Source organism: Bidens hawaiensis, unplaced genomic scaffold, assembly GCF_021521415.1.
Source record: "Bidens hawaiensis isolate Kalapana, Puna unplaced genomic scaffold, B.hawaiensis_p1.1 tig00020130_1, whole genome shotgun sequence".
Classification (NCBI taxonomy): domain Eukaryota; kingdom Viridiplantae; phylum Streptophyta; class Magnoliopsida; order Asterales; family Asteraceae; genus Bidens; species Bidens hawaiensis.
In genome coordinates this window covers 26,359-98,447 of record NW_027493064.1, presented here as the reverse complement: position 1 = coordinate 98,447, position 72,089 = coordinate 26,359, and positions in this window count along the sequence as shown.

Sequence of the window (72,089 nt, the reverse complement as noted above, 5' to 3'; positions counted from 1 at the left end):
CTTTTTGATGTCTCAGTATGATAGCGTCTGTGTACTATCACCTTTCTTGTAACAAGATCAACTTCTCAAAATTTTGAAAATTTTTTTTAATGTTTTTGGGTTTTTGTATTTTATATTGTTTTTGGTTTTTCTTGAACCTTTTCTCCCCCTAGAATTTATAAAAAACAAAATCTTTTTGGATTTTTTTTTTTTTTTTAAATTTTTAAGAAAAGAAAAATGAAAACAATTTAAATGATATCTTCAGGAACATCATCTGATATACGTTTAACGCCGTTGATCTCTAGTAAATATAAAAACCGTGGTTTATCAAATGCTTTAGTGAAGAGATCAGCGCGTTGTTCCTGAGTGGGGATTTTTATCACATCGATTAACTTCTTTTCGTAGCAGTCACGAAGGAAGTGATATCGAATTTCGATGTGCTTCGTTTTGCTAAAATGAACCGGATTTTTGGTAATTGAAATTGCAGCAGAATTATCAATATATATGGGAGTAGTAGAGCATTCAATACCGTAGTCACGCATTTGTTGCTGAATCCAAATAACTTGAGAACAGCAACTGGCAGCCGCAATATATTCCGCCTCAGCTGTTGAAGTGGAGACTGACGTCTGCTTTTTGCATTGCCACGTTACTAAACGACTTCCAAAGAACTGACATCCTGCTGTTGTTGATTTGTAATCGAGTTTACAACCACCATAGTCCGAATCACTATACGCATGTAGATCAAAGTTATCATCATAAGGATACCAAAGACCCCAATCAGGAGTACCCTTCAGATAACGCAAAATTCTTTTGACTGCAATCAGATGGGAGACCTTCGGCTTTGACTGGTAACGTGCACAGAGACACGTAGCAAACATTATGTCTGGCCGAGAAGCAGTCAGGTACATTAGAGATCCGATGATCCCTCTATAGTGAGTTGGATTGATCAATTCACCCTTCTCGTCAGGATTAATCCCGTGATTAACCTCTAAAGGAGTTCTCTGTGAAGAAGAACTCAACATCTCAAACCGTTTCAAGATGTCATTGACGTATTTTGTCTGGTGAATGAAGATACCGGAATCTTTTTGATCAACTTGAAGTCCTAAGAAGAACTTCATCTCACCCATGGAGCTCATTTCAAATTTTTCTTTCATCACCTGTTCGAACTCCTTACAAAGTGTTTTATTCGTGGACCCGAAGATGATGTCGTCCACGTACACTTGTACCATAATTAGATCTCCTTCTTTTTCTTTTGTGAATAACGTGCAGTCAATGGTTCCCCTTCGAAACCCGTTGTTGAGAAGGTGTTTGGATAGTTCTTTATACCAAGCTCTCGGGGCTTGGTGAAGACCGTACAAAGCCTTATTGAGCAGATAAGCTTTGTCCTTGTGATATGGGTCTTCAAAACCTGGAGGTTGTGCCACATATACGGTCTCTTCGATGTGACCGTACAAAAAGGCACTCTTGACGTCCATCTGATATACTTTGAATTTCTTGAAAGATGCATACGCCAAGAACATCCGAATTGCCTCCAAACGAGCAACCGGAGCATATACCTCATTGTAGTCTAGGCCTTCGATTTGCCTAAACCCTTGGACCACCAGGCGGGCTTTGTTGCGAACAATCACTCCACGATCATCACGTTTACATTTTAGTACCCACTTAGTGCCAATTTTCTTCTGTCCTTTGGGGAGATCCACCAGCTTCCACACACCAAGTCTTTTAAACTGCAATAATTCCTCTTGCATGGCTGTGACCCAGTTGGGATCTTTCAGCGCATCGGTGGTGCTGTGTGGTTCTTCTTGTGCTAAGAAGCATTCATGGGCATTAAGAGCAACTAATCCTGACTCCATCATTTCTGTGTAGAGACCAAAATTCAGCTGTCGACGAGTTTTGACACCCTGTTGAATGTCCCCTATAATGTTGTCTTGTGGATGATCACGTTCAGTCCTAACAACCGGATTGTCAGAAACGACAACATTTTGTTCCAAGTTAGTTAAGTTCGGCTCAGGAACTGGAGCGGATTGTGGTGCCTCTGAAGTAGACGTTAGAGGCTGATCTGCATTCGGCACTTCTTGATTTGACGATGAAGGTTGTGACGTAACCTGAGTTGGTGCCGATTGTACATCATCTGCTGGAGATTCATCTTCAGATTCAGATTCGGAAGATTCTTGAACTTGATCGCTAGACTCTGTGGAGGAAGATGATGACGGACCAGGATGAGTTGAAGATTGCAAAGATTCATCAGGAGGTGCATTTTGCGCCTCATACATCATTTGAATAGCAATCTCATACAGATTGAATGACTTGAACAGTTTGTCATAATCAAACAACCAGTCTTCTCCTGTCCCCTTGGCTGGTTCTGTGTAGCGTTGAACATCGACATGGTACCATTCTTCAACTAATTTTGTTGTTCTGTTGAAGACCCTTTTGAGAGGTATGCTGTAACCCAGAAAATAGCCGTTGATGATCTTCTCCTCGAACTTATTATCGACTTGCCTTTTAAGTAACGTGCAAAGAGCCCCGAATGGTTCCAGGTGCTCTAAGTTAGGCCTTCGTCGTTGAAGAAGCTCGAAACTTGTCTTGCCGTGGCGCTTGACGATGCCTACCCGATTTAATGTGAAACAGGCGTTGGCAATTGCCTCACTCCAAAACGTAACAGGTAACACTGAGTCGGCTAACATTGTTCTTGCTGTCTCGATTAACGTACGATTTTTCCTTTCAGCAACCCCGTTCATTTGAGGAACATATGGGGCACTGAACTCCTGAACGATCCCTTTTTCTTTGCAGAAATTTTCAACATTCGCATTTTTAAATTCTGTACCGTTATCTGACCGCATTCTTCGAACCTTCAGATTGTATTGAGACTCAATAGTTGTAACCAGCAGTTGTATACACCCAAACGTTTCTGATTTTACTTTCAAGAAAAACACCCAAGAGAATCTAGAATATTCATCAGTAACCACTAGACAGTATGAGTGCCCAGAGATACTTTTGACGCTTATTGGGCCAAAAAGATCCATATGAAGGAGTTCCAACGGAATATCAATTGAGTGGAAACTCTTAGACTTGTGGGACCTTTTTATCTGCTTTCCGGCTTTGCACTTCACACATGAATCAGGGAGACGAAAACTTCTCAGATTAACTCCCTCAACTAGTCTGCGGTGCACAAGCTTGTTCATGTTCCTGACATTTATGTGTCCCATCCGTCTATGCCATAAGACAGTATCACGTTCGGATGCCTTGGACACGAAACATGTCGCCGTTGGAGACGTTGACCCTGCCTTAGCCATATCCAGAATGTAAAGATCACTCTGGCGTGCAGCTGACATTAAAACCTTGTCTTCAGGAAAGTTGAAATCCTTAGGCAAGATGTGGCAATCTCGGTCGTCAAACATAACTTTGAAACCTTTGTCGCAGATTTGACTTATCGACAACAGGTTGTTCTCCAACTCTTTGATGAAATTTACTTTCTCAAACGAAATTCGCCCATTAGACACCATTCCTTGGGCCGTGATATAACCTCCTTGATTTCCTGCAAAGGAAACTGCACCTCCTTTTATTTGTCTGACACTTGAAAGGAGATTCATGTTTCCAGTCATGTGCCTGGAAGCTCCTGAGTCTATGATCCACATGTTGAATCTTGGATCATCTAGAGCAACCTGCACACAAAAACAAAAGGTTTAAATATCATTGGAAACCCAAGCCCTTAAGGTCTTGGGTTTTCCATCTTCATCACGAATGAACAATTCAATCCATTTACCCTCATTAACACTGTTTTCAGATTTGACGTTGTTATCAACAGTGTTAGTTTTCTTAGGTTTCCAAAAGTCAGTCTTCTTCTCAGCATGTTTGAGATAGCTGGTTGAAGACTGAGTTTCACTTGTCGAAGTGGAAACACTTGGATCTGAGGGGTTTGGGGATTGGTGTGGTGAGGTTGGCTGAGGTTTCCGAGGAGAAACCGACCTCGGTGTGTGAAACCGTTCTTGACCTTGAATGTCAATGGTCGATCGCCTCCTAGGAGGTGACTTGACATACCTCGGATCCGGAGTCGATATGTACTGCTTAGGATCCGTGTACTTATAGCAAAATCTTGCTATATGCCCTACCTCTCCACACGAAAAACAGTAGTTTCTCCCCCTTTGACTTGGTGGAGAGAAATAACTCTGGTTTTGTCTGTTATCATAGTACCCCCTGGATTTGACATTTTGGGGTGGAGTTTGTCTAGGAGGGTGTTTTGGGAAATTATGTTTTTCATTAACGTTACCCTCCTTTACAAACTGGGTACTATGTTCCACATAGACTTTCTCAGATTTAGGATTAAACTTTTTCTTCTGAGAACTTCTTGTTGTTGTTGCCTTTGACTTAGATGGTGGTGGGCCCGATTTAGTTGTAGAACCTAAGTCTGTGGCATCAACATTTTGTTTGGACTCAGGAGCCGGGTCAATGACTTCTTTACCCTTAGACTTAGAAATTTGGTTTGTGTCCTCGGGTATATAATCATTTGATTCATCATCCGGCACAGCTCCTGGTGTGCTTGAAAATTGATTCAGGATCGGGGGTGGGACATTGTTGTATCCCACTCCTTTTTCCTTTTTGCCTCGGAACTCGGGAATAATGTGTTCTAATAAATAAGATGAATTTGAATAACTTTTTAATTTGAAATTTAATGATTCAAAATCAGCTTTCAAGTTTTCCAATTCTTTTTTCAAAACATTATTCTTATTTATGTGAAAATTGATAGAATCTTGTTGATTAAGAACACATATTTCAAGTTCCTTGTTCTGACGCTTAAGGCCATCAATCTTTTCTTTAAAAACAGACTCTTTCTGCTTCCAAGCCTTATTCTGTGCAAGCGCGTCAGTCAGTTCCATTAAAGATCTTGAGGCTGCTTGTTTGTAAGCCTCGAGATCTTCAATTCTCTCTTTTAGAGATTGAATTTCTTGTTCATACAACTCACATTTTATGCATTTAACATTTACAGATTTAGGAGTTGAAGGGTTAGAACTTACCTTGGCATTTGATGAAGTGTCTGCCATGAACGCGGAGCATAGTTTCCCCGCTCTACCCAAAAACGATGGAGAAGTTACTTTAATTTCTGCTTCTTTGACTTCTTCAACTTTAGCAGCCTCTGCGGGAATTGTCGAACATGGGGATGATTGAGGAACATTTGACTCTTTTTCGTGATCCTCCTTAATCTCCAAAGATACCACTTCAACCTCAGGTTCTCCTTCATGGACTTCAGCAGCTGGTTCATCGACAGTATATTCTTCATTGGTCGAGGAAACAACAGACTCTGTTTCAGAGTTTTCATCTACTACTGTGACATCAGCCATGTTGATGCTCAAGTTCCATGTCTCGCCTTCATCCCCTTGAACTGCAAGAGCAGTTTCGTTGTTGATGTCGACGTTGTTTGCTGCGGTTTGATTTTGAGGGACCAGTTGTCTCTCAAGGTTGACAGTTGCAGCTGCTGCAGCAGGAGTGGATGATGATGAAGTGGTTCGGAAGGGATATTGGTGACCTTCCCTTCTTGGCTTCGAGCACTCCTTGGCAAAGTGACCAAGTTCGCCACAGTTGTAGCATTTTACTTTGCTTTTATCAAAGCCGAACTTGGATTTGTTGTTTATTGAGAGGGCCTGACCTGTTTTCTTCGTCCACTTTCTGGCCCTTCGGAACGCACTGCCAAGAGCCCACATAATGTCTATGCGTTCCATATCATCTTCGTCAAGCTGTTCATAGTCATCGCTGTCCAGATGACTATTTCCTAGCTTACCCGCCACCATTAAACTGTAGGACTCAATTATCGTGCCTAGAGTTGCCATGTGTTCTTTGGCAACCTCCACTGTTACTGTTCCCAAGCCTTCAGTATTCAACGTTGCTTTCTCCGTTGACTTGGGTCCGGAGTTAGTACTTGAGTTTCCAGAAGTTGATAGTGGGACGGAAGATCTCGTTTCAGTCCCCTTTGATTGATTTGACGTTGAGGAGACAAAAGCAGTCTTCATCGGAGCATGATCAGTTGAATCTGACAAAGGAGGTTTTGACATGTAAAGTGATTTGTCAGAAGTTGATCTCGGTTTTCTGGAAGAGGCTCTTAGTTCAGCCTCTTCGTGTCTGATTTCTTTAATAAAATCAGACAGGAGAATCGTCTCCAGCTGATGACTTCTTCTCATTACTGTCAGGAAGGTGCTCCAGCTAGGTGGAAGTCCTTGTGCAAGACATCTAACTTTCTCAGTCCCTGTAGTTTTGACGTTATAGGACTTGAGTTCTGACATTAGATGGTAAAATCTCGACAGTAACGACTCAATATCTTCTCCCGACTCTGGACTAAACAGATCAAATTCACGCTTGAGCTCCCGTGCGTGAATTTCTCTAAGGGAATCAGATCCTTCACATCGGTCAACCAGTGCGTTCCAAAGAGTTGACGCTGTAGTAAACTGGTTAAACTGATGAAAAAGATCAGTGGAGAGTGCTTGTGATAGTAAGGAGAAGGCTTTCTTCTCAGCATCGAAGGCTATCTTCTGTTCTTCAGATAGCCTAAAGTAGCTCAACGACTCACCATCATCATTGGTCGGATGAACCCAAGCTGTTTGAACAGCTTCCCATAATCCAGGATTCACACCGGTTATATGAATTTGAAATCTTGTCTTCCAGGTTGTAAAGTCGTTTAATGTCATCAGCTTTGGTGGCTTGTTGTAGCTTCCCGATTCAGAATCGCTTTCGAGAATCGATTGGATCCTCTTGTTGGTACTCGAACTTGAAGCCATTTTTGATCCTTTGGTTAACTTTGAACTGTTGATCGAATGAGACTGGTTCGATCGGACGAGTGCCTTATTCGATCGAATATGTTCTGATTCGATCGAATGTCTCTCTGGAAAACCGAACTGATCTTCTGAAAGTTATTCGATCGATTGTGTAACTGGTTCGATCGAATGGGTTAACAGATTCGATCGATTGAGTGTATGGTTTGATCGAACGGGTTCTGACAGTCGAATAAGACAGTGATCGAATGGACGGATCGAATGTGTGACTTATTCGATCAACTGGAGACTGGTTCGATCGAATGAACGAATCTGGTTCGATCGAATGAACTTGGAGTATTTCTAGGCGGGAAAAACTGATTCGGTCCAAGTTCAAACTGGTTCGATCGAATAGGAGGGCTATTCGATCGAATGAGTTCCAAAAATAGACTGGTTCGATCGGAAAATCTGGAAATTCCAAAATTAGGAGATTTTGACGGATTTTCGAATTTTGAACCACAAACACGAATCTTAGAAGATCAAGGAGCAAAGTAAGATCAAAATGAGACTTTTAACACAAAAACAGATGAACACCAACCAAAAAACGGATCAAACACACCAAAAACACGAAGAACACGAAGAACGCGAAGAACGTTCTTGACGAAACTCGAACTTTTAACACACTTTTCCAAGATCAAAACACCAAAATATGACAATTTTAACAGTTTTTGACAAGAACACGACGAACACTAAGATCAAAAACACCAAAAATTCGGAATTTTCCGGCAAAAATAACGATTTTCGCGAGAAAAACACGAATTTCACCACGAATCTAACGTGAATCAAGAACCAAAGGCTCTGATGCCACTTTGTCGGACCGGTGCGGGACACGGTTTCCCAACGATTCACGGGGCAACGTGTTAGAGTGCGGAATCCTCTAACACGGCGATTCGGTGGTGATCAACAACGCGCGGTAACGATTCCTAAGACGGTTTGACACCTAGGGACGGAGGAAAGGACCGACACGTGAAGAACGGGCAGAGAGTATTTCAGCAGAGTGGTGGTTCGTGACTGTGTGTAGAATGTGTGCTCTATTGTGAAATTTCCTAAGTTTCGTTTATATATCGAAAACTGGTTCGATCGAATGAGTCTCTCATTCGATCGAACGAGACCTGGTTCGATCGAATCAGTCACTGATTCGATCGAATCAGTTTCTTTTGACATTTTCAGTCCGTTAACTTAGTTTCACGATCGTTATCTTCATATCGAACCATCCTGATAGAACTGGGGACATACACATGACATTTCATGTCCTAACACTACTCGGTACATTTTCACTTACACAAAGCTTACCCGAACAATATTAAATCTTTCTTGACAATATTTTCTTTTAGTTTTATAAGGTTTACCCGATCCCTTTTAATCACAAACCTTATCTGATTAAGCTATGTAATTTAAAGTCAAGATACTATGAAGAAAGCTTACCCGAAATACCAGATTTCATGAGAACTTAATCACAAGACAATTAATCAAGTATGAAATATCAAATAAATATTCTTGCTAGGAATCAATTAAGATTCCCATTTAAATTTCTCAAATTTAAATTAAAATCTTAATCTAGCATAAACCCTATCAAAAATAAGAATCATATTCAGTCAATCATAATAAAAGCATATTCAATCAAGCATACTTGAAAAACATAGTGTGCTCGAGCAACCTTCACAATGTCAGTATGCCTGAACAACCTTCTTATACAAAGTATACCCGAATAATATTCTTATAATACAAAGTGTGCCCGGAAAGGACTTCTAGAAGATAGTGTGCTCGGAAAATCAACTTTTGAAAATTACCAAGTATATTAGAGGAACAAAAGTGTACCCGAAATATAAAGTGTGTTCGGAAAACAATGTTTGCTCGAAAACACTTGTAATTCCAAAGAAAAGATATTCACACACAAAGCATGCTTGGTGTACTCATGGAGTTCACAAAGTTTGCTTGAAATAACAATCAGCATAAACAAGATGCAATTAAACACATAATCATCTCAAGACTTCAAGCTTGCTCGGGAAACTTGTACAATTGTGTACCTTACCCGAAAAGTGTAAACATTTCAAAGCATGCTCGAAAATCATAAACTTAGTCAAAAATGACAAAGCTTGTCCGGAAAGGTTATGAATCATCAAACCTTACCCGAAAATCATAAACTTAGTCCAAAATGACAAAGCTTGCTCGGAAAGGTTAAAAACATCAAACCTTACCCGAAAATACATATTCACTCATATTCAACTGCTTTGTACCCGGAAAGGTTTGAGAACATCACACCTTATCCGAAAATACATATTCAAACAGTTTGTGCTTGGGAAGGTTTAATAACATCAAACCTTACCCGAACATACATATTCAACCTATTTTAGGCAAAATGCAACACTTTTTGACTTAAACCAACTTGTTAGATTTGTCAGAATAATTTTATCTTTAAAGATCATAGTTTAAGAGCAAATGGTGCATTTAGAGATCAAAATTCAGTTATTTTTCTTTTCAAAACAAATTCCGTTTGTAAACTGAAAAGATCTCAAGAATTGGATCATATTGACTAAGTAGCTTTCTCAATACTTCATTCTCAGCATTATTATGACTACAAAGACAGGTCAACAGCAGGTCTAGACTTGACATGATTTTCATTTCTTTAGTGATATGATTAAGTTTCAATTAAGTTGCAGAAAATTTAATGGATAACACATGTTGTGGTCTGATGCTCCTTATCTATCCTCAAGGCTTATTAGGCTTTCTCCAGATCACCCCAATTTGACTTTGACCGCCTGGTTTTGGTTAAAACTTTTAATGACAGAACATGTTATAAAAAATTTAAAAGATATTTCTTTTCAAATCTACAAACATATGTGAGGTTGAACGTTGGACTTACATGCCACGCAAGTCGGACTTATAGGCCTTTCATTCAGGATGTTTAAAGGACTTATATGATTGCCTCCACCCTTGTAGTTCTGTAATTAACCCTCATGTTTGTATTTCTCTAATAAAAATTTGTGAACATATATCAACTGTTGATTGACTAAATATTTGAAATTAAAGTAGTTCACATCAGTTCTTTGTCATTCCTTTTAAAAGATGTTTCATTTTGGGTAACCAAAGACCAACAGGCTTGTGTATGACTGGATAATCACTTTTCTGCCTATCATTTGAAAAGATTTATCTAGGAACATGCATAGACAACAATGTAACTCCACATAAATCTTCGCATTTTCTTTATGTTTATATCACCTTAGATTTTACATATCATGAGAAAGCATCCATACTTGTCAATGACTGTACTAAGAGTCCTTTTAGCCTAATAAATCCATATGATTGGCTTAGTAGTCAATGTACTATCATTTCCCATTTATATTCAGTTTAATATTCAAACACCCCAATGTCTCTTACTTGTCAGGTAAATGGATGTTCTATTTGACCACTAGTGGTCAACAGGACCAAACAAACATTTTGAATATACGCCCTTTCAAAGTCAGAGCTATTGACATAGTTTTAAGTGAAAGAATATAAAACAAGTTATAATTGCCCCAAATGCTTTCAGTTTTCTGGTTAATGGCTATCCTTTTAATCTTTGCAGATTGCAGGACTAAACATACATAAGTGTATGTCCTTCCAACTGGGCAAATGACATAATTTTCAGCAAAGATAACTACCTGCGACTTTTCATTGAAAAATCCTTCTTTTATGCTTCTTTAAAGCTTGAACTGAATAATCTTATCATATCTCAACACCATTAACAACATGCTCATGTTTTGATTCAAAAATAGAGTATTTATGCAAAATTCATTAGAAAAGTCATGTTATTACTTAATTTTGACATAAGACTCATTTTGACACAAGCAGTTGTAACACATAATCAAATCATAATCAAACTTGATATTATCAGGACAAGTAGACAGTTATAACATTCAAAGTCTATCCTATCTTAATAACATTAGAAGATCAGATAAAACACATATTCAAGCAAATAACCAGTGATGTCAGATAAGCATTTAACTGGTAATTCATAACATGACTACTCATCTTAACATCACAAATACACATTAACTGATAAACATGAAAACACTTGTCATTCTTTGCACACACAGTCAGTCAAAGCACATAACAGTCAGCATATTCTGTAACATATTCAGTATCACACTTAAACATATTCACACAACATTCAATTTGTAAAACCTCTAAACAAAGTAATCAGTTAGCACATAGAGGTATATAACCAAGCACACATCCTTAATCAGATTTAATCAGAGTTGATCATTCCCAGGGCTTTCAAAAGAAAGTTAAACCTGGTTCTATCAAGTGGTTTGGTGAAATGGTCAGCCAAATTGTCACTTGTATCAACTCTTTGCATTTTAATCAAACCTTTTTCACTACAATCTCTAATGAAGTGATGTCTAATTTCAATGTGCTTAGTCTTAGAATGTTGAACTGGATTCTTAACAGTAAAATATGCAGCAGTATTGTCAATAAGAATAGGGGTGTTCAGAAAATTCAAACCATAGTCCAGCATCTGGTTCTGAATCCATAGAACTTGTGCACAGCAGGCAAATGCAGCTACATATTTTGCTTCTGCAGTTGAGGTTGAAACAGTTGTTTCCTTCTTGCATTGCCATGACACTAGCCTTTCTCCCAAGAATTGACATCCTCCTGATGTTGACTTTCTGCTCATGTTGCAGCCATCATAATCACTGTCTGTGTAGGAAATCAGATCAAATGATTGATTCTTTGGATACCAAATTCCCAAATCTGGTCTTCCCTTCAAATATATGAATATTCTTTTAACAACATTCATGTGGGAAACTTTTGGACTTGACTGGAATCTTGCACACACACATACAGCAAACATGATATCTGGTCTAGTAGCAGTTAGATACATCAGAGATCCAATTTTGGCTCTGTATTCATGTTCATCTACAGGCTCCCCCTAATGCAATCATCTTTTCCTTGGTGTCCATTGGAGTTGAGGCAGTTTTGTACTCATGACAGTTGAACTTGGTCAAGATGTCCTGCACATACTTATTTTGGTGAATGAAGATCCCTTCAGCCTTTTGTTGAACTTGTAATCCAAGAAAGAAGTTCATTTCTCCCATTGAACTCATGTTGTATTCGGACTTCATTACCCCCCTTCAAATACATATTTGTTCATTTGTGGAACTAAAGATGATTTCATCAACATACACTTGTAACAGAAGCAAGTCTGATCCCTTTCTTTTGTAGAAGAGTGTCTTATCAATAGATCCTCTTTTGAAACCATTTTCAAGAAGATGATTTGACAGCTCATCATACCAAGCTATAGGAGCCTGATGCAATCCATAAAGGGCTTTGTTTAGCTTATACACCCTGTTTGGATACAAAGGATCCTCAAAACCTGGAGGTTGAGCTACATACACCTCTTCATCAATCTTTCTATTTTGGAATGCAGACTTAACATCAAGCTGGAACACCTTAATGTTCTTTGAGGAAGCATATGCAAGAAAGATCCTGATAGCTTCAAGTCTTGCTACAGGAGCAAAGACTTCCTCAAAGTCTATTCCTTCCTCTTGAAGACATCCCAGTGCCACATGTCTAGCTTTATTCTTAATCACCAAACCCCTCTCATCCCTTTTGTTTCTAAAAACCCATTTGGTTCCTATTGCATATCTGTCAAATGGCTTATCAACAAGATCCCACGCATGTAGATCTCTGAACTGTGCCAATTTTTCCTGCATGGCTCCCACCCAACTATTGTCTTTCAGTGCTTGAGCAATATTCTTAGGCTCTATTTGGGATAGAAAATAGGAGTAAAGACAGATGTTTGCAATTTTTGAGTGACTTCTTGTAACTCTTTCATGCAAATCTCCAATGATGTTTTCAGAAGGATGATTCTTTTCCACATAAGGAGTTTGAACAATCATATCTGTAGACACAGTTGTGTCAAGATTTGACTCATTGAGTTCTAGTTCTTCAATGATCAAATCAGTCTCTGCATCATGAAATTCTGGTGCTTCATCATTATGTTGTCCTGAAGTAGATGCACCATTGTTTCCAATGTTCAAGCTTTCAAATAAATGCTGAAATCTTGCTGTAGATGCAGCTTCTTCTTCACTTGCTTGGTTGCTTGAGTCTTCCTCACTCTGAACTTGATCATTCTGTACATCTTGATTATCTTCTTGAACTTGTTCAGAAATATCACTTGAGGCATTCTTCACAAAAGTATATTCCTTTTCTTTTTCAGCAACCTTTTTCCACAATTCTTCTAAGTCCAGTTGTTTCTTCTTTTTCTCTTCAATTACACTAGTCTTGTAGAATGAGTCATCAAAGTCTTCAGGATAAATCTTGAAAGACCTTATTAACTTTTCATAATCAAACAGCCATGCCGCACCATCAACTGTATTGAATTGATTCTCATTAAAAATAATGTCAGATGATTCTATAACACTCAAATGGTCTTTCGCATATACTCTGTAAGCTTTTGAGTGTGTAGAATATCCAACAAAGAAACAATCTAGAGATTTTGTTTGAAACTTGTTCAAATAATCTCTAGTCTTCAAAAGAAAACATTTGCATCCAAAGGGCTTGAAAAAATTGATATAAGGCTTTCTGTTGTGGAATATTTCATATGGAGTCTTGTTATGCCTTTTGTTTACAAGCACCCTATTCTGAACATAGCAAGCAGTGTTTATTTCTTCAGCCGAAAAAGTAACAGGCAGGTTAGCATCTACTAACATGGTTCTTGCAGCTTCAATTAAAGTTCTATTTCTTCTTTCTGCAACACCATTTTGTTCAGGAGTTCTAGGAGCTGAGAATTGTTGAAATATTCCCTTTTCTGCACAAAATTCTTGCATAACTCCATTCTTGAACTCAGTACCATTGTTACTTCTCATCATTTTAACCTTCTTATTCAACTTGTTCTCAATTATTTTTACACAATCCTTAATCAACTCTGCAGTTTCATCTTTGGTACTTAGGAAATAAACCCAAGTGTATCTTGAATAGTCATCAATGATCACAAGACAATATCTTTTCTTTCCTATACTTGGCACACTCACAGGACCAAAAAGATCTATGTGAAGTAATTCAAGTATTTGATCAATTGAGTTGATTAGCTTAGGCTTATGAGTAGATATGTGTTGTTTTCCTTTTTGACATGAATTACAATGATCTTCCAATTTGAACTCTCTTGTAGGTAAGCCTATGGCATGCCCACCTTTGACAAGTCTATTCATGTTCTTTAAGTTCACATGACATAGTTTCCTATGCCACAATTTTGATTCATTTTCAGTGGCATTGGAACAAAACATGCACCCCCTCTTGAAACAGCTTCTTTCATATTCAGTTCATACAAGTTGCCATTTCTTGGTGCCATCATCATAATCATTTCAGGTGGAATGACAAACTCAGGTTAAGATGAAACAGTGGGAATCATCAAAACTGACTTTGTATCCCATATCACACATTTCTGATATACTCAGTAGATTATACTGAAGACCTTCAACATAAAATACATTATCAAATGAAACCTTTTCATTTGTTAAGATTCCTTTCCCCACAATCTTTCCACCATTTTCATCACTCCCAAATGCTACAAGTGCTTCATACTTTTCTTCATAATTAACAAGTGATCTTTTGTCACAAGTCATGTGCCTAGAACAACCACTATCCATATACCATATGTCATTCAGAGGAGTGGACTATTCCTGTACAGAAGAGAAAATTCGATTAGTTGAGTGATGAAATGCAGGCTTCTACAGCTTGCAACTCATCAATTTCAGTTTCTATGACAGCTTAGGAAGTGAGTGTTGTTGGTTCTGGATCTTCATGAGTTATTTCTAAGTTGTCTGAATTATCAGTTTCATAACCACACTCTCTTGGGGTTTTAACAAGTGAAGTTGAGGTCTGTAATTCAGCTGAGTCAGTGGCATACTCTTTGATCACATAATCTTTCTTTTCAGAGTATTCTCTCACATCAGCAACTATCTCAACTTTAGTTTCAATCTTGGGTTTCCATAGGAAACCTTGTGGTTCATATCCATGTTTTAGAAAAAAATTCTCATCACCAGTGAGTTCTGTTGGTTTCTTCTAGGATATGCACATTTTCTTCTTGTCTTCTCACTGCTTGATGATTCTTGAGATTCATCAGATTTGACTGATTGAGTGTCTTGTTTGTTTCTCAATGGATGATAGTTCTTTTTGGTCAATTTCTCATGCTTCTTAGGAGATTTAATTTTTCTTGCTGATCTAGCCACTTGCTTCTTTGTTTTTTTTTCAGCTTTCTTCTCAATCCTTGTCTCCTTTTCAAATTTCTTTTCTTCTCTGTTCATGGTTTCATTTCCACACACCTTTCCTTTTTCTAGATATACATCATACTTTTGTTTGTACAGGACAAAGTCTTGACCATACTTTGTTCCATCTGGGACATGAAATGGTTGAAATTTCAATCTCTCATTGCATGAGTCTGTGTGATGACCATATTCATCACACTTCTTGCACCATACCTTGCCTTTAAATTTTTCATGCTCTATTGGTTTCTTGAACCTTTCACTTGGCTTAGGTGACTTGACTCCTAGAGTCTTCTGATTCTTCAAATTATCAAAGTTAATTGAGAAAGGCACAAACTCCTCAATCTTGATATCCTGTCTGTCAAGTTTGCTTTTGACAAAGATAACATTTTCCATAATCATAGGTTCTTCATCACTACTCTCTCTAAACCTTGACTGTCTCTTCTCATACTCTTCCATAGTTTCCACTTCTCCAACATCCAATACTTCATCACTAGAGAAAACTGGATAAACTGGGATAAAGTTTTCTAAATCAACTTCTTCAGTTATTCTCTTCTTTTTGTTTTGCTTTATCCTTTCCAACACAGCCTTGCTTGGTTGCCTGACTGCATTGTAGCTTATCTTCTTCTTTTCACAAATGTCAAAAGATACATGTTATCTTTTCATCTTATCATTTTGTTTCTTCATTCTTGGTGGGACTGGCGGATACTTTGGAAGTTGATCAACATATTCTGGTTTCTTGTATTTTCTTCCTCTTTCAGCAGCTTTGTTTTCCTCTTCAGTAATTTGATCACTCAAATCACTCAAGTCATCTTGATTCAAATCAATTGACTCAAGGTCATCTTCAGAGACTTGAACTCCAATTGACTTTTCTTCTTTCAATTCTTTCTTCACAACAAACTCTCCTTCTTCACTCACCTCAACATTTTTGTACAAATCTACAAGTTCTTCTTTGTCTTGAAAAACATCTTTGAATTGTTGTAGATATGCATTTCTTTTCTCTTTATCAACTTTTGGCATAAATTTGTTGTTGAATGGTGGTGGTACTACTTTGTACTTGTATTCTTCCTTAACTTGATTTAAAATTCCACAGATGTTTCCAGTGGAGATCAAGTTCTTCAAGAATTCATTATCTGCTTGTAGTTTTGTGTTCTATACCTTTTCTTCTATAACCATTTTCTTCAACCCATCTATTTCAGTTGTGAACCTTTTCTGAGCTCTATAGCTGTTTACACAGTCCTCTTCCAAACTTTTCATTCTTTTCTCACTTATCAGTTCACTTGCCTCATATGTATTGATGATACTTTGTTTCCTAAAACACTTACTTTCCAGCTTTCCTACTTTTGTTTTCAATTCATTGATAAGTTCATTTAAATCAACAGTAGGAGCAGATTGTATCTGAGATGAAGATGCAGTTTCTTTCCCAATTATAGCCATGAATGCCACATTTGCTCTATTGATATCATCTGCAATATCTTCTTCATGATTGCTCCAATCAAAGTTACCTTCATGTTGTGTAGTCACTGCCACATTTCCTTCGTTTCTTGGTTGATTTTGGTTGGCTGGAACAGTGTTGTTTGGAACATTTTGAACTGCTTGAAGGTTCTGATTATTATTCATTTGAAATCCTTGATTCTGAGGCACCCCTTGATTAAGATTATTCATTTGAGGCTAAAAGTTGTTGAAGTTGGGATTATAATTGTTGTTGGGATTGAAGTTGTTGTTGAAGTTTTGGTTGTTGTTTCTTTGCTAATTCTGCTGGTATTGTTGCTGACCTCTTGGCTGTTGATTCTAGAATTTATTCATCTGATAATTCCTTGGCAAGTTGCATTCTCTTGCAAAATGTCTAGGCTGTTGGCAATTGTAGCAGATTGCCTGTGACTTGTCAAATCCAATCCTCTCATTAGGACCAAAAACCAGAGATCTACCAGTTCTATTATACAACCTCTTACTTCACAAAGCTAACATGGCAGCTTGCCACTTCAAATCCATGTCTTCTAAATCATCTGCATCAATTTGCTCTAAATCATCTTGTACTACACTTGTGTGAATTAGATTCTTTGCAACAAATGCATTATATGAATCAGTAAACATAGACAACAATGCCTGTGTTTCATTGCTTTGACCATTTCCTCCACTAGAGTGAGGACCATTCCCACTTGCCATTGAGGCAGTATCAGTGTAATCAGTCAGTTGCACATTGAACCTCTGCTGATTTCCTAGATTACTTGTGCTACCACCAATAAAAGACTTTGGAGTATCAACATTGTGCTCAACTGGTTCTTCAATAATGGGAATTTGTTGTTGATTTTTGGTAGTCAAATTTCCCATGGGTGCAATCAATGCACTTGAAACATTGAAACAAGGTCTTTCTTCCTTAATCATTTCATTCTCTATCATCTCCAGTTCTGCAGCCTGAAGGAAGCATACTACATCATCCAATTTCAAGTCATTGAAATTATGCTTCTGAAGGATGAACTTGCAAGCAGTATACCATTCCTTTGGCATTGAGTTGAGTAACTTTGTGTTTAAATCAAAGTCAGTCATGACATAATCAGTTGTCCTCAACTCATTCACAATGCCTAGAAAACGTTCTAGTATTGATTTCAACCTTTCTCCTTCCTTATACTTGAACCTTTCCAACTGTTGTTTCAATCTTTGCTTCTTTATGTTCTTCAGCTCAGTATTCCCTTCATACATCTCAAGGATAGCATCATACATTTGCTTGGTAGTTGTGTGATGTGCCACCTTGGTTAGAATCTCCCGAGACAATCCTAGCTTAATCATAGCTAAGGCCTTGTCATCCACCTTTCTCATTCTTTCTCTTACAGCAGCAGTTGCAGTTGTGTTTGCTCCTTCCTCAGCATCAGCTTTTCGACCATTCTTGATGGAGTTCCACATATCAACATCATTGTAGCACACTGCTGCTTCAAAAAGCACTTTCCACTTGGTAAAGTTTTCCTATCCATACAATCTTGGTATCTTGTTAGTAGACACCTCTTGTTCCTCATATCCAGACATTTTCAAGGATTTAAAATTAGTTTCTTTGTAAAAAGCAAAGTTTTAAAATAATCAGATCTGAGAACAGGTTGTTCAGATCTGATGTGTCTGATATGATTAGAGCAAGATTTAGATATAAAGATTAAAGCTTTAATTGAAATAAGGAAGAGAAAACACCGGTAGATTGTAGATCTGGAAGAAAAATGAAAAACAGAGCTGCTGACGTCACAAATCAATTAAGCAGTTGTCTGCTTACGTCATCTTTCTTCAAATCTTCAATCAGAAACAAGAATCTTTCCAAAATAGTAGTAACAAGCTCTGATACCACTTGTCAGGTCCCCGATTTTAGATGCATCTTACTTAAATCATGCCATAACTCACACAAATAAATGTGTTGACAAGAGAGTTAATGACGGGTTGCTATATTTAGAAAGATTACCGTTTGATAAAGGCGGAATCAATAACAAACATACGGTTGCTAAATCAGTATTCAAAGGTAATCAACACAAACAAGATTAACTCAAAAGATTTCCATTCATATAATATCAATCATACAAAGTGGATAATCAATTTAGGGTTTCTTGAAGGACAGCAGTCACACACACAATATTCTTTCTTAATTAATGTGTCTGTCTTCCTTTTTGTGTGTGCCGTTGCCTGTGTTCTTGAGGTTTGCCCTAAATTATTCTATTTATAGCCCTGGAACCTCCTTTACAGCTGTCATTCCTTCTAGAAACCCTATCCGATAATACATATTCAAATTACATATTCAGAAATAATCTAAGTGTAAAACAAGTTTTCCGGGTAGGCTTTGCATCAATCTTGTCTTTCCGAGTATGCTCTGCAATCCTTTATGACTTGGTAATATAGAAGTGTGCTCGGGATCAGTTTCCGGGTAGACTTTACTTGAAGAGTATTTTACCAAGTAAAATATTCACCGGGTAGACTTCAATCTTCTTGGCTTTATCAGACTTTGCCCGACAAACCCTTACGAGCAACCTTGTTCTTCAATGGTCCTATCAACTCCTTGCCTGGAATAGCTAATTAGCAAAGTGTGCTTGGAGGCACTTTACCTTGCTTGAGTTAAATCCTACCCGATGATACTTGTGATACTTCATTAAACACCAGGCATACCCGGACCATCTTTATTAATGAATACCTTGCCCGATCTTCAAATACTTGGTTTCTTGAGATTGGTTAGCCTAAAGCTTACTCGGAAGTGAACTTTACTTGGCTATGAAGAACAAAACTGCTTGATAAAGTGATCCTTGCCCGGACATGAATATACTAGTGAACCTTGCCCGATAATACACAAGTTTGCAAACCTTGCTCGGATGTCCACTAAAGAAGACTTTCAAAGATAACCTTGCCCGATAGACAAAATATCGTACCCGGCTAAGTATAAGCTTGCTCGGAGGTCTAAGGTGTGATCGGATCCATACTTAGCGAATTCTGAGGAGGTTGAGAAGATTCCAATCTTCCATCTGATCAGTTTTATGTCAAATCTTGACTCAACATTTGACTATAATCTTCCGATAGAAACCCAAAATATCGGTAATGATCTATATACCCATCAAATTAGACAACCTCGACATAGACATAGGCGAATTATCTGAAAATCATGCTGAGATCGTTTGTTCGGAAAGGCTAGTACGTTTACCACTCAACGGTGGTGAAACTCTGGAAATCCATGGTGATTAGCGTGATACCAAATTGATGATTGTTACCAAGACACACAAATTATTACATGAAGAATATCCTACGCCTTGAGATATGCCTACAATTCAAGATTTTGTAGACACATAAAGTTTAGACTGGATCTTGTTGATGATTTATCTGATCAGTTTCCATACCCGAATATCGATTTACCAACTACATATCAATAGAATAGGACTTTCTAAAGACATTTTAGAAACACTGTAGGGTCATTATAAGTTGTAAGTCATACCTGTCAAATTGGCAAATAAGTCATAATGTTCCTGAATCTTATGAATAGGATATGCACATCCTACCTGGATGATATAAGCATAATTATTCACAAGCCAAGAAAATTTCATGAACAACACTTTAAACTGAGTTGAGAATAGCGAATGATTGTATGTAGAAATTCTTTAAGTATGAATTCTGTATTTTATAAATTCATTGTCTTAGACAAATAATTAGTATGAAGGGTATACATATAATTGTATTAAAGATTTATGAAATTAAGGATTGGGAAATACCAAAGTTCTCCTACCAAAGTGGGAAAATTTTTAGGCCTTACAGCGAATTATTGTAGATGCATAGTCAAGATTAGCATGACCTTTGAAAACATTAACCCAAAATGATAAGAATACGCCTGAAACAAGAAGATAAGAGGAAGCTTCTCAATTACTAAGAAAAAGATTATGTAATGTACCTATCTTGCCCCTCCCAGAAGGAGCACATATACTTATATTAATTTTGATGTTTTACGCTTAGGTCTTGTATGCATGCTTATGAAAAAAGACAAAAGACAACAGCTATGCATCATGATAACTCGACGTACATTATACAACTCACATTTTAGAGCTAGGAGTTGTTGGTTTTACTCTTAAGACTTGAAGACATCATCTTTATGGAACTAAGTGTACAAACTACATCAACCATAAGAGTTTTCTATGTGTTGTAAATCAAATGGAACTCAAAATGGGGCAGACAGTTGAAGTAGACCTACTCAATTATTTCAACTGTAATACTTGTTACCACGTAGGTAAAATGAAAATTGTAGCTGATGATTGAGTAGAAAAGAAAATCCTTCACATATATGCACGTTGGGATTAACGTTACAAACAAGGCTTACAACTCAGACTGTAAATGTACAAGGCAAAGCGTTTATTAAAGAGAAATCTAATACTGATTGAATAGAGTTTAGATGACTCGATATGAGGAACTATGTGAATTTGTGTTAGAGGAATGCATAAGTCTAAATGCTCAATTCATCAAGAATCTACAAAAACTCCAAAGACCGTATTAGTAAATCAATATTAAAAGCGACATTATAGTATATAGCAATGAATGTTTAGCATGATCAAGGGTTAAGATAGAATATCAGAAGCCATATGAACTTATGAAACAACAAGAAATTCCTCAATAAAAGAGAGCCCATTTCCATATACTCTATAAAAGAACTCCAACAAACACCTAAGTGAACACGAAACTCTCTGATAATTGTAAATCGATTCGTTCATTCTCTGCCCTTTAGGAAAAAAGGTAAGAAGGAGAAATGATTTATTCTTGAAGAAAAGAAAACTAGAATAATCGTGTAAGGTAAATTGACAATTATGGTTCTAGAACATAATTGTGAATTTACAGGTGCATTTGAACTCCAATATGGCTTTCTATGTCAAGGATTTGGTTAACTCTCCAAGAATCTTTGAATATTAGCCTACCATTGGCAAGGTTTTCAAAACAATTATCTTCTAGTATTGGAGTCCCACCGTTGGGAGCCTTATACGGAAATAAATACTTTCTATCGTTACATTTCTAAGAGAAGTTGAGAGCTCGAATTACCTCCAGTATTTAGTAAAATATTTGACATGTTCCACGTGTCTAATCTAAAGAAATACATATCTGACAAATCACTGATCATTCCATCTAACAAAGTCCTCAAAGACAAAAAGCTTTGATATATTGTAAAACACAAAGAAATCCGGGATTCGAAATCCAGCAACTCTGGCGAAAAAAAATCGAGCTTGTCAAAGTCAGGTTGCATTCGAGTCTGGGCCCTATGATAACATGTGAATAACAAGATTAAATTAAAATAAAATATTCTCACCTCTTCCCCATAGAAACAACACAAGTGTTACCTTCTAAATTTCGGGACAAAATTTCTTAAAGGAAGGGAGAATATGACACCCGGCTATTTTAAGCATAATCCATTACTAATATACAAATATTATGGAAAATAAAATATTATTTTTACTAAAAATAATGATATATTAGTCTAAAAACTCCAAGAATATATGTGTTATATTTTATTACGTTAAAAACAGTTAAACTTTGCCGCGTAGCAGACACGCGAAATGAACGCTAGCGAAGAAGGGTTTAAAATTGAAAGTCCAAAAGTTAACTATTGTAGGCATACTACATGTCTTGACTCATTTTAGTTGGCTTATCTCTGAATCTCTCATGTTGCATTCACTTGGATATCCCAGTTTGGGCTGCCTTTGATGCTTTGGTGACAATTGAGCAACTCCCTTAGTGTATTTGTAATGTACGAAGACTGAAAACCTAAAATATTAAATGCCATATATTAATTAGCAAAACCATATGAATATCAGTGTCGATTAACCAAACATGATATATAATAATAAATATTCATTAACCCATATTCTTATAATAATTTAAGTTAAGTTGTTAATTTTAAATAAATAACAAACTAAAAGGTTCGAATTGTTAATATCGGAATTTACTATGAAATAAAGTACAAGTACCATTTGTGTAATATCCCCAAAATAGAACTTGAAAGAAAATGGAATTTGAAAGCCTGTTGTAATGAACGTACTTTCCGGCTAGAATTATTGAGATTAAAATTTATAATCATACAAATTAAATCAGTTAAACCGATCCTTACTAATCCTTTTAATATTCGTGAGAACATCAAACAAACTATTCTGGTCATAACGAAATTCTATCTCTACTATTCAATGCCGCACCGCCACCCTGTAAATTGCCGAAAACTTTCTGATGGAAACCATCGCGACCGCTAACGATCGCTTTCGGAGACAACCGCCACAGCCTCGGACGCGTCAGTGGTTTCAAGGAATCACCGACACCGCGTTTCCTGCTCTTTCGATTTACGCCACCTACACCGTAATCACGAGTGCCGTAGTCTCTGCAACCAGAACGAACCAACGTCGCACGCTTCAACCTCCATCGAAGGTAACCCAGATCAAGTCATACTCCGTGTTTTGTTTCTATCGATTTGAACAACTGGTTAATGAAACAACAATAATAAATTGTATTTTGTTGGTTTAAACACAAACTGTGACATACGTTGTCGTTTTGTTTTCGGAATAAAATAGAACGGTATAGTGAAGTTTTAGTTGATTGAAGTTTTGTTTTATAAATTTGTTTATACAGAAGCTTTCCTATTCAACAATGGTTAATATTAAATATATATGGAGTTCATATATATATACATATATATGTGCAGGTCTATTGTGAGTTAATTCACAAAATGTAGAACCATGCATGCTCCTCATCCTATTATTTATATAAATTGGTTTTGTAGATAATAAACACTAGTTGTAAATATTAGAATTTGTCTGATCAGTTTATGTAAAAGAAGCAAACGAAATCATACATTCATTTATATTAGTTAATTCATGTAAATAAAAGATACAAACATGTTTGTCTATTTAAACAGGTCAACCGCTCAAACAAAAATATAACTTTAACTACAATAATAATAATATTATAGGGTCTCGTGACGTTTAATCGAGTGACACGTTTCTATATCAATTAAGAAAACATTAATGTGTTCTTCACTCTCATATAGGATGCATATTGTTGGTGCATAGATGTCAGTAGTTCATATGTCTAAAGTCTGTAATCGAGTCTGTAATATTGTTTATGTAATTGTTTGTGTAACAGCGAAGTTGTTGACAAGTTCGCTTAGGCGAACTTGTTAACTAAGCGAAGTTGTTGACAAGTTCGCCTAGGCGAATTTGTTCAACGAGCGAAGTTATTGACAACTTCGCCTGAGGCGAAGTTGTCGTGTATTTAAGTAGTTTAACTGTTTACGGTTAATCAGTTAATCAGTTGGTCAGTTAGCGTTTTGGTTGATCGAGTTCAGTTACGTGTGAGTCTATTGACGTGAGTCTGTAAGCATCTCGGTTCGAGTTATCAATATAACGTGAGTTTTGTTCGTATCATGTGTACGTGTGTTTGTGTGATTATATTCTATGTCCGTAACGATCTACACAGGGATTCCGCACCTGTGTATATCGGGATATCTCGTGTGATCCGTCCAGGGAACCTACAATTGGTATCAGAGCATTTGCTCGATTGTGTGGTTCGGGATATTCACGCGGGTGTAGAATTCGTTTCATTTCGGGTGTTACCGGGACGAGTTTGTGGTGTGTTTGCTCATTCTAGCTTCCTATCAGTGTGTTTAAGCCTTCAAACCGTCAAAATCGTCGTTAAAATCCGTTTTTCAGATCTGCAGAAAGTTCAAGTTCGTCAGGCGAAGTTGTTGTTCATCAGGCGAAGTTGCCGTCAGGATTCGTATGGTTTCAGCGAAGATATAAGGAGAAGCGAAGTTATTCACAACTTCGCCTACCTCCTCAACTTCGCCTAACTCAGCGAAGTTCTTCTCAAGTTCGCCTCGTTCAGCGAAGTTCTCTTCAAGTTCGCTTACTTTCTAAGTTCGCTTATCCTAAGCGAAGTTATTCTCAACTTCGCCCATTTACGCGAATTTACGAAGGATCCAGCAAAGTTATTACTTAAGCGAAGTTATACTTAACTTCGCCTACAGTACTGTTTCGAAGAAATTTTTCTAACTTCGCCAATTTCAGAATTTTTCGGGTTTCTTAGTCTTCAAGAAGAATGTCGTCAATCAATATTTCAGAGCTTGTCAAGATGGAAGTTGAAGCGGGGTCAGCTACAAAGGCCCCAAGGTTGCTGAAGGGAACCGACTTTGTTGCGTGGAATGATCGGTTCATACAGTATGTTAAGTACCAGGATGCAAAAATGTGGGTATGCATCCAAGATGGATATATTCCACCGATCATGGAGTATGAGGGTCGAGACCAGATCAAGAAATACAGTAAAATGGAAGAAGAGGAGAAGAAGATGTATGAAGCCGAAAGCAAGGCTTATGCTGCAATCACAATGGCTCTTCCACAGGAGATCCTCCATACTTTCAGAAAGTATACATCAGCTAGAGAGCTTTGGGAAGCTCTTGAGAGCAGATTCGAAGGAAATGTAGGCATTCGGGCCTCAAAGATAAAGTTACTTAAAACTCAATTTTCAGTCTTTAAGTACTTAAAGAACGAATCTATTGATGATATTATCACTCGATATTATCATCTAATGACTGAATTGAGTAACTACTCCATTTCCTACCGAGAAGAAGAGATTGTAGAAAAACTTCTCGATGCTCTCCCACCAAAATGGGAGATGTATACTGTACTGATGAGAGAAGACAAGGACTTCTCTACTTATGATCTTGAAACCGCGGTCAACAAGCTCAGAACTTTTGAGCTTAATATGGTAAGAAAGGAAACATCTATGGATCAGGTTCAAGATCCGAGCATGTACGGTGCGAAAGTGAACTCCAATACAAGTTCAAAAACTGACTCTGCCGCCTACTACTCGAAAGGTGAGCCGGGTGCCAATTCTTCACAGGAGGGACATGTGTCAGTAAACACAAATGGGGATGTTTGGTTTGTTGCGGGTGGATCAAGTGGTACTCAGCAGACAGCAAGCCAGAGTAGTGGATCTTCAAGTTCCTCAAGCAATAATTACTCAAAAATGCCAATGAGCGTCAAATCTGCTGAAGAGCAGTTTGGCCTCTATGCTTCATTTATTGCTTCTTATGAAAACTACATTCAAGGAAAGGTGGTTGATCCAGCGATGCTAGATGAAGACTACGACCAGATCGATACTGATGATCTAGAGGAGATGGATTTACAATAGCAGATGGCCATGATAGTGAGGAGAGTGAAGAAGTTCATGAGAAAGACGGGGAGAAAGTTTGTTGGTGGCAGGCCATGGTTCGACAAATCTAAGGTGAGGTGCTATAACTGTCAACAAAACGGGCACTTTGCCAAAGATTGCAGAAACGAGAGAGTTGAACGTGGTCAAGGAAGGCCTGCACAGCACACTGGGAATAATAAGGAAATCAATGCCATGCTGTCCAGAGAAGCAGGTGAATACAACTGGAACCTGCATTTGAATGAAACTGGTGAACAGGCAAATATGGCTAAGGTAGAGAGTGAAGAACGTGAGAAGACTACCGGAGAAGAGAAAGCTGCTGGTAAGGAAAAAGCTTTCATGGCAGATAACGATGATCAACGCTCCGAGGTAAGTTCTAAATCTTTTTGTACTAAATGTGAGAATTTGTCTGAGCAACTTGCTACCATAACTGATCAGTATGTTCGTTTAGATGCTGAATTTAAAACTCTTAAAGAAGATCATCACTTCACAAAAGCAAGAGAAAACAGTTACAAAGTTAAAATTAAAGCATGTGAAAAAGATGTTAAAAGCTTAAAAACTAAACTTGCTGAAAAAGTTGAAGTTATTAATCTTAGTTATGAGGTTTTAGAAGAAAAGACTAAACTGATTGCTGAACGTGAAAAGCAGATTGCTGACCACCAGGTGAAAGTGGTGGAACTGAACCGAAAACTAGAACAGTTCAAAAATTCCTCAGCTATTCTTAATCACCTTGTTAGTGATCAAGGTACCTCTACAAAGAGAGGAGGAATTGGTTATCATGAGGTTCCACCACCGTATAACCACAATTACACTTTTAACCCTAGTGTACAGAAATCTGCTGATTTTGAAGTTCCTCAGACAGTTCCTATCAAGGTTACAAGTAAAGAACCGAGTGTTAGTAGTGGCGAAACGAGTTCGCCTGTTTCAAGTGTAAATATTTCTGTTACAAGTCCAGTCTCATCGGATTCGGATAAGTTGTCCGAATCGGGTAAGACAAAAGAGAAAGTAGGGTTACCCACTGGTGGAGATAAAGATAAAACTTCTAAAAAGAGTACTCCACTCAACCCGTACGTCCCACCTTATGTGAGACGAACGGCTGGTAACACTGCCTCTACATCCAAAACAACATTTGAAAAGAAAATGGAGTATAGGTGTTGTTTTAGGTGTAATAAAGTAGGACATCTTGTTGCAGATTGTCCTCTGACGCCGAAATTCAGAGGCGTGAGGCCTATTAAAACTGAGCATAAGTCTACTGGTAATTTTAATACTGTTAAAAATGAAAACCCTTCAAGGTTCCGAAATGTAATTAATACAGGTTTTCAAAGAAACAAACCTCAGTTTTACAATGCTAATCACCAAACCGTAAGATATAATACTTTCAATACGCATAGGTTTGGAAGGCCTCACACTCAATCTCCAATGAGATTTCCTACTAGGACTGACAGGAATTATACAAATGCTAACTTCGGAAAGCAGAAGTACGGGATGTATAGATCCAAGAGCAATTGGTCTTGGGTCCCTAGATTCTAATCATTTGCTTTATTGTGCAGGAACAGTTGAACAGGGCTGCCCACAGTCTTTGGATTGTAGATAGCGGCTGTTCCCGGCACATGACGGGCAACAAATACTTGTTGCACGACTTAAAACCTGTTCATGGAGCGAGAGTTAGTTTTGCTGGTGAAAGTGGAGGAAGAATAACTGGAAAAGGAACGGTGTCCAATGGGAAGATGACACTTGAGAATGTGAATTTTGTGGAAGAGCTGAAGCACAATCTGCTGAGTGTGTCGCCGATTTGTGATAAGGAGTATACTGTTCACTTCACGAAGAATGAGGCGATCGTGTTGAAGCCTGGTTTTCAGATACCAGAAGAGTGGATAGTGATGACAGCTCCACGTGATACAAATACGTATGTGATGGATATGAGGTCTACTGAAATGGCCTTGGGAGAATCATGTTTAATGACGAAAGCAAGCGAATCAGAATCCGAACTATGGCACAGGAGAATGGGGCACATTCATCTTCGGAAGATGAACCACATTGTCAAAAATGGGCTTGTGATGGGCGTTCCCTTGAAAAGTTTTAACTTTGAAGACAAATGTATTGCATGCAAGAAGGGAAAGCAACACAAGAAATCCCATCTCACCAAGAAGGTCAACTCAATTGCCAGTACTCTAGAACTGCTTCACATGGATCTTTTCGGTCCCGTGAATGTCAAAAGTCTAGGAGGTACTTCTTACTGCTTGGTGATCACTGATGACTACTCGCGATACTCGTGGGTATATTTTCTGAAATTGAAAGATGAGACGGCTCAAATGGTGAAGAGTTTGATTACTAAAGTTGAGAACGTCATGAGTAAAACAGTTAAGTTCATCAGAAGTGACAATGGGACAGAGTTCAAGAATTTTGAAATGGAGATCTTCTGTCTTCAGAAAGGAATTGAACATCAATATAGCGCTCCGTATACTCCGCAACAGAATGGAGTGGCTGAAAGGAAGAACCGAACTTTAATTGAAGGAGCCAGGACTATGCTGGCAGATTCGAAGCTTCCTGTGATGTTCTGGGCTGAAGCGGTTGCTACAGCCTGCTATGTTCTGAATAGGGTGTTAACCGTTAAGAGACTTGGTAAAACTTGCTACGAGCTTATGCATGGAAGGAAGCCCAACTTGAGTGGTCTTGAACCATTCGGGTCTCCTTGTTCGATCTTGAAGACAAATTCGAAATTTGGAGAAGTAGCCGATGAAGGAATCTTAGTCGGTTATGTTGTTGGGACTCCCAACAGGCGTGTCTTCAATACTTCGACTTGCAAGGTGGAGGTGGTATGTAACACTGACATCACAAGTTACCAACCGCCAAAACCAAGCAATGGACCTGCTGAGCTTTTCGACTATGTTAAGCTTTTTAAGTCGTTTAACATACCGGATTTGGAGATTTCTGAAGAAGAAGAAAGAGCTGCGACGAAGATGATACTCGATGAGGAAGAAAATTTATTGCAAAGACAGCTGATTGAAAATTGTCAACCTTCCTCATCAAACACTATCGGTACCCCTGCTACCTCAACTGAAGAAGAATTTATCAATCCTTTTCACTCTCAGCATGAAACAACCATTGATGAGATCTCTTCTAATTTGGAAGATAATTTTCATGTCGGTTCTGTTCCGACCACGAGAATTCATAAAGATCACCCTCTGGATAATGTGATTGGTGATGTGTCCTCAGGTGTACAAATGAGAAATAGCTTGAATGAACATACCTGTGTTTATGCAAGCATTAAGGAGACAGGAATAATCAATGAATGCCTGTATACCTGCTTTATAAGCCAGATCGAACCGAAGAATTATCAAATGGCTTTAAAGGACAGCTCGTGGGTCGAGGCCATGCAAGAAGAGTTGGCTCAATTCGAGAAGATGGAAGTTTGGACTTTGGTTGAAAAACCAAAAAATGTGCATGCGATAGGCACAAAATGGGTGTTCAAGTGCAAGAGAGATGATAAGGGGATTATTATAAGGAACAAGGCGAGGCTTGTCGTGAAAGGTTTTAATCAACAAGAGGGGATTGATTATAACGAAGTGTTTGCTCCTGTCGCTAGGTTGGAAGCCATAAGACTGTTCTTGGCGTTTGCTGCTCATGAAAAGATGAAGGTGTTTCAGCTAGATGTAAAGAGTGCGTTTTTGAATGGGATAGTTGATGAGGTTGTGTATGTTCAGCAACCACCGGGTTTTCCTGACCCAGACTATCCAGATCACGTGTACAGGTTGAGCAAGGCGTTGTATGGATTACATCAGGCACCTCGTGCCTGGTATGCAACTTTATCGGATTACTTGCTCGAGAATGGTTTTGAAAGAGGGAAAATTGATAGCACGTTGTTCTTCAAAAGAGATGGAAGCGACATCCTGCTGGTTCAAGTCTACGTGGATGACATAATATTTGCTGCATCAAAAGTCTCCATGTGTCAGGAGTTTGAAGCCGTCATGAAGAAAAGGTTTGAAATGAGTGCTATGGGTGAACTAACTATCTTTCTAGGATTGCAGGTTGATCAGAGGAAGGACGGGATGTTCATTCATCAAACGAAGTATGTTCATGATGTGCTCAAGTGCTTCAAGATGGAGGACAGTTCTCCATATGATACTCCAATCTGCGTCAATCACAAATTGGGTGCTGAAGTAGACGGTGATGCAGATGTGGACCCAACTCAATATCGGGCGATAATAGGTTCTTTAATGTACTTAACTGTGTCTAGGCCTGATATAATGTTTGTTGTTTGTCTTTATGCACGTTTTCAGTCAAATCCAAAAGAATCTCATTTGAAAGGTGCAAAGAGGATACTGCGGTATCTCAAGGGCAAGCCGAAGCTGGGGTTGTGGTACCCAAGAAGAGGTGACTTGGAGCTGGTCGCTTACACGGACTCTGATTATGGAGGGTGCAATCAGAGTCGGAAGTCAACAACTGGAGGATGTCAGTTTCTTGGTGGCAGATTGGTGTCGTGGCAATGCAAGAAGCAGACTTCAGTCGAATCTCAACCTGTGAGGCAGAATACATGGCTGCATCCAACTGCTGCTCTCAGGTTCTTTGGATACAACAACAGCTGCGCGACTATGGTCTGAATTTCTTACTTACTCCTATTTGCATTGATAACACAGCTGCTATCTCAGTAACTAACAATCCCGTGAAACATAGTAAAACTAAACACATTGACATACGTCATCATTTCATATGAGATTGTGCTGAGAAGAAACTGATAATTCTTGAAAAGGTGGATACGCTTGATAATTTCGCTGATTTATACACTAAAGCATTTGACAAATCCAGATTTCAAAACCTTATTGAACTGAATGGGATGATCAATCCCGAGTAACCATGCCTTTCTTTTGTTGTTCGAAATAAAAAAAAAAAAAAAGAAGTCACTAATCGCTTAAAATTATGTCGGTTACATTAGTTTGATGGACTTGTCTTCGGATATGTTTTGGTCCTCATTCTCTACTTGTAGATTTTGAGGATAGCCATTAACCAGATTACTGATAGTGACCGGGGCGGTTTATGATGAGTTTTTCTTTCTTTCGCTTAAAATTAGTCGATCATACTTAGTTAGAAGGACACATACTAGTATGTGGTCGATCCAGCTGATCCTTTGGATCTTCGGGATAGCCGTTTACCTGAAGACTTTGTTTTGGTCGGGGCGATTTTTGTTTAAATTTTGAAAGAGAAAAGGGAAATGAAATTACTTTTCAAGTCTGTTACTTCGTAAGAAGTTCGTTAGCTATGTTAAACGGAAAATTGATCCAACCTTGGAAAATGATAGATATACTAATTCTGTGTGCTTAACTAGTGATGTTATTAGGCTTAAAAGGCTTTAGGACAGCCATTGTATGTCATGGTAACTTTTTATGGTACGTAAAAGTAAATGTGATACAAACGAATTTTACTTGATTTTTCGTGGAAACTCCTTAAGAGTTTTGCGTGCCTTCATATATATCTTTCCGAATGATAGGCAGAAAAGCGATTACCCAGTCATACACTAGCCCATGTGTGTTCTGATTCCCGTGAAGATAGCGTCTCAAGATACTGCAGTGATCCAGATTCGGGACTTGCAGTTAATTTCTACTTTGAAGTCTAGGTTGTTCATAAAAAAAAATAAATAAAAATAAAAAAAAAAATAAAAAAAAAATAAAAAAAAATATTTGAAGTTATTGTAACATATTAGTGATGATAATATCAAGACTTCACAATCTTTGAGTAAGAGAGAAGAACGGGAAGCAGATCAAGAATATTTACAACTTAATCAGACACTATGGGTCGAAGTCAATTCGGGGTGACTTGGGGAAAGCCAAATACGCTTTGAGGATAGATAGGAGGCATCAATATTTCTGAGTTGTTGCCCACTTAAATTTTAAGGATTAATTGAACCTAACTCGTATCACAGAAACGATGAAAACCATCTTAAGTATATTACCTGCTTACAACCTGTCTCTATATGTCATAATACAGCTAAACACGGATCTATGTGACAGTCACGTAGTTAGTATGATTCCTGTTCGGATCTTTTCTACAACGTAGCAGTCCCTAGCAAGACTGAAATTTGATCCCTTATACTTTAAATTTTTTTAAGTTTTTGTACTTATATAGTTTTATGATTTTTAACTGGTTACTTAGAATTGATCACGTCATTTATTTCTTCTAGGAAAGTTTTATAACTTAATTGGAAAATTGTTAAAATTATAAGGTTTGATTTTGTAAATATATAGGCGATGTTGTTGCACAGGCGAAGTTGTGGTTAACTTCGCCTAGGCGAAGTTATCTGTAACTTCGCCTGTATAACTCCGCCCATATATAAGGATAATAAACAGTCATACTGTTCATTATTTTCAGCGAACATATCCACTGTTATACTCATTCTCCGGCGAACTTGATATTTCACCTCGATTACGTGTTTTTATTCCGATTTTTCCACCGATCAAAGATATGGCTGCGATAGCGGGTGCTGGTGGTGCAGGAGGCGATGATGGTGACAATCAGAGACAGTTTTTCCCGGGTCACAATATGTACATCACTTTTGACCCGGAGGCGAGCGGTGTGGACGACTACCGCGAGATTATCACGTTCCTCCTGCGCTCGAGGATTTTTCACGCGATTACCAACACGCTGCCGATATCTCTGCCGAACATCGAAGACTTCTGGCAGACGGTAGAATATGATTGCCGTGTTGAGCCCCCGGTGATGAGAGCAACGGTGAACAATCAAGTAGTTCAGTTCAATTCTGAACAGATCCGGGTGGCGCTACGATTTGGAGAAGAGACACGAGACGATCCAACTGAGTTCGTAGCTCCTTTTCGTGATGGAGCGTTTCTTCGAATGGGCTACTCTGGTCCATTAGGAGATACCCAAAGGAGGAAGGGTTTCCTTCTAGACCAGTGGCGCTTCCTCATGCACGTCATGATCGTGTGCATGTCGGGGAGGAAGGCGGGCACAGATGGCATGGGTGCGACCATGCAGTCTGCTATGACTACACTGACCTATAACAAGCGTTATAGTTTCAGCCAAATGGTCTTTTACGAGATAGACAGGCAAAGAAGGGCGATGTCTCGGGAGCGGTTCGTCATGTACCCACGCTTTTTACAGATGATATTGAACCATGTGGCTCCGGCTCTACCTCAGAGACGCCAGATCAGATACGTCGAATCAGTGAGCAAACGTATCTTTGCTCAGTGCCGCACGTCAAGTGCGAGGAGCAATCCTGAACGTCGTCCCAGGCATACTCCTCTATTTGGGTTTTTAATCAATCCAGAGTATGTTCCTGCTGGCGGGGACGAGTTCAGAGATCCTCAACCGCAAAAGGCAAGAGCAACTCAAGCTGTTCCTGCTCCTGCTGTGCCTGTTGCATCTACTGCAGAGGATATAGACCATGACGCTGTTTTTGGAGGTCAAGGCTATTTTGATATGGATCATGTGGAAGAGGTGAAAGTCTCAGCTGCACAGGGTTCGGGTGTGAGTATGACTAGAGCAGCTACGTCGATGGATGACTCCGATTTGGACGAGATTATGAATGAGGGGAGAAGGTTAATGGTGTCTCGGGAAAGAACGATTAGGAAGAGGAAGAGAACGGAGGATGATGATGAGTCGGAAGAAGAAGAGGACATTCATAAGCTGATTAGAAGATCAAGACGGGAGAGGACAGATGCTGGCATGGGAGCTGGAGAGACTTCAAGGACTGTACGATTTGCTCCGGCCGCACTGTCTGGTATGTCCATTGTTCCTTCTTCTGTACAGGTGACGAGTACAAGCGCTGCGGATGTTTCCGTGGTGGCTACATCTACGGCTGGCACTCCATCCATCATTGCTACCCAGACGTCGACTCCGGAGATCGTGTCTCTACCACCGCCAACGCTTACTCAATCGGTGGTAGCTGCTCGTTTTGTGGAGTCAACGGTCGTCACAGCTGCAGGGTTATCAGGTATGATACCACCTGCGGTTACGCCTGCTTCTGGAGTCTCGCCTTTGCCAATGTCAGACTCAGAAAGAATAGCTTCACTAGAGCGGATCGTGGCAGAACAATCGAAGACTATTCAAAGCCTAGTGGAAGCAAATCAACTACAGGCATCCCTCCTGGTCGAGCATGGGAAAATCATAGATGCCTTGAAGGAGTTCTTGGCATCTCAGGGGGAGATGAGCTGTAAGGGCGACGAGCTCAGAACGAAGAAGAAAAATGACCGTGACGATGATCCCAATGCATCGAAAGATGCAGGTGGTGAGCTGCCAAGAACTTCTGAAGCTCTTGGTACTTCCACAGCTGAGGGGGAGTCTACTGACGTGGCTGGTGGTTCTGGTGATGATGTGGTGTTAGTTGAAGATGACGTTATTGATGCGCTGAAAGAGCTTGACGACGACATGTTCAGTGATGAGGTGTTGTTCGATGAAGATGTGCTGCCGAGTGACATGATTGAGAAGATCGGTGAGCAGATTGTGATTGAAGATGGAATAGAAGAGGGGGAGATAGTAGAAGAAAACGTTGAACACAAGATCCCTGGGGTTGAGAAAGCCGACGTGAGCGTTGAGATGGATGAGACTGAGTGGGAGGAGCAGCCTAGGTGGAAGGAAGGCTGTGCTCATTGGTTTATCAAGACCAAGAAGCCTACTGTTCCAGCCATGTTCAAGAAAAGCTATAACATTAAAGGCTATGCTGAGTCTAAGAAGGGAATCATATGTTGGATTTATGATGAACAGATCAAGTTGTTTGTGGTAAAGCGTTATGATGGCATTCAATACTTCAAGAGAATGTTGAGATCTTTCAACACGTTGCCGGAATGCGAGGTGAAGGATTTGGCCAGGTTGGGCCTGATAAACAGAAGTGACAACAATATGGCGAGAATGATTAAGAAGATTATGTGGAAAGAAGGCATAAAAGAAAAGAAGTTTGAACTATTAAAGCCACAAAAGGGAAAGCTCGTGGAGGATACAGAGAGAGGATTGAGAGCAGATGGCAAGCCATGGATGGTGATGAAGTACAAGCCGATCCGATGCATCAAGGAGGTTCCGATGAAGAATATGCCTCAAGATGTGTTGAAGAATCTAAAATGGTGGTACGTTGATTGCTAGACTGCTGAAGCTGTGATGGAAGATGAGGATGAACAAGAGATCCTTAGAGTTTACGACCCGATGCATCTTGTAAACTTGTCGCAAGCTGATCTGAAGATGCTCAACGAGAAAAAGATCTTTTATATTCCAGCTTGGAAGGATGAAGCAAGAAAGTATCAACGAGTTGTGACGGTGTGTGTTAGAGAAGGAGTGCACGCATGAAGATACAGGATTACAAGACAAGAGCTGAAAGATCAACATATGAAGCTACTGCCAAGGGGGAGTCTGTTGGTGCATAGATGTCAGTAGTTCATATGTCTAAAGTCTGTAATCGAGTCTGTAATATTGTTTATGTAATTGTTTGTGTAACAGCGAAGTTGTTGACAAGTTCGCCTAGGCGAACTTGTTCAACGAGCGAAGTTATTGACAACTTCGCCTGAGGCGAAGTTGTCGTGTATTTAAGTAGTTTAACTATTTACGGTTAATCGGTTAATCAGTTGGTCAGTTAGCGTTTTGGTTGATCGAGTTCAGTTACGTGTGAGTCTATTGACGTGAGTCTGTAAGCATCTCGGTTCGAGTTATCAATATAACGTGAGTTTTGTTCGTATCGTGTGTACGTGTGTTTGTGTGATTATATTCTACATCCGTAACGATCTACACAGGGATTCCGCACCTGTGTATATCGGGATATCTCGTGTGATCCGTCCAGGGAACCTACACATATACATATATGTATAAATCTTTACATGAACTTAATCACGTACCTTATCTTTCTCGAGCTTGCTTGAGAGATACATGGCTTTCTTGAACTTGCATCTTCTTTCTTTTCTTCTTTAATTTCATTCTCTATTCGAGTCTAAGCATGTTGGACGCTTAATTTTCTCGAGTTAATGCTCTGATACCAACTTGTAAGGCCCCGGTCCCGTTGCCCTACTTCGGCACTGGATTTACTCATAAACACAGTTCTAAATATCATAGTTAATTAAAACTTTTTTCGAAATATAAAAAAATCAAACATTATTTTACAAAAGCATGACATTCTAGTTTGAATAGTTCAAATTGTCTTAAAGTAAAACATCGTATCTTTTCTTCACTGGATGCCAGTTAGCTCAGCCCATGCATTGTGCCCCCCTCAAGCCAGCCCCTTCATCCTATTTGCCTGCATGCATACTGAAAGTCAGCTACGTTGAGTGAGTGCTAGTTAATAAGGAAAACATACAATACATAGACATACTTACTTATAAATACGTATCCGAAGATACATAAACCATTCTTAACCTGTTACCTTTCTTTATACATACTTTCATTCTTTCTTACTTACATTCATTCTTTGAGCCTGTGCATTTCATACATAACTAACTATTTGTTTTAAAGAGCATTCCGCCCTATAACCTTCACATATATTGTTAGGGGCTGCAACCCTTTAACCTTGGCAGAGTTTAGAAGTGTCTGCAACCCTTTAACCTTCACATATAATTTTAGGGTCTGCAACCCTTTGTCCTTCGCATATATTATTAGGGTCTGCAACCCTTTAACCTTCACAGATATTATTAGGTTCTGCAACCCTTTAACCATACATTCAATCCATCCTTTAATCATACATACCTTTTATTTATATAAAATAATTTTCTACATACTCATTTCATGATATACCTTCATACATACAAATTTCATACTAGACATACTACACATTACTTTCCTTGACGATACGTGCAATATCCGAAGATCGGTCAAGCACCGACAAACATTCATTCATAACATTCATATATACTATCACATTAATCATCATAGCATGCACTTACCATTTAAGGTAAGTTTATTAACATTCACATCGAGTATGCACACAACTCTGAAAATATAACAAAGAAATGAGGATGTAAACTCACCTGCAAGCGATTCCTTTCTGAATTCACGGTTATGCCCTTCCTGAGCTGTGCACGGCTAACCGTGTATTAATTAACTAGAATTACTTAACTACTCCTAATAATAATAAAATTATAACTCATTTCCCGTTTTAAACATTACCTTTCCTTATTAATTAATTACTTATCTTCAGTTCATACATCATTCAAGTCCATATCTATCGGTTACGCACGTATACACTGTTTATCTTTCATTTATTTCGTAAAATCATTTTCACGTATAAGTTTATGGCGTGTAACTCATCTGGAGAATAAGTCCTTCTAGGCGTATAAGTTCAGTCCCAGCGTTTAAGTTCTTTAACGTGTAAGTGTATATATACGCTACATACATATACAGCCATACATATACGTTCCATACGTATACAGTCCATAAATATACGTTACATACATATACGGTCCATTCATATACGTTACATACATATACTTTACAAACATATATGATGTAACTTATACGTTTATATACATACAAGCTACTGCTTGTACTCATACGGCGCAAGCTTATACGCTGAAAAACTTATACGGCGTATAAGTTTTGTTCAGCTCCTTATATCGCGTTTTTATGGTTTTTCTTCGATCGGGGTTTGATCATTTTTATGGCCTAGGTAGCTTCTAGGTGTCCAGATATGAGCTAAGGTGGTCCTTAAGTTCTTTTTTGGTTTATTAAACACCCAAATGAAGCCATATCTAGATTCGAACGGATCATTCGGCATCTCGGGGCTGCGGTTCCGGGATCTAAAATGTTGGGTCAGCTGGGATTAATGATTTCTACCAATTTTCATCCAAAACCGACTTCGTTTACCCATTCTTTTCACGAACCGAACACTACTTGTTTTACCCGAAAGAAGCCAACTAACTCGTTTACTATCAAGTTCTTTACTTAATCAATAATCATGACCCGATCTACCATCCTACCAAGTTTCTTGCAAATCCGTTAACGAAAAGTAAGCTTTTTTTTTTTTAACAAAAACGTACCTTTGAGGTTTATGTCCGAAATCACTCGAGTTTCCCAAAACCATATCAAACGAACTCCGATTTGAGTGATTCAAGCGGCCGTGGAACCATCTCACCGAGATCTAACAGTCCTGCCCATTTCCTACACCGGAATCCACCGCTACAGTCATTGGAAAATTGAAACAGATGCCTATTAACTCCATTTTTTTTACTGTTACGATATTTCCAATATAAACCAGAATTCCCGACCTCTGATCAAAGATCTGATCAGTGGAAAACTACATTTACATGCCATGAACGCTCAGTTAAAATTTGAGACCGATCCGAAGGTTAGATCTCTGAAAATCGTCCTTTCTTTGGGGGCTATTTTCTCAAAAGCGGGTATTGGAGAAGTGTGTGTTTTTGAAGGTGTCGGCTATTGTGTGGTGATGGATGGAAATGGTAAAGATTAGGGTTTTAAGGGGTATTTATACTCCCTTAAGCTCATACACCTTAGGCCCATCTTTCCTTTTTAGTCTATATTTAATTCCATCATTAAAGCCTACTTAACCTTCCATCTTTATTAATTTTATTTTTTCGTCTACTAACTTAAGTAAACTTTTCCATCATAATTAAATAATATAGTAAATATCATTTTGTAAGAAATTTCGGGATGTTACAAGTCTACCCTCCTTAAAAGAGGTTTCGTCCTCGAAACCTAACTCTTACCTAAACAAGTCTGGGTAAAACTTTCGTATCTCTTCTTCAACTTCCTAAGTAGCATCCGACCCCTTACGATGCTCCCATATTACTTTCACTATCGGAATAGCTTTATGACGAAGTTGCTTTTCCTTACGGTCCACTATCTCAATAGGTTGTTCGATGTAGTTCAACTACTCAACAACCTCGATGCCTACTAGCGGCACATGGGACATGTCATCAGCTAGGCATTTCCTCAAGCATGCTTTTCTTTCTTGTCTTTTTAATAGAAACGTTTCACTTAATTCCATAACACTTAGCACTGAATGACCCTTATGTTCAATTACAACTTCAATATGTTCAAAAAAAATTAATTCCATGAGGGGAAACCACTCCATATTTTTCCTTAAGAGTTATTTCTTGAATTCCATTTGTCCATAGACCCTAGGCCCATTTTTCCTTTTTAGTCGATATTTAATTCCATCTTTAAGGCCTGCTTAACATTCCATATTTATTATTTTATTATTTCGTCTACTAACTCAAGTAAAATTTTCCATTACAATTAAATAACATATTAAATATCATTTTTTAGATCGGGATGTTACAACACTTTAAACTGAGTTGAGAATAGCTAATCATTGTATGTAGAAATTCTCTAAGTATGATTTCTGGATTTTGTAAATTCATTGTCTTAGACATATAATTAGTAAGAAAGGTATACGTATAAGTATATTAAAGATTTAAGCAATTAAGGATTGGGAAACATCAAGTTCTCTTACTGAAGTGCGACAACTTTTAGGCCTTACAGGGAATTATTGGAGATGCATAGTCAATATTAGCATGACCTTTGACGACATTAACCCAAAATGAAAAGAAATATTCCTTAAACAAGAAGACAAGTGGAAGCTTCTCAATTACTAAGCAAAAGATTATGTAATGCACCTATCTTGCCCCTCCTAGAAGGAAAACATAGATTTATAGTAATTTTGATGTTATACGCTTAGGTCTTGTATGCATGCTTATGCAAAAAGACAAAAGACAATAGCTATGCATCATGATAACTTGATGTGCATTATACAACTCACATTTAGAGTTATTACTCTTAAGACTTAAAGATATCATCTTTATGGAACTAAGTGTACAAACTACATCGACCATAAGAGTATTCTATGTGTTGTAGATCAAATGGAACTCAAAATGGGCGAGCCCATTGAAGTAGACCTAGTCATTTATCACAATTTTGATATTTATTACCACGTAGGTAAAATAAAAATTGTAGCTGATGATTGAGTAGAAAAGAGAATCCTTCCATATATGCACACTGGGAATAATGTTACAAACAAGCCTTTCAACTCATATTGGAAATGTAGAAGGAAAAGCCTTCATTAAAGAGAAATCTTAAACTGATTGAATAGAGTTTAGATGCCTCGATATGAAGATTTATGTGAATTAGTATTAGACGAATGCATAAGTCTAAATTCTCAATTCATCAAGAATCTACAAAAACCTCCAAAGAACGTATTAGTAAACTAGTATTAAAATAAACATTATAGTATATAGCAATGAATGTTTAGCATGATCAAGGGTTAAAACAGAATATCATAAGCCATATGAACTTATCAAACAACAAGAAATTACTCAATAAAAATGAGAGTACATTTCCATATACTTCATAAACGAATTCCCACAAATACCTAAGTAAGCACGACACTCTCTGATAATTATAATTCGATTCGTTCATTCTCTGCCCATTAGGAAAAAAAGCTATGATGGAGAAATGATTGATTCCCAACGAAAAGAATACTAGAGAAATCGTGTAAGGTAAATTGACAATTATGATTCTAGAACATAATTGTGAATTTACAAGTGCTTTTGAACTATAGTATGGCTTTCTATGTCAAAGATTGGGTTAACCCTCCAAGAATCTTTGGAATATTTGCCTACCATTGGCAAGGTGTTCAAAACATTTATCTTCCAATATTGGAGTCCCATCGTTGGGAGCCTTATACTGAAACAAATATTTTCTATCGTCACATTGCTAAGAGAAGTTGAGAGGCCCTGAGTTTTCATTATATTAGACCTTTTGTAATCGCCAAATTATTGGGTCTGGTAGCATGCGAGCACAAACTGCCTCCAGTATTTAGAAAAATATTTGACACGTTCCACGTGTCTAATCTAAAGAAATACGTATCTGAAAAATCACTGATCATTCCATCTGACAAAGTCCTCAAAGACAACAATATTCAATATATTGTAAAACATGCAGAAATCATGGATTTGAAATCCAGTAACTCAGGCAAAACCGAATCGAGCTTGTCAAAGTTAGGTTGAATTTTCTTAGTGCACGGCTTTGTGGCTGGTGATTTGCAGTTAACGTATTCAAAATTAAAGTATTCGATAGCTACGGAAAAGGGGTGTCTGTTAGTGCACGGTTTTGGTGTCCGTAGCGATTGAATAAGTTATAGGGTGTCTAGTCTGTGTATTTAGTTTCTATTTATTGTTAATGAGCTTCAGCATATAAATAGGTAGCTCATGTCTTAATTTTAGAAAGAGCTTGTGTAGATAGTGAGAGATCTAAGTTATAGTAATTATGCTCTCCATAAGTTATTCCATCCACCATAATGTATTTACTCTAAATTATCAATAAATTGTATTTAAAGTATTCATATCGTCTTGTGTTTATCGATGTACCGACGCGGCTAGATCCATGGAAGGTTACAATAATTGGTATCAAAGAAGATGGCTGCTCTCGGCACATCGATTAAGGTATGAATCTGATGTTCTTCTTGTTCTTCGAGTTTTGGACTGATTTGGTCATATCTGGATTAATTTAGTGTGTTATTGGTGGATTTGTTGGTGAATTCGTGTTTATTGATGGAAGATGATGCTTCCTGTGTAACTTGGTGATAAGTTATGGTGTATTGAAGGATCTGCCATGGAAGATCATGATCACGGTTTGATTCCGTTTATGATGATTCAATGATTGTTAAGTTATTTGGATGATAGATTCGTGTTTAGAGTGAAAATCTGAGTGTTCGGGTAGATTTTCATGGTTAATTATGTGTTTATGATGAATCTGCCATGGATGAAGCTTGAAAATGCAGATTCCGGCCAGATCTAAGATTCCCAAGTACTGAATTTTCTGGCGAAAAACGTTTTTCTGGCGAACAGTTCAGATCCAAAAACCTGATTCGTTAAGTTACTGTAGCTGATTCGTTATGTTACCGTAGCTGATTCGTTATGGAAGTTTAACGAATCTAGTGTAGCAATTAGTTATGGAAATTTTAACGAATTATGGTAATTTGTTAAGGTAATTCGTTAAGGTAATTCGTTAAGTTAATGATAAAGAATTAAGAAGATTCGTCAAGGTAGTTCGTTAAGTTAAAGATAAAGAATTAAGGTACTTCGTTAAGTTATTTCATCATGCTGATTCGTTAAGTTAAAGGTAACAAATTAAGGCAATTCGTTAAGTTAAGTAAGTTAATGGTAACGAATTAAGCTAATTCGTTAATGTAGATGACGAAGTGGAAATTTTAAGGAATGGTAGGCCATTCGTGTAACTGTTATAACGAATTAGAATGGTAATTTATAACGAATTGGGCAGATTCGTTAAGCGTGTGACGAATGGTGATTATGTTAACGAAGGGAGAGCATGAACTAAGTTAACGAATGAGTCAATATTTATAACGAATTGAGAGGCAATTCGTTAAAAAAAAAACAAAAAAAACCAAGAAAATTTTTCTTGCGCGAATTTTTGGCGGGAAAATTTTTCTTGCGTGAATTTTTTTTCCTGGATACTTCTCGTGATGGAGATTTCATTCTTGAAAATTTTGGCGAAAATATTTATTTTTCGATAATTTTCAGTGAATTTTTGGCAGGAAAACCGGGAAAAATTTTCTTAATCGAAATTTTTCTAAGATGTTCCTAATGCATTGGGATGTTCCTAATGTGAGTCTTTATGCGGCTTAATCATCTGGGTATTCATATGCATGAATATTTCACTCTCTTTTAGAGCAAACTTAAAAGTCATTAAATTTGATCACCGTTGAACCTTGTACAATCTGAATTAATGACTTGATCAAAATCCGCTGTTGGTCATACATTTGTTCTTCCCTTGCGCGCGTCTCAATACCATTAAGAAACGGACCCCAGGGGATACAGTGTATGTAAACCGACAAATGAACTCGTGCATACTCACTCATTGTAAAAGAAACTCAATGCATTGCTCATAAATTTCTATAAAATTTAAATTTTGATCAGTAATATAATGGTTTAAGTCAACTTCGGGTGATATGGAAAATATCAAATTAAGTTTGAACCGAGATTAGAGGCTGATAGTTTCTGATATTCTGTGCTCTAACTGAACTATTAATCATATCACATAAACGCTTGAAGGTTTGTTATAAGATTTAGGTGGACAACAATACCAATGACCGACTTAACGCAGTCACAATATCTCTGAAGTATAAAACTGTGAAGGAAGGGCAATCTAGTCAATATGATTCTCTTCTCAAACTCACCAAAAATTCAAAAATATGTACTGCTTTTGAAAACTCTTAACAAAAACACAAAAATATTTTCTTGTTTTACATTTTAATTTTCGGATAGTTTTATGGTAAATATTTTCCATTAACAAAAATTTAAAATACCAAAAAAAATTTTCTTTTTCATTTTACATATTATTTATTTTTTCTCTTTAAGTTAAGTGTTTGTAAATATAAAACACATTAAGGTATTCCATCATCGAGATATGGGTTCTTGGTGATTCATTTAGGTTATTTGGTTTTATTATTTAATTAATATTTAATTTAATTGATTTAATTATTTAATTTAAAATTACATAAAGTAATTCGTTACATGTGATTCGTTAAATTTTAACAAATTAAAGTCAATTATAACCAATTGAACTCCAATTCGTTAACTTATTTCGCTTCCGCCACTTTGTAACGAATGGCTTCTAATTCGTTAAGATTTTAACGAATTACTTGTAATTCGTTTAAGCCACGTGTTAATTTTAAGATAACGAATCACCTGATTCGTTAACTCAAAATTTAAATGAATCAGATAATTTGTTACATTGGAAACTGTGCGTATCAGGGTAATTAGGGATTCGTGAGGCGATTCGTCTCATACTATTCACATTCTTCTTCACCTTTTCCTACTGTTACTCTGGCGAATTGTTTCCTAAATCTTTGATCATCGTTATATTGTGTTTTAATGATATATTCTTATTCACAAGGTAAATTCAATCAAAACGTGATATGTTACGTCATCTTTGATGAATGTTTGCTGGTTTAATTATTGGATTTTACTCTCGGTTTTATGCTTTATATAAACCCTTATTTTTACCGATTTGTACCATGTTTTGGTAATACAGCTCAGTACAATTCTAATCACAATGGGTTTCCGAGATCCTTGTGATCATTTGTTCGGTTATTCATCGTTGTTTATGGTGGAATTGATTGCAGGATTGCTAACTTGAGTTTTAGTGTTCTTGGTGATTTTGACCTTGACCAATTAGTTAATTATTAAGCTTAATTGGCCATTCGTTATTGTTAACGAATTGGAACTCATTCGTGTCCAATTCATTACACATTTTATACAAATCAGGCTAACGAATCGTCACTTATAACGAATTAGATTCTCCTTCGGTATTTATAACGAATTAGACCATAATTCGTTAAACTTTTATTAGTGATTCGTTACGTCTAATTCGTTAATTATTTACTTGATAGCGAGGTAGCTAATTAGCCTTACCGAAATTCCATTTCGTCATAACTAATCAGAATATCTAAGGAATGACATGTTAATTATTTTAGAATTAAAAGTTTTATTAATTGGTTCATTTTTAAATTATATTTGAGTACTATTATTTAATATCACTGATTATCGGGTTTGTTTACACTTCAATGGCTGATAACATGGATCAAGATCCTCCCGTTGACGCACCACAACAACAACAACAGGAATAGGATATTCCTATGCTTCCATATGACAAACGACACAACGTTTGTGCCTTTTTGGGTACAGACTTTTCTGACGAGAATGTATTTGGTGGAATGTTGGCATTTATCCTTCGTTCGGATATCCAGTATGTCGTAACTACCTACTCTGGCGTTCGGTTTAGCATCGTTCGTAAATTTTGGAACACCGCGAGTTGTGTGGAAACAGAGAACTACATTGCTGCTGAAATTAATGATAGACCTGTTGTAGTATCTATTGAGACCATTCGAAGGGTGTTGAGGTTCGATGACACTATTGATGACCCGAGCGAGTACCACAAAGATCTGATCAGAGGGCTGTTTGGACGTGTATTTTATTCTGGTAACGTTGATGACTCCATGTACAACAAGGCATACTTGTGTCCCCAATACAAGTACATACTTCATGTTCTTATACATTGCCTTGGTGGACGAAAAGAAGGGTTTAACGAATGTCGTATCATGCTCCAATCGGCATTTGTTGCGTTAGTATTGAGTAAGCCCTACAATTTCTCGGAAAAGATCTTTCATCATCTCAAAGAAAATTGTATTCTTGGGAAACGACGCGTAAAGTTCTTAATGTATCCTCGATTCATCCAATTGTTTGTTCAAGATGCAATTAGGGATTTGGTGATCGATCCAACAGATGTTAATGATAAACTTATTTTGGATCACATGAAGGCAGACACTATGGGAAGGATGAAGTCATATCGTCAAACTCCTCCTCCTAGATTCAAAAGATTGATTGGTCATCTCGTGAATCCAGATTATGTATGTCCTGACCATGATCGTTGGATTCACGATGATTCGGATTCTGAGCATGAGAAAGGAACAGGTGGGAACAATGGATATGAGTGTGAAGATAATGATGATGAAGATGGTAATGGTGGTAATGGTGGTGATGGTGATGCCCATGATCAACAACAAGCTGCGGTTGAAGTTGCTTTAGCTGCTACTATAGCCGCTCAACGCAAAAGAAAAGGAAAAGATTTGGTGGGCAAAGGGTCGTCTAAGCGATGAGTGTAAGCTGGTGTGGGCATCTCATTTGGAGTTCAACCTCCAAGGTCGTCCGCCTCTCAAAGACCAGCGGTTCCGCTTACTACTAGCACCCCAGAATTAACTTTGACCACCACGCTTACGTTGGATCCGAGGCTTGATATGATTCCTCAATTGGTTTTATCTACAATACCAAGGCCTACAACTTCTACTTCCGTGGTCTCTCCTCCACACATGATGATGCCTCCACCACCTATGGATTTTTCATATTTGAGGCTTAACAGACCTCAAGGACCGGTTCAACCAATTCCTTCTTCGTTTCTTGCTATGTCTCATGATCAACAGATGAACATGGTCTTGAGTCTACTTCATTTGTATGAAAATCAAATGTCTGCTGACCGAATGACTCAAGAATGCATGATGGAAAATCAAAAGAAGCTGGTAAGTTATGTATCTTTCTGCCAGAAGGAGACAAAGGCCCTCCATGAGATTGTTGAGTCTCAGGGGCTGAAAATAAAACATCATGAAGATCTTATCTTGTAGCTTACATGCAAGGATGATGAACTAAAGAAGCTCAAAAACGATGAAGAAGATCTAGATGCTTTGGGTACTGGAGGAAGTGAGCCTAAACAAACTCACGAATCGACTTCAGGTGCTGGTACTAGTGCAGTTGGTGATTCTGGAAAACAGATCATTGCTTTTCATGATACTATAGTTGCTACACCCATTGAGATGATCAAGGCTGATACTGTCATCTTTGTTGATGGTGAGGGGGTGGTTAGAAGCATTGTTAATGCGAATGAGATTGAGGAAGGACAGTTTGTTGAGAGGTCACTAACACGAGAGCAAATTTCCATACTGCTTGGTCTAAACGATGATGAATTAACCTTGTTAGAGGCTGAGGATAACGTGGAGGTTGAAAATGATGAAGAGATCTTAAATAATCCAACTGTTGAGATGAGTACGGCGTTTATTTATGAGGATGAGGAAGTGGAGATCAAGGACATGACTGCTGAGGAATACCCTGATTTATTTCAACACACTAATATTGATCAGGGTGCTCCTATATTTACTGAGGAAATGGTCAAAGCAGCAGAAGACCATCTAGAGAAGACTTCCAAGGGCAAGAATGTTGTTGATACGAGATTTGATTCAAAGCCCTATCCGTCTGTTGCTGACATTCAGAAATGGTTTGTTCATCGGTACAAGAATTCTCGTAAGATTATTAAGGCATTCCAGTATGTGGATAAAGAATAGAAAGTTAAAGCTGTCGCTCGAGCTCAAGCAAATCAAATGACCATCTTCAAGGTTGTATCTAAAGTTCAAGGTGATATTATCTCATGGTTGTTTGATTCTGATTTAAATGTATGTATTATCAAATGGGAGAAGGGTGTTCAGTATTATGCAAAGATTACAGACGTTCTTTCGTTACCAAGATGGGACGTGCGGACTTTGGCGTACCGTCCTTTTATAAACCTTGGGGGAGTTCAACTTGCAAATTGGTTTCACAAACATCTTTTGTTTGAGGTCAATCATAAGTCTAAGTTCCTTAAACCATAGGTCCCTAAACGTAAGCGTATCGATGAAATTGATCCAAGGAGAGGTTGGAGGAAGTCGGTTCTTAAGGTAAAGCAGCCAAAGACCATGAAGTGTATGCCGGTGAAGACATTGAACCAACACATTTATTTATCTTTCAACCGCTAGTACTACGATAACCGAACTGGCGAGGCCGTTATTGTGCTGGGTAAAGGATTAAAGACTGAGCTGATAAAGATCATTGGTCCTATGTGGCTTGCGAATTTAACGGAGACCGACAATGACGTGCTATTTAAGAATAAAATATTGATAGAGCGTCATGAAGACTATGACCGAGCAATGCAGTTTCAACGCGTTGTTCGTGTGTGTCATGAACATGGTATTCACAGTTGCAGAGATTGGCAGACAATACGCTTCAAGTAAATTAAAGACAAAGAGCTCAAGACGAGGGGTTGTCTGTTAGTACACGGTTTTGCATCTCGAGTCTTTGTATTTATCGTTTATTTAATGTAAAAGTTAATTATATTTAAGCTAGTTCCTTAAGGGACATGTCTAGTTCGTTAAGGATGTTTAACAAACTAGACCTTAAGTTAAGTTCCTCCTGATTCGTTAAGGATGTTTAGCGAATCAGGGGGTGTTTCTTTAAGTTTATTTGTTAAATGTATTGTAACGAAGTGGGTGGCTAGTTCGTTACGGAATGTGTAACGAACTAGACCCATCTTCTATATATAGTGGTGTAGTCCACTGTTTAATCTAAGTTTTTGAGTTAAAGATTAACAAATTGTTGTCCAGATTTCCTCTCAAGCTTCATCATAATTATTCAATCTATATTATACATACACATATCAATACAACTAATACTAATTAATATATACAACCTATAACATATAAGAGCAACTATGAAGTAGATCCGTAATTGTTATTGAACCTTATATCCGAGATCAAGGTAGGGTTTTACAAATTTGAGTCATGGCCCTACGATAACGTGGGAATGACGAGATTAAATGAAACGAAAATATGCTCACCTCTTCCCCATAGAATTAACACAAGTGTTACCTTCTAAATTTTGGGACGAAATTTCTTAAATGAAGGGAGAATGTGACACCCGGCTATTTTAAGCGTAATCCATTACTAATTTAATCAAAGATTATGAATAATAAAATATTATTTTTACTAAAAATAATGTTATGTTATTCTAAACACTCGAAGAATATATGAGTTATGTTTTATTACGTTAAAATATGTTAAACTTTGGCGCGTAGCAGACACTGCGCGAAACGAACGCTAGCGACGAACGGAAAAAATTGGAAGTCCAAAATTAATTAAATCAGTAGAAATGACCCAAAATCATATATTGTTAATAAAAATAATAATAGGACATAACTTAGTATTATTATTATTATTATTATTATTATTATTATTATTATTATTATTATTATTATTATTATTATTATTATCATTTTAAAGGCTTTGGTTAATGAAACTTAGAAAGTAAACGCATAGGAACCGATATAGCACACCATAATTGCAACAAATCCGACGTTCACCAAATCTTGATAATATTATTTAGTATTGTAAGGAATTTAATATCAGATTCAACTAGTAAGTTATTAGAATTTATGACGACCATTTCCTTAGTTAAAATTTATAATATGTAGAATATGCAGCACCAAGTGTCGGTAGATGTGGTTAGTCTGTGCGCCATGTGTCAACACCTGAACCTACTACCCTTGCGTAAATGACACCTCCTTAGACATGTGTCTTGTCTCTGTAACATTTATTGCCATGCCTCGCAATAATCATTATAAGTAATCATGATTTTTGACATGTGTCGACCTATAGCATGACTCCCATCTACGTGCGACAAGTTTTCTGATGACTCATCACTTGATTTACTATATATAGAAGGTTCGGGAGGTAGTTTTGACATACCGAGAAACCCGACCAGTCACGACACGTACACCAAAAACAACCCAACTTGATATCTTTTTCATTTTTCATCATCCTAAAAATATTATGCTAGGAACCATCCAAGTTTAAGTATTGTAGAAAATCTAAAGCCACTTTTGTTGCTACGTTAAGGAGTTATAAAAGATTAACTATAGTATCACACTAAGGAACCATCATCTTCACCCCTAATTTAAGGTAAAAACCCACAATTATTAAAGTTATGATTTCTTTCAAAGCATTGATAATAAGTTGTTCATGCAATTAGATAAATTAAACAAACAAAGACCCACACCAAATAAAATGTAAAAAAAATGGAAAATTTGAAGATGTATGTGCATGCATGTGTAGGCGCGAGCGTGTATGTGTGTATATACATATTTGTGTTTTGTTAACTAGTTACATAGAAATGCTAGTTTGTTAAGTTTAAATGATGATTCATGTTGATGATTGTTATAAAAATTAGTCCATATAAAGTTTTATATCGTAAAATATGCATAAAATATATAATTGGTCAATCATGAATTATATATATATATATATATATATATATGTACATGACTGTGTAATGTAACTTTAAATATGACATTGGCATATTATTAAAATGTAAAACAAAAACTTAATGTATAAGGATTTTGGATTTTTATGGCATGTCTAAGTGTTATAATAATTCGAAAATGATTAGATATTTTATACTTAATAGTTACGATAAATAATACACGTGATTTAAAAAAAAATACACACTTTAAATTTATGCAAATGTATTGTTGGAAGTCACACCATATAATGAAAATATAAAAAATTAAAAGACATATGAAATATTCATATTTTATGTGTTATGTGCTTAAAGTGCTTTACTTGGCTTAAATGATAAACTATTTGCTTAAATGGTCGAAAATACAACTTTTCGATGCAAGAAAAACAGCAAGAAAAACCAAATTTTTCTTAAAACAGCAAGAAAAACCAAATTTTAAATGCATAACACATATTATAATGTATACAATAAAGTCAAGTTGGTAAAACCTGATTTAAGTGGTTCGCGTCGCGAAACGTTAAAAATGACTACTTTTATGTAAATGTTAACGAAATGGAAACAAAAATATTTTTAGCAAATAAACTTTAAAATGTATGTATTTTTTAAATATAAAAGTGTTTTCATACTTAAAACCATAACATATTTGTACAAAACATTAACCGGTTAGCCGTTTGACGTGAAACTGGCAAAACCAGAGAAATAGTTTAAAAACATAAAGTTTATAAAACTTGGAGTAGAATTGTATATTCACGGTAATAAAACTATACTAAAACTCAAGTTTTGTTGGGAATAAACGTTACTTTTTAGAAATTAAGAACAAGCAATATCCAAGGGGGAGACTGTTAGAGCATTTTTGTCTATCTCTAGGTCTTGGATTGGTTAAATGAGCTAATATTGTTAGATATGTTGTAAGGAACGTATAAGTTAGGCAACGTATAGGATTATACGCCACACCCATCTTATACGGCCTATAGTGTTTTAGTATAAACATGAGCCTATCATGTCATATTTGATAATTCTCAATAATCATTTGTAATCTTAGAGAGAAAAGTATTTAGAGATAGAGAGAGAGAGAGAGCGCTTTCATGTTATATAAATATTAGAAAATCTTTGGTGAATTTCTATGTGTTTATCCTTTTGGTTAGTGTCTCTGCCATTAATCTTTGTATAGTAAACATAACGTGATCTTGATCCGTCTTATGTTCTTACACGTTTGATAAACATAAATAATGTTTATTATTATAAATAGTTACTATTATGTGCATGCAAATGAAAAAGTTAGTCTAACAATAATAGAAGACTATAATGTGTTAGGAGCTATGTGCTTTTGTGAGATTTAACAATTTCAAATTAACCGAACCAAGGACACAAGTGAACGCATTAAGTTGAATGAAACAATGAAAACAAAATGTTTATGTGAACGCATTAAGTTGAAACAATGAAAACAAACGTTTTAAAAAATAAAAGGTTTATGTGAACGCATTAAGTTGAATGAACAACTTAAAATTTATAAACATGAATAGATTATTAAAACGTGCACTATATTAACAGGACACAAGTATTTGGACATTATTGACGTATTACCCGGTAAATGTGAGTTTCTCTAAATACCCCCTCGTTTGTAAATGAAACATTTTTATTGTGTTTTGGGGGAAAGACATATTATATTTAAATGCATGTTGTTTTACAAACTATATGATAGTGGAATGAGTTAAATTGGTTAAATAGCTGTTAACGGAAATAAATAAATAAATAAAGGCACAGAAATATTGATAGATCTATTGGGGTGACGACCCCACTTTCATTCGCGTTGGATTAAAAGTGGGTGTATTTTGAGTTTGGTATGTTTTGAGTTGTGATTAAGATAGTCATACACGCATTGTAAGCTTAGCTCACTACAAAAAATGGTTTAAGGCAACCTTTATTTTATAAAAAAAGCCTCATTAGGTGAAGTTGCATTAGACCTAATGCAACTTTTTTGTTAGATAATGCAACTGTTTTTTACAAATGCAACCCTTTAAAAGTGTTGCATTTAAAAGAAACAATTGCGTTATCTAACAAAAAGGTTGCACTAGATATAATGCAACTTCACCTTATGCAGTTTTTTTTTGAAATAAAAGTTACCTCAAGCCAATTTTTTTGTAGTGGCTATTTTACAATTAATACGATTTTTTCAAAAAATAATATATAAATTTTAAAGGTTTAAATAACAATTATTAAAGAACAGTTAATAATAAACACTACCGTTGCTTATGGTAAGAAATTGGTGTATAATAGTCGCTAAAACATTATACCGTGAAATTATATAAATAAATGTTTATTTGAGAACTCACCAACCTTTGTTTTGACAAAATTTTAAACATGTTTTTCAGGTAATTAAGATGGATGTTTCATGAAGGAATGTGGGATAATTGGGTGTCGTGTTCGAAACCAAAAAATTGGACAAAAATATTATCGAAATAAATGTGTACTAAACTCATGTATAATGATTTTATATTAAAAATAAATGTCCATCTTTTGTAAATATTTGTGTTTGAATATTATTGGCTAAACAGCGTATGTCACCGCCCAAATACCATGATTAAGTCTTCCACTGTTAAATTAACTATTTTGGGGTGTGACAGAAGCTGGTATCAGAGCCAATGGTTATATCGAACTAGAAATTTTTAATGAAAAAGTTTTAGACTTTAATCCCAATATTCGAAGCAAATATTTTTCCCACTTCACGAAGCAAGGTAAAAGAAAATAAATAAATAATGAAAAGAAAAGTAAATAAACTTTATTTGGAAAAACAAGAAATAGTTCCATTATTAGTGTGTTATGATTTATGTTAAACTAAATTGATAAGTATTACATGTTAGATATATTTTTTCTGCGATTACTTAGTACGGGTTATTTCACAAATGCCTAAATTCACAAACTATAACCGAGATTCGTAGCGCGAACAATGAGCCGGGGAACCGCTTCCACTTTCCTCTGTTATTGCAGCGAATGTGCACAAATTTCCATAAGGATATCCATCCACTAACCTTAGACTACTTTTCATCTTCCTATGCAAGAACCTTCTACAATTGCTGCTGACAAGCAGTAAGTGGATAAAGGATGAAGATTTGACCCTATATATTCCGATTCTTGAGATCATGTTACTCCGCTATGGATGTTGCTTCGGTTATAGCTCAAGTGTTAGAGGCCGTTTTGGGGAACTCGATCTTCAGTAATTATATCTTCTTGCTCTAGGTAGACATCGTAGATTTTAGTTATTCCAGAAATGAAAATTTTCAAAACTTGTGATTCGTACTGAATCGTTCTTACCAAGTTTAGTAGTTATTTTATTAACTTCTAAACAAGTAATATAAATTTTCAATTTAAAATTCCATAACAATCTTTTGGATTTATTTGTTCATTATTATGCACTTGTGAATATTTCTTATATTTATTCACACACCTTCAATAATTAAAAACGATCTTTGTCAATTTCGTTTATCCAAGAATAGTAGAAATGATAATAAACCATCCAAACTAATACAAACACATCCCATTAGAAGATATAAATTATCGACCTTCTTTGGAAAATTAGCTCAATAAATTACATAATACATTAACGCTATAACAGAATCAAGGACGTAGTGCAAGTAATTGAGCTACTATTTGAAATCCACTAGGAAGAAAAATATTGAAGGTGTATGTGATGATTCCAAGAGTTATTATAACCCAATAGTATACATTGAGTAGAACATTATGTAAACAAGAACTTCGGTAAATAGCGATAAGCAAACCCAATGTTATAGATGAGCGACACATCCAAAAAGGATTATCCCAGATTCAAAAATTAGAATGCTAGAGGAAAATCCATGGAAGCTCATAAGGATTCACTATGTTATCACTGAATCTAATAAATAGCCATTATGTTCATGTACTTATCGATACTAGATCCGAGTTAAGTTTGGTTTCTAAACAATTAGGGTTATCTCTTTCCAGAAGACCAATAAATTTAGATAAAAGGTATTCATTAAGTTTACTTATGGAAATAAAAAAATAAAAAAAACCGCTATAGTCATCTGTGACTATAATCTTTCGATAGAAACCGATAACCTTGGTAATGATCTATATACCCATCGAATTACGCAACCTTGATATAGACACAGGCTAATTATCTGAAAATCATGTTGAGATCGTGGGTTCGAAAAGGCTAGTACGTTTACCACTCGCCGGTGGTGAAAGTCTAGCAATCCATGGTGATTAGCGCCATACCAAATTGATGATTGTTACCAAGACACAAATTATGACATGAAGAATATCCTGCGCCTTGAGATATGCCTACAATTCAAGATTTTGTAGACACATCAAGTTTAGACTAGATCTTATTGATGATTTATCTGATCAGTTTCCATACCCGAAGATCGATTTACCAACTACATATCAATCGACGAAGACTTTCTAAAGATATTTTAGAAACACTATAGGCCATTATAAGTTGTAAGTCATACCGGTCAAATTGGCAAATAAGTCATGATCTTCCTGAATCTTGTGTATAGGATATGCGCATCCTACCTGGATGATATAAGCATATTTATTCACAAACAAAGGAAAATTCATGAACAATAGTTTAAACTGAGTTGAGAATAACGAATGATAGTATGTAGAAATTCTCTAAGTATGATTTCTGGATTTTGAAAATTCATTGTCTTAGACATATAAAGATTGAAGCAATTAAGGATGGGGAAACACCAAGTTCTCCTACCGAAGTGACACAGTTTTTAGCCTTACAGAGAATTATTGGAGATGCATAGTCAAGATTAACACTACCTTTGACAACAATAACCCAAAATGATAAGAATATGCCTAAAATGAGAAGATAAGAGGAAGCTTCTCAATTACTAAGTAAAAGATTATGTAATGCACCTATCTTGCCCCCCTCCCCCCCAGAAGGAGCACATATATTTATAGTAATTTTAATGTTTTACATTTAAGTCTTGTATGCATGCTTATGCAAAAGGACTGAAGACAACAGCTATGCATCATGATAACTCGACGTGCATTATACAAGTCACATTTTAGAGCTAGAAGTTGTTTTTTTTTACTCTTAAGACTTGAAGACATCATCTTTATGGAACTAAGTGTACAAACTACCCCAACCCTAAGAGTTTTCTACGTGTTGTAGATCAAATGGAACTCAAACTGGGGCAACCAATTGAAGTAGATCTACTCAATTATTACAAATGTGAAATTTGTTACCACTTAGGTAAAATGAAAATTGTAGCTGATGATTGAGTAGAAAATAAAATCCTTCACATATATGCACGTTGGGATTAACGTTACAAACAAGCCTTACAACTCAGATTGGAAAGGTACAAGGCAAAGCCTTGATTAAAGGGAAATCTAAAACTAATTGAATAGAGTTTAGATGCCTTGATATGAGGGTTTCTGTGAATTAGTATTAGACGAACGCATAAGTCTAAATGCTCAATTCATCAAGAATCTACAAAAATCTCCAAAGATCGTATTAGTAAACCAATATTAAAAGAGACATTATTGTATATAGCAATGAACGTTTAGCATGATCAAGGGTTAAGACAAAATATCAGAAGCCTTATGCACTTATGAAACAACAAGAAATTCCTCAATAAAAATGAGAGTCCATTTTCATATAGTTTATAAACGAATTCCAATAAACACCTAAGTAAGCACGACACTTTCTGAGAATTGTAAATCCATTCGTTCATTCTCTGCCATTAGGAAAAAGGTAAGATGAAGAAATGATTGATTCCCAAAGAAAGGAATACTAGAGTAATCGTGTAAGGTAAATTGAAAATTATGGTTCTAGAACATAATTGTGAATTTACAGGTGCATTTGAACTCTAATATGGCTTTCTATGTCAAGGATTGGGTTAACTCTCCAAGAGTCTTTTGAATATTAGCCTACCATTGCCATGGTTTTCAAAACAATTATCTTCCAGTATTGGAGTCCCACCGTTGGGAGCCTTATACGGAAAAAAATATTTTCTATCATCACATTTCTAAGAGAAGTTGAGAGGACTTGAGTTTTCATTATATAAGACCTTTTGAAATCGCCAATTTATTGGGTCTCGTAGCATGCGAGCTCGAATTACCTCCAGTTTTAGTAAAATATTTGACACGTTCCACGTGTCCAATCTAAAGAAACATGTATTTGAAAAATCATTAAGGATTCCATCTGATAAAGTTCTCAAAGACAACAACCTTCGATTTATTGTAAAACATGCAGAAATCATGGATTCGAAATCAAGTAACTCATGCAAAACAAAATCGAGCTTGTCAAAGTCATGTTGAATTCGAGTCAGGGCCCCATGATAACATGGGAATGACGAGATTAAATGAAAAGAACATATTCTCACCTCTTCCCCCGTAGAATCAACACAAGTGTTACCTTCTAAATTTCGGGACAAAATTTCCTAAAGAAAGGGAGAATGTGACACCCGGCTATTTTAAGCATAATCCATTACTAATATAACAAAATATTATGAATAATAAAATATTATTTTTACTAAAAATAATGTAATGTTAGTCAGAAAAACTCCAAAAATATACGAGTTTTATTACGTTAAAAAAAGTTACATTTTGCCGCGTAGCAAACACTGCGAGAAACGAACTCTAGCGACAGACGAATAATAATTGAAAGTCCAAAATTAATTAAATCATTAGAAATGACCCAAAATAATATATTGTTAGTAAAAATATAAATAATAGGTCATAACTTATTATTATTATTGTTATTATTATTATTATTATTATTATTATTATTATTTTAAAGGCTTTGGTTCGTGAAACTTAGAAAGTAAACGCATAGGAGCTAGTATAGCACACCATAATTGCACCGAATCCAACGTTCACCAAAACTTGATAATATTATTTAGTGTTGTAAGGAATTTAATATCTGATTCAACTAGTAAGTTATTAGAATTTATGACGACCATTTCCTTAGTAAAAATTTATAATATGTAGAATATGCAGTGCCAAATGTCAGTAGATGTGGTGAGTTAGTACGCCATGTGTTAACACCTGAACCTACAACCCTTGCATGCATGACACCTCATTAGACACGTGTCATGTGTGTGTAACATTTTTTTCCATGTGTCGCAATAATCATTATAAGTGTCATGATTTTTGACAAGTGTCGACGTATGAGCTTGACTCCCTTCTACGTGCGACAAGTGTCCCGATGACTCATCACTTGATTTACTATATATAGAAAGGTTTGGGAGGCGCTTTTGACATACTGAGAAACCCGACCAGTCGCGACACGTACACCAAAAACCACCCAACATCCTATCTTTTTCATTTTTCATCATCCTAATATGCTAGGAACCATCCAAGTTCAAGTGTTGAAGATAATCTAGAACCACTTTTGGAGCTACACTAAGGAGTTATAAAAGATCTATTATAGTATCACACTAAGGAACCATCATCTTCACCCCAAATTCTAAGGTAAAAACCCACAATTATTTAAGTTACGATTTCTTTCAAAGCCTTGATAATAAGTTGTTCATATAATTCGATAAATCACACAAACAAAGACCCACACCAAATAAAATGTAAAACAATGGAAACTTTGAAGATGTGTATGCATGCATGTATAGTCACGAGCGTGTATGTGTGTATATACATATTAGTGTTTTGTTAAATAGTTACATGGAAATGCTAGTTTGTTATTTTTAAATAATGATTCATGTTGATGATTGTTATAAAAATTAGTCCATATAACGTTTTATATCTTAAAATATGCATAAAATATATAATTGGTCAATCATGAATTACATATATATATACATGATTGTGTAATGTAACTTTAAATATAACATTGGCATATTATAAAAATGTAAAACAAAAACTTAATGTTATGATAAGGATTCTGGATTTTTATGGCATGTTTAAGTGTTAAAATAATTCAAAAATGATTAGATATTTTATACTTGATGGTTGCGATAAATAATACACGTGATTTACGAAAACAAATGCACACTCTAAATGGTGCAAATACATTTTTGGAAGTCATTCTATATAATATAAAAATATACAAGTTAAACACATTTGAAATATTCATGTTTTATGTGTTATGTGTTCAACGTTCTTCGCTTGACTTAAATGGTAAAAAATTTGCTTAAATGGTCGAAATACGACATTTCGACGCAAAACCGAAAGAGTTTCAAAAACCTTTTTTAAATAACAAGAAAAACCAAATTTTAAATGTATAACACATATTATAATGTATATAATAAAGTCATGTTGGTAAAACTTGATTTAGGTGGGCCGCGTCGCGAAACACGACGCGAAAAGGTTAAATATGACTACTTTTATATAAATGTTAACGAAACTGAAACAATTTTATAAACTAAAATTTATAACCTATATATTTTAAATATAAAACTGTTTTCACATTAAAACCATAAAATATTTATACAATATGTTCACAGGTTCTCTGTTTGACGCGAAACCGGCAAAACCAGAGAAATAGTTTAAAAACATAAAGTTTATAAACTTGGAGTAGAAGTGTATATTCTCAGTAATAAAACTATACTAAAACTTACGTTTAATATACATAATAATGTTTATTTATTATTAAATAGTTACTAATAGTATTTATGTGCATAGAAATGAGTAAGGTGAGTTTCTCTAAATCCCCCGCGTTTTTAAATGAAATATTTTTATTTTATTTTGGGGGAAAGACATATTATATTTAAATGCATGTTATTTTACAAACTGTATTATAGTGGAATGAGTTTTATTGGTTAAATAACTGTTAACAGAATCAAATAAAGACACACATATATTGATAGATCTATTGGGGTAACGCCCCCGCTTCCATTTGCGTTGGATTAAAGTTGGAGTATTTTGAGTTTGGTATGTTTCAAGTTATTAGTTTGATAGTCATAAACATTGAAAGCTTAGCTAGTATACAACTAATATGATTTGTTCAACAAATAATATGTAAATTTTAAAGGTTTAAATTACCATTGTCAAATAATGGTGAATAATAAATACTACTGTTTCTTATGGTAACAAATAGGTGTATAATTGTCTCTAAACCATTATACTGTGAAATTATATAAATAAATGTTTATTTTTGAACTCACCAACCTTTGTGTTGACAAAATTTTAAAGATGTTTTTCAGGTAATTGAGATGGAAGCTTCGTGAAGGAATCTGGGATAATTGGGTGTCATGTTCGAAACCAAAAAATATATATTTTATATAAATGTGTACTAAAGTCATGTACAATTATTTTATATTATAAATAAATGTCCAACTTGTGTAAATATTCGTGTTTGATCATTATTGGCTAAGCAACGTCTATCACCGCCCAAATTAGCCTAATTAAGTTTTTCGCTGTTAAATTAACAATTTTGGGGTGTGACATCTCACTCAAACAAACTTGAGGAATGTGCGATATAACTGTGTCTTAATATGCTTTAAATACGTGTTTCGAGTAAACTTGGGTGTTTTAGTTTAAATCTGTGTTTGCCAGGTATACTTCATGACTTTGGATTGTATTTAATAAAAATGAATATTTTTCGAGTAACCTTGACTATTTACTTGTCGTTTTGCTCTATCGAGTAAACATGGTAAATGTGCCAAGCACACTTGCTAAAATATGGATTTACTTATATGTTGATTATGTCTGAATATTTTCTCTAAAATTGCAAGTGTTTTCGAGTAAACTATGTTTATCGAGCAACCTTCAGGCTTAGAGCACAATTGTATTTTAAAATAATAGTTTAAGTGTACTCCAATCATAATTGCATATTTCAGAAGTTTTCAAGCAAACTGTACTTTCCGAGTACACTATATGCTTTGAGCACACTTGTATATTAACAAGTTAATATATCAACTCTTCTAAAACAATCTTTGCGCTCTTGAAGCATTGTCGAGTAAACTTTACCTTGGAGTATACCTGAATGTATATCTCTAGATACTGTTAGCTCTTTGCTTTTCTAAGTGAATTCGAGTAATGTTAGTGATAATATGGTATTCGAGTAAGGATGACATTTAATAATAATTCATGAGTTACTATTTTGGGAACTTTATTAATCTCGAGCAAGGTTGCCTATTTACTCAAATATACTTGATTATTTAACTTGTGATTACTTTCTTGAGCAATCGTGTATATTCGAGTATGCTTCTTTCATTTTATCTAGTTAGTTTATTTCAAATAACTTTAATATGATTTCTAATAACAAAAATCTTTAAAACCCACTTTCAAATGTACACAACATACACTATAAAAGGGGGACTTAGAAATTTTTTCATGTTATCTTCTCTCTCTCTCTCTCTTGCATTATTATCTATTTGCTTGCGACCTAGATACCCAATAGTTGCTCTAAATTCCTACACAGAATTAGTCATCCTTCTAACTCCGACTCGGTAAGCTTCAAATGAAGGATTTCCGACACTCATTGTTTGAGGTTATGGTTTCTATTATATTCTTACTAACATCTCTGTTTTCTGCGTAGGTTAATAATTTGTCGAAGAACTGGTCCATAAAGATTATCCTTTTAAATTCGTCTTCAATTTTAACTTTATGAATGTTATATTAATGAACTTTAATGACTAATTATTGCTTTGAATGTATGTTTGATTGTGATTGTGCATCAAAATGGTATATCATTTCGAACCAAAGCACAATATTTGCGCCTTTCTCCAAAGTACTGAGGAGAACAGGCCTGTGGAGCTGATGATACAGTGCTTAGTACGCTCCAATCTTCGGTTTGCACTAACCGAGAGCCCGGTGATATACACGAATTAACATCTTATCTTTTGGCATTCAGCCTAATCAGAAGATGACATTAATGGCTGAAGGATTAGGCTACCATATTGGGGAGGGAAGATGAAATCACAGTAAACAGGATCAGAGAAAGCCTTCAACTTCAAGATGATCTAGAAGTTCAACTGTCATACACTACCCATAGATTGTTGAGGATCTTCCAAGAAACAATAGGGTATCAAGGGAATGTGCATGAAGGTCAAATTCAGAAGGGGATGCTCCCGGTGTTATACCAATTTCTTATCCACCATATTATTCAAGTCTTCACACCGCGAAGGGGAACTTGGACCCTAATAAGCAAGGATAGGCCATTCAATTTTTTTCGAGAATGATTTTCGAAGGCCTGGTGGAAAACTTGAGAAAGCTGGATAAGGATTGCTTTTTGATTTATCCAAGATTCCTTCAGATTATTTTTAATATTTTATATCCAGATCTTCCAACTTTTGGAATTACACATGTGCTCCAAGACCCAAATGTATTTAGAAGAATCAATAGATTGGGTCCAATTAGCCATTTTAACCCTGAGCTAGAATATGATATTTTACCACGCTTAGTTGACAATGAAGTGGAGATTATAGAGGTTCCTGAGGGTGACCAGTGATGAGGAGAGTAGTGAGAGTGAGGATGATGATGTGTTCGATTCTGATAACAAGAATGATGAATGGGGAGGTGATGGACAAGAGGGAAATGATATTGTTGTTGAACAAGATGCTGAGAGAGAGGAGATTAATACTGTTAATAAAGTTGTGAATGTCATTATATCAATAGTTCAGTGGGAGACTGACAGCCTTATTCTACACCACCTACTTCACCACAAAATTAATCTCCAGCTCAAGACCATACCCATGAACCATACATCCCTTCATCGCTACACCAAGACCAACCTCATGATCCATACATACCATCACCACCCACTTCAAAACAAATCCATATCCAACATGAAACCCAAACCTTTGAAACTGAAACCCAAACCCAAACCCAATCCTATACAGAAACCCAAACTTACCATGGTACAGAACCCTACATTCCATAATTCATTCCATACCATCTCATAAACCAACCTAAGACTCCATATTAATCACCATCACATTCCGTCAACGATGAACAAAATGCAACATCCCAATCCCCATCTACACATAGTCAATCACCACTTATACAAAAAATCAACCCATTACCAACCACTTCTAACCATTCTGATTGTAATCCTATTTCTCCAGTTTCATCCCATTACATGCTGAAGAGGAATTTAGATTTAATTGTTGAAAATTTTGTCATGAAAACTGAAAATCAAGATTTAAAGAATAAACTAAAACAGGCTCTTTTACAAATTCAAACCCTGGTGGCTGAGGTTGAGAAGACCTCCGATTCATCAAAAAAGCGGAATAATTTACCTGTTTCTGGTAATAATGAAGATTATGTGTTGAATACTCTGGGAGAAGTGTATGGTAGTGAGGAGGAAGAGGAGGAAAGGGATGATGAAGAAAATAAGGGAGGATATGATGCTGATGTTTCTGATGATATTGTTCAGGAGTAGAATGTAGGTGTAAGGCCCCGTTCCCGGTGCCTCACTTTGATAGTTGGATTTACTCATAAACACAGTCTAAATATCAGAGTTAATTAAAACTTTTCGCGGAATTATAAACTTCAAACATTTCACACCCCGACTAGGTAGTTGCGGAAGCGTAATACGGGAATGTAATAGACAACTCTTGTATCAACCACATTTTTATAAAGAAACTCAACAAACTAATGTATATCATATTACATTGGTTGGTACTATGTTGACAAACTAAGTGAAAAACACATAACCAGTTCTCGGCTTCTTATTCTTTAATATATACTTGTATCTATTCACAATGATTCAACTTCAGTTCTTAAAACCAAGCACGTAAGAAATTATTCCATCTTTGCCTCACCTAAAAAGCATGTTAAAACGGGTCAACTATGTCTAGTGGGTGAGTTTCAAGTTTCACGAGTACGAACGAAAATCAGTATACGAGTTCATAATGTTCAAAGTATGTATGTATGTATGTATGTATGTATGTATGTATGTATGTATGTATGTATGTATGTATGTATGTATGTATGTATGTATGTATGTATGTATGTACGTGTATGAAGTTTTTATACTAAGCCACAAGTGTAACAGAAACGAGCTAAAACGCATGGCCACCCGTGCCCATGTACTCCCGTTGGCATTTAACAGCCACTTTGCCCCAAGTATGTACTATGTCTAAAACCACATAGCATAATGTAATAAGATTAAATGACAATGTGCAACCGGATTCACATGTTCCGGCATACCCCTCTGGCCATGTCAGTTGGGTTTGTCAAACCGATAGCACTATCCACACGTCACCGGCGCGAAGTTAATCATTTGTGTTTGTTGAGACTTTCAAGTGTTAGTACTTAGATAATTCACATCATCACAAGTTTTCAATCATATACGTATATGTAAACACGCTTTTCACCCCAAAAGTTCGTAAGACATTTTAAAATTGGGGTTATGAAACTCACCTTATCGTAGTAGTGATCGATTACACGCGTACTAGGTATGATGCCTCGACTATAGCTTGTATCCTATAATCGGTATAGTACGGTTATTACTAGAGTCTTTAAACTAAATCGGGTTGTATAACTAGTCTAGGTATGGCTGTTACACCCAGAACATGCTTGTTGTCTTAGATTGTGACGTTATACGTTATGAAATGTTTAAAACCAGATTTGGCTCAGTTGCATCGTTTTTCAAGCCTAGCCAAGTTGATATTTTACGTGTTTTGAAAATAGGTAAAATCACACAAACTTAAGTAAACATATTTTTTGATAAAATGATTTGATTAACGAAGTTTAAAGTTTCGGTATCTGAATTGATCGCAGAGTTCGTTTCCGTTTTCATTCGGGGGTTTGATTATACGAAACGCTTACAATTCACCAGAAACGTCCGGAAATCTCGTAAAAAGTTCGTTTTTATCAAATTCATCCAAAAATATGATACTTGAACACTTTTGATGTTTTGACATACCAGTCAGTTTGTTAAACACAAAATTGCTCGTTTCGTTAAAACATATATAATTTAAATCTTCAAATAATCATTACTAATTATATATTTACATATAAATTATGGGAAATTTGGTAAAAATAAAGTTAAATTTGTAGAATTTTATAAAAATATTTTCAGAATTTTATACCTAACTCTTTATTTATAAAAATTCATTTTAAGTGTTATAATTAACCTATAAATACCCCGTTTATAACAAACGACTCCCGAAAAATCCTATATTTTTTCTAAGTGGTCATAATGCCATAAAATAACCCTTGTAAAATTTCTAGAACCTAATTCCTTAGGAAAAAAAATACCCTTTTGTGCATTTTTTGGCTGTTAAAACTCGGTCAAAACACAAATGCACAAACTGCACTTAGATGACTACAAATGATCCAAAATTTTGCTTGTGATCTTACCATAACAATTCTAAGTTGCAAACAAAATTTCATAACTTTTTATGAAGTTTAACTATTTTTCCCAAATAAACGCTAATAAATGGTAATAAATTCACCAAATATTCTCTGTTTATCGAAAAATTACCAAATTTGAACATGTAATCACTAATGTGATCCCTATGTCCCTGCAAAGTTCACAAAAAAACAAAAAGAATGTCAAAACCTAATACTAAACAGCCCCTAAACGAGTAATATGATAATTACCTTGTCGGTTCTCGATGGTTTTCGCCGGTTTTTTCGACTCTCCGGGTCTTGGGTCACAAAGTAAGTGTATCTACATATCATATAACACAAAACCGAGCATAAATCATCCATAGTACAGTCTTGTTAATTAGGGTTTCAAATCAAAGTTTTAGACGGTAAAAACTTTATATTAACGTTCTAATCCATGTTTCAAATCAAATTATGCAAAGATGCAAATGAAAAATTTGCAGATATCATCCTTCTTCCTACTGAACTGATTGAAGGAATGTATATGAAATCATTTGCTATATCTATTCCTAGCAAACCTATGAAATCTATCCCATTTAGGCCTCCCATTTCAAGGCAACACATAGCAGCAGGCAGAGGTGAATCAAGTGGAGCTGGATCCCAAAGACAAACAAGACCACAATCCAATGTGGATCTACCAAGAACTCTCTACTTTGATTCAGTCTCTGAGTCTTTAAAGGTGATCATGGAAAGCAGACAGTTGAGGGACATATTTGTGAAAAGTGATTTTGCTGAATACACTCAAGAACAATTGGAGAAAATGGCCACATTTAATTTGTATGATTATCATAACACAAACAAGTTGGCTGGGAGATAGCAGAATGAATTCTATAAGTTCCTAAATGATGAAGCTGACAAAGGATTCCCATTCTTGAAAGAAAAGAAAAGCTGGAAGATGATCAAGCAGGACAGAACAAGAAAGGATACAAGGTTGAAAAAGATAGCCAGTGCTGAATTGAATTATCAGGTGAGGGTCAAAGATAAGAATCCAGTGTCAAACACGAATAACTGCATAAGTACTGAAAGGAGAATGACACGCCCTAACTACACAGTTCAGAATAATGGAATCATAGCTGAAATTGAGTATAAAGAAAACGATGGCCAGTGCGTGCTTAGAAATTCTGAAGGACTTATTTTGGGAATATTAAGAAGAGATGAGGACCTGAACTACTTGAACAATGAAGATCTAAGAGATATAAGGGATTTGAGCATTCCTAAAAGTCACACTCATTATCAAATCCTTTCTATCTTTAGGCAAAGGGCCGGAACTGTGATTATGAATCGAAGACAAGCAGCCTACAATGCTTCAAGAAGATGAGACTTTCTTTAGAATAGGCTTTGATATGTAATGTCTTCAGACAGAATTCTGATTATGTAATTGTTTATGTTGATGAATATGTAAAAAATTGTTTTTGATTTGATGTGTATTTTAACTATGTGTAAGTAACTACAGAAGTGTTTAGGGACAGCTGAGGTGTTCTAATCTAGGGGGAGATTGTTGAGTCAAGATTTGACCTAAAATGATCACTAAGGAGATTGGAATCTTCTCAACCTCCTCTGAAATAGGTAAATAAGGAACCGGGCATACCTGAGACATCCGAGCATGGTTTTACTTAACCGGGCATGATATTTTTCCTACCGGGCATGGTTATCTTCAAGAAATCTTCTTTAGTGCATACCCGAGTAAGGTTCACTAGTTAGTGAATACCCAAGCAAGGTTCACCAGGTAGTGTTTACCCGAGCAGGGTTCACTATATCTAGCAAGTTTGTTCTTCATAGCCGAGTAAGGTTTACCCCGGGTAAGCTCTTGACTAACCAAGCTCATGAAACCAAGTGATTGGAAGATCGGGCAAGGTATTCAATAATAACAGTGGTCCGAGTAAGGTTGATATGAGTAATGATATATTCCAAGTAACATCGGCAGGGTTTAACTCTTGCAGAGTACAATGATACCACGCACACTTTGCTAATAAGCTATTTCATAGCAAGGAGTTAAGGGACCATGGAAGAACAAGGTTGCTCGAAAGATCTTTCCAGTCAAAGTCTGATATGTTCAAGAAGATTGAAGTCTAGCCGGTGAAAGTTAAAAGTCTACCCGGAAACTGTTCCCGAACACACTTCAAGGTTACCAAGTCTACCAGGGAAGGCAGAGCACAAAGTCTACTCAGAGAAGATTACTTCTACAAAGCCTACCCGGAAGACTAGTTTTACACTTAACATAGTTTTGACTATGTACTTTATATTTAGGGTTTCTAGATGGAATGAAAGCTGTCTTGAGGTGTCAGTCCTATAAAAGGAATATTTTATGGCACGCCTTGAGGACACCAGATGGATATAGACATTTCAAATAATATTTGGTGTGACGGATGTCTAAGAATAGTACAGGCATAACTTTCCATAAGAAACCCTAAAATCGATTATCGTTTGTATGATTTATATTATATGAATGGAAATCTTTTGAGTGATTCTTGTGCGTTAGTTACCTGTTATTAATCATTTAAGCAACTACCTTGTTTGTTATTAATTCCGCCTTTAAAAAACAATTTTCTTTCCTAAAATAGCAACCGTCATTAACTCACTTGTCAACACATTTAATGTGTGGGTTATGACTTGATTGTGATTGTGAGTGAATATTCGGGACCGACAGTGAAGGTTATGAGAAGTGATAATTGATCTGAGTTCAAGAATGGGATAATCTATGAATTTTGACAAGCTAAAGGAATTTTTTTAATAATTCAGTGCCCCTAGAACTCTTGAACAAAATGGAGTTGCAGAAAAAAGAAACAGAACATTGATTGAGGTTGCAAGAACCATGATAGAAGATGCTTACTTGCCTGTGACCTTTTGGGCGGAAGAAATTAATACTGCTTGTTATGTTTAGAACTGAATCCTTCTCAACAAAAGCCAAGACAAACTCCCTGTGAGATTTTGTACAAGAAAAAGCCCTACATCTAGTTTCTCAAGCCTTTTGGTTGCAAGTTTTCTTTATTAAATACAAAAGACTATTTGAATAAGTTTCAATCTAAATCTTTAGATGTTTCTTGGTTGGATATTCCACACACTCAAAGGCTTACATAGTAAATGTGAAAGATCATCTAAGTGTGATAGAATATTCAGATATTATCTTCAATGAAAACCAATTCAACACCGTTGATGGAGAATCATGGCTATTTGATCTAGAGAAGTTAATCAAATATTTCAAAATTTACCCTGAAGACTTTGATGAAACTTTATATAGAACAAGTGTCCCTAAAGCTACTTTAGAGAACAATGTTGACTTGGACAGATTATGGTCCAAGGTTGCTGATAAAAACACTGAATATCTTTTGATAAGAATGCTTATGATGTTGAATCTGATGAAGAACAAAATGAACATGTTGATCATCGACAACATCAAGAAAATCATGTATTAAATGATGAACATACAAGTAACCAGCAAGATCAAGAACTAGCTGATAGACAATCAAGATTTGAAAACTTGTTTCAAGACTTGAACATTGGAAATGATCTTGCATCAACATCAACTCATATTGTTGAAGAAGAAGCTGATATGAACAATGTAGCATCAGATTTAGTCATTGAAGAACCTAATCTCAATGATACAAATCTTGATTCAACACTCTTCAAATCTGTTAGGAATAGAAAAGTGCTAAAAGGAGATTGGAAACTTCTCAACCTCTCAAAAAACTGCTAAGTATGGAATCCGAGCAAACTCAGATCTCCCAGCAAGCTTTTACTTACACTAGCAAGTTATTTTGCCTTCCGGGCAAGGTTATGTTCTTGAAGTTCTCTTGAATGTCAATCCGAGAATGGTTCACTTTGTCTAGCAAGGTTGTTCTTCAAGCCAAGAAAGGTTTGTTTCCTAGAAAACTCTTGGCCAAACCAAGCTGAAGAAACCAAGTTCTATGGAAGATCTAGCAAGTTTTATTATCAATAAATAGTGGTCCTAAAAAGCTTGAAGAAAGTTGATAAGGAAATATCTTAAGGACTTATTCTAGCAATGTTCAACTTCGAGCAAGCTACAGTGCTAGCAGCACAGTCTGTAGTGTTACCATCACACTTTGGTTTGTTCAATAAGTTACTAATTAACAAAGAGTTGAAGAGATTTCTGAAGAACAATTTTGCTCGCAGGACCATATCAACCAAAGTTTGCTATGATCAAGAGGATTTAAGTCTACTAGGTGAATATATTCTAAGAAAAATATTCTAAGTAAAGTCTACCCGGAGAACTATTCCCTGGCACACTTTGGTTACTAGGTCTACTCGAAGAAGAAAAAAGCTGGAAAGCTTACCCGAAGACCTGTTTTACACTTAGAATCTTTTGTAATATGATTTTATAATTGTGTATCATTAATTAGGGTTTTTAGAAGGAATGACAGCTGGGCACGCCTATAAATAGAATAATTTAGGGCACGCCTAATATACGCGAGGACAGACCTGATATTATTCCTGACTTTGAGTGTGACGGTTGTTCATTAATACGTATGGACAAAACATTCCTTTCTGAAACCCTGATTGATTTTCGTTTGTGTTTATCATTCTATAGATGGAAATCTTATAAGTTACTGTTTGTGTTTGTTAGCTTAGTATTTATTAAGCAACATTTAGTGTGTTAGTGTTTCCGCCATTAATACATTATTGTTCCTACACTAAATAGCAAGTCCTTAACCTTCTTGTCAACACTTAACCGTGTGGGTTACGATAGTGGTATTGTGAACAATATATATGGGACCAACAAGTGGTATCAGAGCTTGTTCCTTCTGTTTGGGTGAAGAACTGTTGCTAATTATTGCTGATTTGAAGATGAAGAATGATGTCAGCTGACCACTATTTCATTGATTTCTGACGTCAGCCATTCTGTTTCTTCAGTTCTTTTCAGATCTGCAATATTTGGTCTTTTCTTTCTCTTATTTACATTAAAGTTTTCATTTTTTATTCTAGATCTTGCTATTATCTGAGCAGATATATCATATCTGAGGAGTTATCCACAAATCTAATTATTTTTCAAGAGAGTTTTAAAATTTGTTTAAGTTTGTCAACTGTTTTCTCTGTTTTTCAAATATATTTCAAAAACCCAAAAAGATGTCTGGATACGAGGTGCAAGAGGTGTCAACTAACAAAATTCAAAGATTGTATGGACTAGAATACTTCATAAAATGGAATGTTATTTTTGAAGCCACAGTATGCTACAACGATGTAGAAATGCGGACTTCAATAAAAAACAGACCTTATGTGCCTGATGGAACAAACAACAATTTGGTTGTTGAAACAAGAATGAGGAAAGTTGATGATAGAGCACTGGCTATGCTGAAATTGGGTTTATCATGGGAGATGTTAACAAAGGTTGCTCACCATAAAACTGCAAAAGCCATGTATGATGCCTTGTTAGAATTGTTTGAAGGCAATACTGAATTGGAGAATATTAAAAAAGAGAGGATGGAGCAACAACTTGACTGGTTCAAGTATAAGGATGGTAAGAGACTGAAGTCTGTTCTTGAAAGGTTCCTGACAATTGTGAATGAAATTAGGAAACTGATTATGTGGTAACTGATGCTTATTTGAACACAAAGCTTCTATCATCTTTATCAATGGAATGGTACACTGCCAGCAAGTTTATTAGGCGGAAGCCAAACTATGATGCACTCAAGCATGATGATGTGATCTACTTCTTGCAAGAAGCTGAGATAGAGATGATTGAGAATGAGATGATAAAGGAGGACAAACGTTGTTTCCAAGTGTCAAATGCACTTATTGCACCAATGGCTAACTTGTCTAGAGAGAGCCAACAACAAATTCCAATTATTGAAGAACCAAGTGAACGTGGTGGTGAAACACCAAGGGGGTTTGTTGCTGGAAGTTCAAGTAACCAAGGTGGACAATCAAGTTTCAATGTCCAACTAATTGATGATAGTGAGTCTGCCTCAATGGCTAGTGGGCATACACCTTTTGGTGGTGGTAATATCAGTCAAGGAAATGAATACCAAGCTTTGTTTTCAATGTTCACAGATTCCTACAATGCACTTAATGCCAAGAACATGATCCATACAAGTGTTATTCAGGATGATCTTGAGCAAATTGATGCAGATGATCTAGAGGACATGGATCTGAAATGACAAGTAGCCATGTTAGTATTAAGAAGAAAAAGGTTGTTCAACATAACATAAGGTTTCATGTATCGGGTCCTAATGAAATAATTGGGTTTGACATGTCAAAATCTATATGTTATAACTGTTAACAACCGGGACATTTTTTGCAAGAGAGTGCAACCAACCTAGACAATCCAGCAACAATCAGGGTCAGCAATATTAGCCCAGAAATCCGAACCATTTTCAGAATCAATACAAGCAAAGAAACTACAACAATTTCAACAATAACCCCAACTTCAACAACAATTACCAACAGCCATAACAGCATAACAAGCAAGTAGTCCCTCAAACCCAGAATTACCAAAGAAAGGACAACCAGAACCATCCACATGCTCCTAATAACACCAACAGAAACAATGGTAATCAACCCAGAAATCAACGCAATGTTGCATAGGCTGCTCATCAACAAGATGGTGAATTTGATTGGAGCAATAATGCTGAAGATATAAGCAAAGCCAATGTTGCATTGATGGCTCAAGCTGAGAATGAAGCTGGATCTTCTTCAAAACAGGTACATTCAATCTCAACATCTATATTACTTGAAACAATTGAATCACTAAAATTGAAGCTAGGAAAACTTGAAAGTGACTGTTTCAATAAAGCAAAGCATGCTTGATGTGTATCAAGAAAGTGATTTAACATATGAAGACATAATCAAAAGCCTTGAGCAAGATTGTATGGATAGTTACAGAATACAGTCAAGATATGTGACTGAGATTGAAGGTTTGATAAGATGGTTATTGAGGAGAAGGTAAAGAATACCACACTTCAAGTTGAGAATGATTTCTTGAAAAATCTTGTCTCAACAGGAAACATATGTGGTATTCTAAACAAGATCAATGAAGAAGACAAGTATAAGGAAGTTCCTCCACCTTTCAACAACAACTACTCACTAAAGGTTAACAAAGAAAAGAGAAATGCATATCTCAACCATCTTAGAGATGTTTTTTAAGATAAAGAAGAATTCATTGAAAACTACAAGTTGGTAGAAGTGAGTGAAGAAGGTGAGTTTGTGTTGAAGGAAGATGTAAAAGAAGAAAAAATTATGGGTATTCAAGTCTTAAAAGATGACTTTGATGAGGATTTTTTTGACAAAGATAACTTGAGTGATTCAAGTGATAAAATGTCAGTTGAAAGTGGTAATTCAAGTTAAAAATCCCATTGTTACCAAATATTACACCCAAGATGAGAAGACATTATAAACAAATGAGAAGAGAACATGTGTCATTTGACATATGTGAAGGGTCAAAGATGTCAAAGGTGACTTATATTGCTGTGAAGCCACCAAGCAAAGAAATTTAAAAGAAGATCAAGATAAAAAATCAGAAGAAGACTATGGAAACCTTTACAAGCGATCAATTCATTCATGTGTATCCTATTTTCTCAAGTCAAGAATTATTTGATATAGGAGATGTTGAGACAGTAAAAGAATATGAGAGGAGGCTGTCAAGGTACAAAGGAAGTGTGGATGATGAACCAATTAAGATAGAGAAAATAACCTTTGTGAAAGGAAAAGTTGAGAGGCAAGATATCAAAATTGAAGAGTTTGTGCCTTTTTTAATGAACTTTGATGGTCTCAAGAACCAAAGGACCATTGGAATTGAACCATTTAGGCCGAGTGAGAGATTCAAGAAAGGGAAAACAAGTGAAAGCATGAAAGGAAAGGTTTGGTGTAAAAAGTGTGATGTGTATGGACATCATACTAATTCATGTCATGAGAGATTCACTTTCAAACCATTTCATGTTCCAGACACTGTCAAATTTGGTCAAGACTTTAGTCATTACAAATTGAAATATTATGAGTATTAGGGAAAAGAGAAGAGGTGTGAAGAAGTGGTTTATAAAGGTGATATCTCTAAGGTTGAAGAGAGAAAAGAAGAATCTGTGAAGAGTGAGAAAAAGACAATGGCTGCTGATGAAAAGGCAAAGAAGAATGTAGCTCACCAAGTGAGAAGAAAACCTGAACTTGTGATAAGACAGAATACACAAGCAATATGGATTGTTCCCAACATTGACTCCAAGTCTAGTAAAATCTAATGAATCAGAGAGGTCACCAAAATAAGGAAAGAAAAGTAAGAATACTGTACTCTTAAGAAAGAAGTCAAGATAACTAAATGGAGAGGAAAATTTTTTGTTGAAACATGGATATGAACCCCATGGATTCCTTTGGAAACCAAGGAGTGAAACTGTTACAACAAGTGTAAAGAAAGACTATGTGATTGAGGAGTTCAAAAGTATCATCCCATATGTGGGAAGTACAAGAAATTCTGGATATGAATCAGATGAGTCTGACACTTGTGAAGTTGTTTATGAAGATCCTAAACCAATTCCCAATTCAAATGC